The sequence below is a fragment of the Haliotis cracherodii genome, unplaced genomic scaffold (genome assembly GCF_022045235.1).
Source record: "Haliotis cracherodii isolate W230 unplaced genomic scaffold, xgHalCrac1.p SCAF_2, whole genome shotgun sequence".
Lineage (NCBI taxonomy): Eukaryota > Metazoa > Mollusca > Gastropoda > Lepetellida > Haliotidae > Haliotis > Haliotis cracherodii.
The window spans coordinates 23,633,850-23,694,427 of NW_027266275.1; the positions used below are offsets into that span (position 1 = coordinate 23,633,850).

The 60,578-nt window shown below is 41.8% G+C and overlaps 3 protein-coding genes across 3 annotated transcripts; 1 reads left to right on the forward strand and 2 right to left on the reverse strand.

Annotated features, from left to right (window-relative positions):
• Positions 1-1,549: 1,549 nt before the first annotated feature.
• Positions 1,550-4,140, reverse strand: LOC139467739 (macrophage-expressed gene 1 protein-like). The gene has a single exon (XM_071249249.1). The coding sequence runs from the start codon at positions 4,105-4,107 to the stop codon at positions 1,915-1,917; it is 2,193 nt and encodes a 730-aa protein (XP_071105350.1). The 5' UTR covers positions 4,108-4,140; the 3' UTR covers positions 1,550-1,914.
• A 12,191-nt stretch (positions 4,141-16,331) lies between these two features.
• LOC139467768 (ethanolamine-phosphate cytidylyltransferase-like) lies at positions 16,332-46,797 on the reverse strand. Its single transcript, XM_071249274.1, has 15 exons — positions 46,663-46,797; positions 45,268-45,310; positions 41,588-41,633; positions 41,380-41,465; positions 40,476-40,551; positions 39,238-39,304; positions 38,641-38,688; positions 36,862-36,943; positions 31,670-31,808; positions 30,680-30,756; positions 30,046-30,123; positions 29,128-29,193; positions 28,133-28,198; positions 19,508-19,596; positions 16,332-17,788 (listed from the first exon to the last, which is right to left on the reverse strand). The coding sequence occupies exons 1-15, from the start codon at positions 46,749-46,751 to the stop codon at positions 17,698-17,700; spliced, it is 1,143 nt and encodes a 380-aa protein (XP_071105375.1). The 5' UTR covers positions 46,752-46,797; the 3' UTR covers positions 16,332-17,697.
• Positions 46,798-49,137: 2,340 nt separating this feature from the next.
• LOC139469166 (centromere protein X-like) lies at positions 49,138-60,271 on the forward strand. The gene is made up of 6 exons (XM_071251301.1): positions 49,138-49,173; positions 49,793-49,844; positions 51,174-51,227; positions 52,899-52,930; positions 55,718-55,774; positions 60,018-60,271. The coding sequence occupies exons 1-6, from the start codon at positions 49,144-49,146 to the stop codon at positions 60,030-60,032; spliced, it is 240 nt and encodes a 79-aa protein (XP_071107402.1). The 5' UTR covers positions 49,138-49,143; the 3' UTR covers positions 60,033-60,271.
• Positions 60,272-60,578: the final 307 nt, after the last annotated feature.

Consider the following 60,578-nt stretch of genomic DNA (forward strand, 5'->3'; position numbering starts at 1 on the left):
CCGGGGGTTGTCTCCCCAACCATTATACATTGAATACAGGCGATTAGGCCACGCGTATTGACTCAACAACCATTATACATTGAATACAGGCGCTTAGGCCACGTGTACTGTCTCCCCAACCATTACACACTGAATACAGGCGTTTAGGCAACGCGTACTGGCTCACCAACCTCTACACACGGAATACAGGCGTTTAGGCAACGCGTACTGACTCACCAACCTCTACACACTGAATACAGGCGCTTAGGCAACGCGTACTGGCTCACCAACCTCTACACACTGAATACAGGCGCTTAGGCCACGTGTACTGTCTCCCCAACCTCTACACACGGAATACAGGCGTTAAGTCAACGCGTACTGGCTCACCAACCTCTACACACGGAATACAGGCGTTTAGGCAACGTGTAGTGACTCACCAACCTCTACACACTGAATACAGACGTTTAGGCCACGTGTAGTGACTCACCGACCTCTACACACGGAATACAGACGTTTAGGCAACGTGTAGTGACTCACCAACCTCTACACACTGAATACAGACGTTTAGGCCACGTGTAGTGACTCACCAACCTCTACACACGGAATACAGACGTTTAGGCCACGTGTAGTGACTCACCAACCTCTACACACGGAATACAGACGTTTAGGCCACGTGTAGTGACTCACCAACCTCTACACACTGAATACAGACGTTTAGGCAACGTGTAGTGACTCACCAACCTCTACACACTGAATACAGACGTTTAGGCAACGTGTAGTGACTCACCAACCTCTACACACTGAATACAGACGTTTAGGCCACGTGTACTGACTCACCAACCTCTACACACGGAATACAGACGTTTAGGCCACGTGTAGTGACTCACCAACCTCTACACACGGAATACAGACGTTTAGGCAACGTGTAGTGACTCACCAACCTCTACACACTGAATACAGACGTTTAAGCCACGTGTAGTGACTCACCAACCTCTACATCGAAGTAATTTTACTTCATGAACGTGTTTGTGTCCGTATCCTGGTTGACATCTTCACTGACGAACGGATCTGGACTCCCCCCTCTGCACCTGACTGTTTAAACCGCCTTTTTGTCGACAGAAGTGAGAACCAAGATCACTGTTCACCTATGATAGTAAGTGGGGCGTCTCGTGGTTAGGTGAATGCGTGAGTGAGTTGGGGTTTAACGACTCTGTTAACGGTTTTCCAGTTATATCACGGCGTGTCAGCTTAATTGGTGAAATCGGGACCAACCGTGATTCGAACCCACAATCATAGGTTTCCGGCATGCCCAAGGGACGCAACTCTGCACAGTGAATTGCGGCGCGTAAAACGACTGGGCCACCCGTGACCTCTGGTGGTTAAAGCGTTTGCTCATCACGTTGAAGACCCGGGTTCGATTCCCCTCAGTGCTAAAGTTTATGAAACCCAAGTCAGGTGCGCCGCCATTGTATTGCTGGGATATTGCTAAAACCATACTCACACTATGATAGTAAGGTGGACACAGATGGTAGGGCGGGAATTGTTAAAAAAGACACAATCAAGACAAGCCTTTCAGACATTAACATTTTATGGTTATAAATGGGAATGAATCTACAGAGTATAAAACAATGTATATGATGCATTAAGAATCTGTTTATAACCATGCTGATGTCTCAGCATTGCAAGAGTGAATTTGTTTCCAACCGTGTTTGACAGTATGTACATATCAAAGCAGACAAATAGGGTCATATATGATGCAAATTGTCCACAACCAACGAATCAATAATAGTTGTGGACACATCTTTTCGTACACATGTCTTTCACCAGTGGTTACACATAAGTTCTGGCAAATTTGTCTTTCATTGGTTACTGCAGTCTCCAGAAAGTAAAAGAATTGACAATCGCCTTCAGCTTGACCATATAAGTATAACGTCACTACTCAACGTGTACGTTCACTGCGTCACTTCCGGTTGCACCATAGTTACTTTGAGGAGACAGAAGAGGATCGTCAATTGCAAGATGGCGGTATCCCGCTGATGACTTTCGACGTCGCTTGATAAGGACGATGATCACGGTGGAGATGACGACACACCCGAGAGTAGCAACAACAGCGATTCCAGCTGCTGCCCCAGCAGACATACCACTTCCGGTAGACGACGACGTAGCATCACCGACCCGTGCACTGATGAATTGCATTGCCTCTTGATTCTTACGCCATGTCAGGGTCACGGGGTCAAACACCACGTGGTTCTCAGTACTTGGGAGCAACAGAGGAGCAGTCTGGAATGGCGGCCGCCGGATCTTTGGAAGTCCAACTTCTGAGAGGGATCCCGCCAGAAGGCAGTAGTTGATCTCACAGCCCTGATCGACGTAGGCCAGATGCTGACTGTAGCCCTTGGGACAATGCTTAGGCCAGGTTTTGGATCCTTGGAAGAATGAGTGAAGTGAGGGCAAGGCCGAGTTCATGTCACCCTTTGACTTAGGTTTAGGGTTCATAGCAAGAGGGTTACCAGTTGTACAGCTGATGAAACCTCCGAATGGCATGGAATACTTCATACTCAGCTCGTAGTCATCACTGATGCAGATGTGGAGGTCCTTCCCTAAGGTGCGGCTGTAGAAGTTGACAGGGCAAGTCTTTCCTTGGGTGAGAGGGTTGTTCAGCTGTGGCGTGTACAGGCCTCCGAACAGGTAGCCGGAGTCCTGAGACACCGGACCCGTAGCTGCACACCAATGCATAATGTAGGTAGCTTCGCTGTGGTAGTAGTTGTCGTGGCAACACTTGAAGAAAAGCCAGCAGGAGTGACAAGAGTGGACCGACTTTGAGTCGGACAAGCGTCCAGTGTGTAACTCTACTGATTCATACCCATCCGGGCAGGTATGCCCTCCTGTCTTAGGGTTGACTTGGTCGAGGCCAGAACAGAGGTCTCCGTTGTTTGAGCCTGAAGACATACTGCAGGTTTGGTAAACTCCACCAAATGTCAGGTTAGTGTAGGGACTTTTGCACGTTCCGTCATCCAGGTTGGCCGCAGGGCTGAAGTTTGGCGAGTCCAGCGCTGTACAACCTCTGTACGTGTTAAACTCGTAGTAATGGAGAATAGTCTCCTCAACAAGGTTCTGAAGTTGATAGAGGACGGAGTTTGGCAGCTCCGGGAGAGAGGCGGAGTTGATGAGGAAGAAAAGGGGGTCACCGGACCTGTCCACAGCCACCAGTTCATGTTCCACCTCGTTGGTCCAGTCGTTGGCTGTGAAGTTGGATGCCTTGAACATAGGACCTCCCAGGGTATCTATCTGAGACGAAGATCTGCTCTTCTCATATGCTGTCTTCACGTCATTAGACGTAGAAGAATGATAAGAGACATCAATACTGAAGATCCCAAACAACGAGGCACTCGCTCCAGCCGTTATTTGATTCTTTGTGAATTTCCTACTGTTCACAAATTCCGAAGACACCTGGTCTTCTTGAACCAAGGCAGCACCGGCATCTACACTGGTGACGACGTGTGTCCCAAAGTCCCGCACAAGAAGTTCACTATCATAGCGTGCTTGGTCCGTCTTGTTCAGTTGCAGACTTCCTGCGATACTCAGCAGACGAGACTTGAATGTGGGGTGGAGAGCGGCGTCGGGTTGTAGCTTGGCTGAGTAGCGAACGTACCTCAGTTGGACTCGGGTTGTGTAAGACTTATCACCTATCTGTTTGGATTTCACACTCTCATAACCGGAAGAAAATGTACCACTGACTTTAACTGAGTCGTACTTAAGTCCCGCATCGACGTTTACACCGTGAGCCGTGGTACTGGTGTAGTTAGACCAATGAGAGATGAGTTCAGCATAAACGTTCAGCTTACTTGCCTTCAGAGGGATGGTGTTGACTGTATCGGGGATGAGGAAACGGCCGTCTTCAGTTGTCCGACACCTGGAGTAGTTGTAGACGACTACGAGACCGGCGTCCACGTTCCGCAGGTTGTCCCAGCCTTGACCAGGCAGAACTTCAAAACGCTCAAGTTTCTTGTTATCACCGTAACACGCTCGGACGTCACCTTTGGGAAACTCAGGTTTCTGGACAGTGTTAAGCAATTCATCCCCGATTACGCTGGCTACAATACTAACACCGAGGACGAAACCCAACATGTCGACTGTTGATGTTGCCACCCGCCCTCTGAATGATTTATTTCCTTACAGATCACATGATATGACGTCGTCACCGAAACCTCGCTGAACTCATGCTTCCTGTTTCTATATCTCATTGCTACTCGTACTTGTCGCTTATTCATACCAAGTGAGTAAGTAGACAACTGACTAATGTAACATTAACTGTAGTTCTAAATATAATAATAAATAAATAAAATAAAATAGAATATAATAATATAGAAAAATATAATGATAACAAATAAAACAAATTAAATTTAATTTAATTTAATTTAATTTAATTTAATTTAATTTAATTTAATTAAACAAACTGAAATAAGATAATACTAACAACAATCCCTGGAGAGGATACAATTCAAGCCTGTAAGGCGCGAGCAGATTATAATTAACGTCAAGTGACGTAATCACATCCTCCTTGGTACCCATTCGAACAAAGTCACATATTTGATTTATTCATTCGCAAAAGGGTGACCAACTGATTGTTCACTAATCCTCAGCTGGGACTTTGTCCTATTTTTTCTCGAAATCAGTCATGCAGGTGCCTTGTTTAATCCGTATTAGTTGGTGGTCTTCTCCAAAGCAATGAGTAAATACTTCAGTGTTCAACATATTAGACTGGCAGGGTGTATCTATTAAGGTGGTCCGTCATGGCAGCATCTTTCTGAGTGAATATGACATGTCAATACACATAAAATGTATGCGTGAGATTGAATTGCATGTCCGTGATCGACTGCTACACGGTGATAATTAGGGATTAGAATTACCTGAAAAAAACACGGGAACGTATAGTACAAGTCGAAATAGGGAATTGCATCGGACATAATTTTTGCCACTGAGTGTAATGTCATCCACATATCTTGAGGTGGCTTAGTCATTGAGTGAGTGAGTATGGTTTTACGCCGCTTTTAGCAATATTCCTGCAAGATCACGGCGGGGGACACCAGAAATGGGCTACACACAATGTACCCATGTCGGGCATTGAACCCGGGTCTTCGGCGTGACGAGCGAACGCTTTAACCACTAGGCTACCCGACCGCCCCTGGCTTAGTCAGTGGAAGGGAAAGGATAGTTGACTGTTTTTGAATGATGTCAGATCATCCATATGCCTGAAACTTAAGTTAAACTTCTTGACTAAATTGTTGTGTTTTAACTTTGCCAATCCGAGCAGAAATTCTTATTCATGTGCACAAAGAAACAGATGACTGCATTCGTGCCTGTCATTTACCATTGATGATATAAACGGTATCTGACAGCAATTCATATATACTAGGAACAATATTTAAGTGAACACCCTAATTTACTCAGAGCGTCCTGTTGCCGTATGTGATGCCAGCCGAAAACCATGATGTTCCCACCTCCGCATCTATCGTGTTCTTGGACTGATGCCGGATAGTTCCTCCTCTCTCCACGCCATCTCCAAACACGTTGTCCACCACCTGTAAAGCTGTGCCACTGTGGTCTATGAGGCATGAAGGATGATTCCTCTGGAAGGAAGTCTTGATTTCAGACCCGCAGTTCTCAACCTGTCTCGTATCGTTGACGTCGAGAGTCGGATTCCCGTGGCAGCCCTGAAGTTCTGGCACAGAAGTGAATCAGTTCTTCGACTCAATGGGGGCTCCGTATCGATCCTGCCTGGGAGTTCTCTGTCCTCTACCCACCCTAATCTTAACCTACCCGTTCAATGAACCATGTGATTATAATCTTTATTGACACATGCCAGTTACCAGGATGTGTAACTATGGACACTATGCTGTACATGAATTTGCTTTCCGCGTTCAGTAACTGTTTCGCCAAACAAAGGAAGTCACTTCATTCTTATAGCTGAAAATGACAGTTCCCTTAAATGTTGTTCCTCGTAAATTAATCTCCATATCATACGCTCTAACAACGAATTGTGTTGCTGTTGATTTCCTCCGACCATAAACGGAAATACAAACCGTCAAAGACAGAAAATAGATTAATTGCCGAAACAGATTCTATTGGACATAAAAGGCAAAATTTAATAAACATATAACGTTCTTTTATAGTGGTGTAAATGTTATGCTATTGAAAATAACTACCTGATATGTGGTCATTCGTCTGATCAATGTTGTATCATAACACATTCACTGACAAAACCCATACAGGAGACAGAAGCGACACGGGGTGGTGTAACAACTCAATTAAATATTAATTGTCAATGCAAGAGAATAACCAGTCTAGATTATCCGCCGAAACAGATTCCATTTGGCGTAATGGGCAATATAGCTGTGAAAGCTATAAGAATTGATACTGAAAATGATGACACCAGTGAGGCTATATGGGTTAGTATGCCCTGCAAACTCGCCACCTCTTGTTCATTAAAGGAAACATTTAATCGTGATTCCGTAGGCCGCTTGACTTTCACTTTAACAAACGTGACTTTCAAGGAAATATGTCAAATCAAAAGGTCACATGCTTCAAGCAAACTTACACGGAAGTCTTGCCACCTTCCTGGTCACCAGTGTGGGAAATAATGCATCTGCGTTGTTTGACTGACAAAATAAGCTTAAAATCAAATACGAGTATGACAATATCCACGTCATAATGACATTGCATGCCAACCTTGATATCAACATTTTTAGGCGTGAGTGCCCGCGCGTGGGTTCCCCATGCGTGAGTGAGTGAGTTTTAACGCCGCTTTGAACAGTATTCCAGTTATGTCGCGGTGTGTCAGCTTCATTTGGGATGAAAGAAGCCCGAAGTGATGCAGGTCTCAGACGTTTACCACTTTGATGAAACCCACGAGCACGGGTATGGTTCTGACAAATCTCGAAACATAATCAGGATTCGAACCCACGATCACAATTTTTGGCGTCTCCAAGGGACGAAACACAATGAATTTACACTTATAAGCTTCATAAGATCCAACAACTATTAAATATTAGCATCGTAAACGGCACCAGTAATTGGCCTAAGTCATTGACAATTAATGACACACACATTTGCCCAATGACAGAAACGATGGCCTTGACCTTTGACAGACATGTATCTTCCACGTGACATGGTAAGAGACGTGTAATTATCATGTTTCATCCCCTTTGAGTTAACAGTGTCCTCAAACTGATAAGTCTTTATTAATCTTGACCGAACACTCCTAAAGCAGAGGCCCTATCCTTGAAAAGCACAGGGGGCACGGGTGGCCCAGTCGTCTAAGGCGCCGCGATTCGCTGTGCAGAGTTGCGTCCCTGGACACGCCAGAATCCTATGATTGTGGGTTCGAATCCCGGTTCGCCCCGATTATGTTTCAAGGTTTGTCAGCACCATACCCGTGCTCGTGGGTTTCACCGAAGTGGTATACGTCTTAGACCTGCATCACTTCGGGCTTTCCTCCCACATTAAGCTGACGCGCCGTGATATAACTGGAATAATGTTAAAAGCGGCGTTAAACCCAACTCACTCACTCACTCACTTGAAAAGCACAAATCTTTAGTGATTTAGCGACTGGACCATTCAACGTATCAGGGTGTGCGGCGAATGTGAGCTTTTCTACTGACAGATTAAACTGTGGACATTCTTAAGTGGGTGTTCTTCAAAAAGAAGCTAGGATTACGATGTTATATTACTATCAACATGCATAACACGCAACCATAGATACGCAATGCAAACATCCAGTTCAGATTTAAATAAATGCATGACTATTATGTCACAATTTATGTGCGAGATTTGCAATACCGTGATATTTCCTTGTAACGTATTTCTTCGGTTTGCATGACAATGATAGGCGGTGGGTGTGGCCTGACATCATAACGCTGTCCTATCTTCACATGGCGATATAGTCTTGACGAAATCTGTACAGTCCCGTTATCAAGCTGACCCACAAAATCTACTTCCTCGTGGCACGGCATTCTAACTATACGACAGGGGCAGACAGGGAAGTATAAGTACTGGAGGGGGTTGGGTATTTGGGTGTGGGTGGGTGGGTGGGGGTGGGGGTGGGGGGTGGTTGTGGGGATGTTTCGGTGTGTAGGTGTGGGGGTCTTACCGGAGCGACCTTTCGATTAAAAACAGCAATTTGATTTTAACCAGAGCAAACCGCGGAGTCCTTGGATTATGGAGTGACGGATTATGTTTTGATAACAGGAGGGTCGTCTCGTGACACCTCGCCTACTGATTGTCTCAGGGACTGGGTGACCAACTTGAGCAGGTGGAAGTGAGACGGACACAGCAGATCGCCTACAGAGAACAGGAAGACGCTATATCTCCAGCCCTGACTTCTCCCAGCTAATCAGGTGTAACACTGATGCTGGTTTATAAATAAACATACATATTTGATTTATTTATCATCAACCTTATAACAGGAAGTTTCTGTATTTTCTTGTTCTGTAAACAATATTACAAACTATGAAATAATAATATCTTTTCAAAGCCACTTATGCTGTTATGTTATATATGGGAGATCGTTTGATAGAGACGGTGGTCTTCGTCATCAGTGGTACCACTATTCTACAGACGGACCGAGAACCGACACTTCAGTGGCACCACTATTCTACAGACGGACCGAGAACCAGCACTTCATTTGTACCACTATTCTACAGACGGACCGAGAACCAGCACTTCAATGGCACCACTATTCTACAGACGGACCGAGAACCGACACTTCAGTGGCACCACTATTCTACAGACGGACCGAGAACAATCACTTCAGTGGCACCACTATTCTACAGACGGACCAAGAACCACCACTTCAGTGGCACCACTATTCTACAGACGGACCGAGAACCATCACTTCAGTGGCACCACTATTCTACAGACGGACCGAGAACCATCACTTCAGTGGCACCACTATTCTACAGACGGACCAAGAACCACCACTTCAGTGGCACCACTATTCTACAGACGGACCGAGAACCATCACTTCAGTGGCACCACTATTCTACAGACGGACCGAGAACCAGCACTTCAGTGGTAACAATATACTTCAGACGGACCGAGAACCAGCACTTCAGTGGCACCACTATTCTACAGACGGACCGAGAACCATCACTTCAGTGGCACCACTATTCTACTGACGGACCGAGAACCAGCACTTCAGTGGCACCACTATTCTACAGACGGACCGAGAACCAGCACTTCAGTGGCACCACTATTCTACAGACGGACCGAGAACCATCACTTCAGTGGCACCACTATTCTACAGACGGACCGAGAACCATCACTTCAGTGGCACCACTATTCTACTGACGGACCGAGAACCGTCACTGCAGTGGCACCACTATTCTACAGACGGACCGAGAACCATCACTTCAGTGGCACCACTATTCTACTGACGGACCGAGAACCATCACTTCAGTGGCACCACTATTCTACAGACGGACCGAGAACCATCACTTCAGTGGCACCACTATTCTACAGACGGACCGAGAACCATCACTTCAGTGGCACCACTATTCTACAGACGGACCGAGAACCATCACTTCAGTGGCACCACTATTCTACAGACGAACCGAGAACCACCACTTCATTTGTACCACTATTCTTCAGACGGACCGAGAACCATCACTTCAGTGGCACCACTATTCTACAGACGGACCGAGAACCAGCACTTCAGTGGCACCACTATTCTACAGACGGACCGAGAACCAGCACTTCAGTGGCACCACTATTCTACAGACGAACCGAGAACCACCACTTCATTTGTACCACTATTCTACAGACGGACCGAGAACCATCACTTCAGTGGCACCACTTTTCTACAGACGGACCGACAACCATCACTTCAGTGACACCACTATTCTTCAGACGGACCGAGAACCATCACTTCAGTGGCACCACTTTTCTACAGACGGACCGAGAACCAACACTTCAGTGGTAACACTATTCTACAGACGGACCAAGAACCAGCACTTCAGTGGCACCACTATTCTACAGACGGACCGACAACCATCACTTCAGTGGTAACAATATACTTCAGACGTGCCAGGAACCGTCACTTCAGTGTCACCACTATTCTTCAGACGGACCGAGAACCGTCACTTTAGTGGCACCACTATTCTACAGACGAACCAAGAACCACCACTTCAGTGGCACCACTATTCTACAGACGAACCAAGAACCAGCACTTCAGTGGCACCAATATTCTACAGACGAACCAAGAACCGTCACTTTAGTGGCACCACTATTCTACAGACGAACCAAGAACCACCACTTCAGTGGCGCCACTATTCTACAGACGGACCAAGAACTACCACTTCAGTGGCGCCACTATTCTACAGACGAACCGAGAACCATCACTTCAGTGGCACCACTATTCTACAGACGGACCGAGAACCATCACTTCAGTGGCGCCACTATTCTACAGACGAACCGAGAACTACCACTTCAGTGGCACCACTATTCTTCCGTCGGACCAAGTACCACCAACCAGCTGGAGAGTTTGAACGACAGTCTCAAGAAAACCATCTCAAAGGCACATCTGGACCTGCACGTGCTTGTTACCTGAAGACCCGTGAAGGTCCGGGGTAGAATAGGTCTTCAGCAACCCATGCTTGCTGTGAAAGGTGACTATGCTTGTCATAAGAGGCGACTAACGGGATCGGGTGGTCAGGCTCGCTGACTTGGTTGATGCATGTTATCGTATCCCATATGCGTAGACCGATGCTCATAATTTCAGTGACAGGATTGTCTGGTCCAGACTGGATTATTTACAGACTGTCGTCATATAGCTGGAATATTGCTGAGTGCGGCGTTAAACAACAAACAAAACAAAAACCTGAAGAAAATACAGAAGACAAACGAGTCACTGCAGGAGCAGTATGGGACAGGCGACAGGCGGCAGGCGGCCCACGAGAAGAGGAGAAACGCAACTGAAAGGCCAGATTACAGCTCCTGAAAGACTTCAGATCGGCCATCTAGCACTTACCTTGTTTGCTGACTGGGTTGCTGCTGTGCTTCATTTAGACTAAACATTTTATGTGCCTTTAAATCTGCAATGTATTGTGAGATGTAAACCAAATAAGGTCTTTTCGTACTTTGTTTAAAATGTGTCTATTGTATATTGAAATAACCGAGAAGATCCGGGTTAAAATAGGTCTTTAGCAGCCCATGCTTGTAAGCAGCGACTATGCTTGTCGTAAGATACGACTAACGAGCTCGCTGACTCGGTTGACTTTTATCAATGTTCCAGTTATATCGCGGCGTGTCAGCTTAATGTGGGAGGAAAGTTCGAAGTGATGCAGGTCTCAGACGTTTACCACTTTGGTGAAACCCACGCGCAAAGGTATGGTGCTGACAAATCCAAAAACATAATCGGGGCGAACCGGGATTCGAACCCACAACCGTAGGTTTCTGCATGGCGTGCCCAAGGGGCGCCATTCTGCAACAAACTGTGGTCAATCTATAATAGCCATTCACGTGTTAATCATGTTTTGTTGGTTACTTTCAGAATAAAAACAACTTAACAGTTTGGTGAAATTTGATTTCTTTTATTTTTGACACAGACACATGACGTTGTACTTTTATTTTTGACTCAGACACATGACGTTGTACTTATATTTTTGACTCAGACACATGACGTTGTACTTTTCTCTGACTACAGAAGGCGACACCTGAATCCAAATACCTGTAAGAATTATTTGAATCTGTGACTGCCATTCATGGTAACTATGATGATAATATGTTGAACACATTACCCTCGATCTATAGTTCCATTGTTGAATACACATTTGAAGAGACTGTGATGCCATTATCAGAATAAAAATGCATGCGAAAATTAGTTTTGTAGTCCACCAGTTTAAGAGTCAAGAATGCATCTTTGGGGAATTTAAAGACACTGTCAAAGTGAAAAGGTCCAGTCAGGGTCATACTTTAAAATAACGCGTATTATGTTAGTCTCCACTCACTACACATATACTAAATATCGTTACGCTTCCTGTTAAATGGGCTTTGAATACATATGCCGCGGAGACCCCAAACAACAGAATAGGTTTTTACTACCTTATATTTTGCAGAGAATATTCAGTTTATACATACTACGACCGATTGAAGCATTACACGTGATGTCCGATGCAATTCCCTATTTTGACTTGTACCATTGGTTTCCGTGGTTCTTTTAGGTGCACAGTTGACTTGACTTTGCATGTGTTTGTGACGGGTGCCACTTCATGGGAAGGATACGCTTACCAATTCGCGAACATCAGGTATCGACTCTGTTTTTAGCAGAGCTTTCTTTTGACTATGGAAATTGAGAATAATTTACGTGTGACGAGGAATGAAGGATTATCTGTCCCTAGCCTTGTATATGTTTTGTGTTTACCATAAGCAATGGCAACAAGTGTAAACGATTATCCTAATTGGGAAATACAAAAATATATTCTGTAGAATTTTTTCATGTAAATATTAAGTCTAGTGTGTGTGTGAGGGGGGGTGAGGGGAATAGCCAATCAGCTGTTTCTTGAGATGTACTGAACAGCATCTCCCTTCCCGAATGGATAATAAAGGGCTTTGATGCTCTTGTATTACTATTATCACCATTTACATGAATTGTGTCTGGCTTCTATTCCCACGTGCTGAACGTGTATTTGTTGACACAGACATGACACAGATCCTGTACACATTACCACACTACAGATAGTTCCAGGTAAAGTGCAAAATGTAAAAGAATTATTCAAATGACCAAACAAGGTTGTTACTTACTTGTAATTATTAAGTATAACTACAATAATACAATTTCGATGTTGTGTTAATAGTGTTTTCATGGACTTCTGACCAACATATCGCGGCGAATATCTGATATATTGCTAATGCGGTGTAAAGCAATATTTATTCAATTCATTCTGACCAAAATACATACCGAACATTGGCCTACCTTATGACTTAAACTTTAAACCCATCACATGTAAAAGGTTAAAGATGCGTGAGTAAAATCCAACAAATGTCCTGCAAACTTGTACGTATGTGTAGTGAGTGAGTATGTTTTTTACGCCGCTTTCAGCAATATTCCAGCAATATCATGGCGGGGGACACCAGAAATGGGCTTTACACATTGTACCCATGTGGGGAATCGGACCCGGGTCTTCGGCGTGACGGGAGAATTCTTTAACCACAAGGCTACTCCACTGCCGCTAAACAAAGATCTGAAGACATCCCATTACGGTTCACGTCAGAACGACCTTTGACCGACCACTGAAACGACTAACAAGAAGTGCACATCAGCCAATTAGAAGGCAGCCTTCTCCAGCTTTACGGCACTCGTTTCAACCTGGCGACTTCCATTTCAGACTACGCTTGAAAAATATGTTGACACAGTTCTCGAGTAAAATTTTGAAAACTGAATAAACGAACATTCATGAAGGTCTTATTTGTGGATGCGATTGTATGGCAGTGCTTCCCACGTACTTTGCAACGCCTCCTCCGTTCAAATGTTTATCCCACGGAAGCGAGAGACAGGCGATAATTTTGACGGAATCAGTCGTATGGGCCGTAAATGTCGTTCGGAATACCCCGCATTAACGTTTTCGAGGTTGCATGATTAGAAAACCCATCCTGACTGTCACTTTCATGATCTGGTAAGCGACGCTTTGATTGGTCGGATGAAAGGTCGTTCTGACGTGACCCGTAATGGGATGTCCTCAGATCTTTGTTTAGCCATAGCGAGAACTAAGATCTGATTTTAATGAGATTTTGTTTTGGTTTGGATATTGTTTCTGGTATTCACAGTAATGTGGTCAGTTCGATAGGTCAGTCCGATAGGTCAGTCCGTGCAGCTGAAGCTCCTCACACCTTCAATACAATTGCATGTCAGGTGACTAGAGGGTAGCTCAGTCCATGTAGCTGAAGCTCCACATACCTTCAATACAATTGTATGTCAGGTGACTAAAGGGTAGCTCAGTCCGTGTAGCTGAAGCTCCACACACCTTCAATACAATTGTATGTCAGGTGACCACAGGGTAGCTCAGTCCGTGTAGCTGAATCTCCACACACCTTCAATACAATTGTATGTCAGGTGACCACAAGGTAGCTCAGTCCGTGTAGCTGAAGCTCCTCACACCTTCAATACAATTGCATGTCAGGTGACCACAGGGTAGCTCAGTCCGTGTAGCTGAAGCTCCACACACCTTCAATACAATTGCATGTCATGTGACTGCAGGGTAGCTCAGTCCGTGTAGCTGAAGCTCCTCACACCTTCAATACAATTGTATGTCAGGTGACCACAAGGTAGCTCAGTCCGTGTAGCTGAAGCTCCTCACACCTTCAATACAATTGTATGTCAGGTGACCACAGGGTAGCTCAGTCCGTGTAGCTAAAGCTCCACACACCTTCAATACAATTGTATGTCAGGTGACCACAGGGTAGCTCAGTCCGTGTAGCTGAATCTCCACACACCTTCAATACAATTGTATGTCAGGTGACCACAAGGTAGCTCAGTCCGTGTAGCTGAAGCTCCTCACACCTTCAATACAATTGCATGTCAGGTGACCACAGGGTAGCTCAGTCCGTGTAGCTGAAGCTCCACACACCTTCAATACAATTGCATGTCATGTGACTGCAGGGTAGCTCAGTCCGTGTAGCTGAAGCTCCACACACCTTCAATACAATTGCATGTCAGGTGACCACAGGGTAGCTCAGTCCGTGTAGCTGAAGCTCCACACACCTTCAATACATTTGTATGTCAGGTGACCACAGGGTTGCTCAGTCCGTGTAGCTGAAGCTCCTCACACCTTCAATACAATTGCATGTCAGGTGACCACAGGGTAGCTCAGTCCGTGTAGCTGAAGCTCCACACACCTTCAATACAATTGTATGTCAGGAGACCACAGGGTAGCTCAGTCCGTGTAGCTGAAGCTCCTCACACCTTCAATACAATTGTATGTCAGGTGACCACAGGGTAGCTCAGTCCGTGTAGCTGAAGCTCGACACACCTTCAATACAATTGTATGTCAGGAGACTACAGGGTAGCTAAGTCCGTGTAGCTGAAGCTCCTCACACCTTCAATACAATTGTATGTCAGGTGACCACAGGGTAACTCAGTCCATGTAGCTGAAGCTCCACACACCTTCAATACAATTGCATGTCATGTGACTGCAGGGTAGCTCAGTCCGTGTAGCTGAAGCTCCACACACCTTCAATACAATTGCATGTCAGGTGACCACAGGGTAGCTCAGTCCGTGTAGCTGAAGCTCTACACACCTTCAATACATTTGTATGTCAGGTGACCACAGGGTAGCTCAGTCCGTGTAGCTGAAGCTCCTCACACCTTCAATACAATTGCATGTCAGGTGACTGCAGGGTAGCTCAGTCCGTGTAGCTGAAGCTCCACACACCTTCAATACATTTGTATGTCAGGTGACCACAGGGTTGCTCAGTCCGTGTAGCTGAAGCTCCTCACACCTTCAATACAATTGCATGTCAGGTGACCACAGGGTAGCTCAGTCCGTGTAGCTGAAGCTCCACACACCTTCAATACAATTGTATGTCAGGTGACCACAGGGTAGCTCAGTCCGTGTAGCTGAAGCTCCTCACACCTTCAATACAATTGTATGTCAGGTGACCACAGGGTAGCTCAGTCCGTGTAGCTGAAGCTCCTCACACCTTCAATACAATTGTATGTCAGGAGACTACAGGGTAGCTAAGTCCGTGTAGCTGAAGCTCCTCACACCTTCAATACAATTGTATGTCAGGTGACCACAGGGTAGCTCAGTCCGTGTAGTTGAAGCTCCTCACACCTTCAATACAATTGTATGTCAGGTGACCACAGGGTAACTCAGTCCATGTAGCTGAAGCTCCACACACCTTCAATACAATTGTAGTGAGTGTGTGTAGGGTGTGGGTGTGTATGGTTTTACGCCGCTTTTAGCAATATTCCAGCAATATCACGGCGGGGGACACCAGAAATGGGCTTCACACTTTGTATCCATGTTGGGAATCGAACCCGGGTCTTCAGTGTGACAAAGCGAATGCTTTCACCACTAGGCTACCCAACCGCTCCAAATACAATTGTATGTCAGGTGACTACAGGGTTGAATTGAAGAATGACATCATATGATAAAAAGGTTATGACGTTTGTGTGTTTGGGGATGGTAAATATCCTATATTAGGAATTAACACTATGTATTTAGCTCGCTAAATACAATGTTTATGATAATGTGATAACCTCTATATCTTGGATTTTTATACAAAAATACAAAACAAAACAATAATTCTTTTTTTTTATTTTCAAAGTTTTCTAATTATTTGATAAAAGACACCACAGACAATCTAAAAATAAAAGATAAGATCTAAAACATCACATCTTCATCACGAGTTATTTACATTGTTTACACTTAATGGTCACAGTAATAGAAATATTCATAAAACAATGAGAAGAACAACATAAAAATCTGCTTAAACTTGATTAACATATAACAAGTGGATCATAGAGAGACATAGACATAAAGGTAGAGATAGATAAAATATACCATTATAGTGAAAGTGCCAACCACAAACTGCATGATATTTAACATTACAATACAGTCTTTGCTAAATCTAAGTTGGTCACGTCCACACATTAACATGGCTGATAGAGAGAATGGCCTGAAGCCATTACAAACAAACAACTTGTTTCTTCTCAACAATGGTAGCAATGACAACCAAACCTGTATCACAGCTATGACAGATTAAAACTTTAATCATTCGTAATGATCGTTAACTTCCTTTGAATAGTGCAGTAAATTATTGTGGAAACATCATTTTGAACCCCATGATGCTGAAGTTGTTTGATAGTCATGGAAATCTACGTAAACAATCTACCTCATGGTCAGTAATCTCTACTAGTAATCTCAACTGAATTTGACTTCAAAACATTCTTAGTCCATGTTACTTCTTGTTCATGTTGTCAACAGAAATCCTTGACACTTACATCTGCAAATCACTCCAATATGAAATCATATCAACCGTATTCAACGTAATAAGCACCCCGCTCTAATAGCACCAATGGTGATATTTGCTAATATATTGGCTCGTGAACAATCGCAATTAGCACCCCTTTTCGATTGATCAATGTACACAAGACTTATCTATTCGTGTATGATACGCACTCGTGTGTTTTATGCACCATTAATTATGGGCAATTAAATTCTGGAAAAATATATCTGTCATATATAAACATTTCAGGCTGTCAGTATAAACCACAAAATTTACGATTTTTTAACTGTTTTTTTCACCAAAATAACACCCTATTTCTAATTTTGAGAGCACCTGGGCGCTTATTACGTCGATTACGGTATGCCATATTCATGATATCTATGTTAAAACAAAGAAAACAGAGTGAAGTTTACACAACTCTGTCTTATTCTTCAATATATTATGGGGATTACTACATGGAATACATAAAACCAAACAACTTTGAAAATAAACTTGAGGGAACACATTCCTTGGAAAATTCATGTATTTGCAAGATCCCCTCAGAATAAAAATCCCCAATGAAATAAAATGTCGAACACAAAGTTTGGTCATCTCATGGACACAACTCACAGGAAACCCTCATATATCCCCCAGTGACAAGTGGTTGTGTTGCAAATAGGACATGTGATCATTATGCTAAATACAGAGGCAAGATGGAGGACTGGGCTGGCTGTGTTATCCACTGGCGTTCTTCGTGTTCTTTATGTGTTCGTAGATTTTCCTTTCCTTTTCTTCCTTCTTCTTATTGCGTGATTCATACTCTAGTCTGAAACAGTAACATGTTCTGTAGACCTAGAGCTGTGTTGAGGTCAGGTCAGGTCAGGTGAGATTTGGTTTAACATTGCGTCCAAGTTTATTGCACTTACATAGCGATAGTGCATGCATGTGTGTGTGTGTGTGTGTGTGTGTGTGTGTGTGTGTGTGTGTGTGGCTGCTTGTACTAGTCCAGAATGATGCCGATTTATAGTGCTAGCCCACTGAGATACCATGCCGCAGTTTAACATGAATACCCCACTCAGACATAGTATACTGACTCTAAGCCGACCAGTCCTTGCTTTAACCCCTTAATGGCGAGCGCCAGACAGGGTAACAACAAGTACCATCTTTTAACGTCTTTTGGTATGACGCGGCCGGGGATCAAACCCCAGACCTTCCGCTCTCCCCACGGATGCTCTACCACTAGACCACGGAGGCAGTCTAGGAAGCCAGTGAGACTGACCACTTATTTGAATTTGTCGCCTACAAGTACAGGTTGCTGAGGAGCCTATGTGGGCATGTCCTCTGTTGATCCCAAGACTGTGTCATGGGTGCAGTCAGTGTGGGGAATCAGTTGGGATCATCATTGATCACCGATTACAATCAGTGTTTATGATTGGCATACACTACGGCGCCTTTTTGTGTGTTGCACATTGGGACATCAAACTAGTGGCCATAAAAAAGTTAATTTCAAGTGTGTGAGTGAGTTTGGTTTAGTGCCGCTTTAACAGTATTCCAGTTATATCACGGCGTGTCAGCATGACGTGGGAGGAGAGCCTGAAGTCAGGTCAGATGAATATCATAGACATTCACCACTCTGGAGAAACCCATGAACACTAGTATGGTGCTGAATAACCTAGAATCATAATGAGGGGAACACCAGGATTCGAATCCACAAGGGACGCAACTCTGCACAATGGGGTGCGGCGCCTTAGACAACTCAAGTCTATTTTAAGTCCTACAATGAGTGAGACAATGGATGTATTTGCTGTCATTAAATCGCCAATTAATTAAGGGTTAGTTTCATTCAACTAGCGTCTTTAGTCAACAGTCACCGATACATGCCTTCTCCAACACTTGCTAATTGATGTTAAAACAACGGGAATGTTTTCAGCTTAACTGGTTAGATATAACATGGTGGTTACTTGTGCAACTGATCGGGGTCATCTCAAGTTACGAAAATGTAATTTTGTTATTGGTTTCATTTTTCCTTCTTTGAAGTTTATTTCAATACAACCATACAATTAGATATTTGTTTATGAAAACAATGGAAATTCAGTGATGATTAAGTTATAACTTATAATTATATATATATTATAGATAAAGATATATATATATAACTGTCATAAAAAAGGGTGTATCAGATATTTTTAGATGATCCCGCTTATGCTGACTTCCCGCTCTCTACTGACAGACATTGATTTTTTTCACCTTATCAGTTGCCTTGGCAATCTTGATTAAGCCGAGGCTCACTCAAACTATAGTTGCAGCAACTATATAGTATGGACAAGGAAATCACGTACAGCCGGCTTTTCTATACAAAAACAGCTCTTGGAACAGTTACTTTGGACAAGATGCAGAGTTTTACCACCAAACAACACCAGTTGACATCACACAGATCTTCTACCTGTGTATACAGCACCCCCCTTCAAACCCTCTAATTCTAGGTACAAAATCCCCACCTTAAGCAGGGCGATATACGGTACTCTACCGGTGAATCATTACCTACCTATGTTTGATGATTCGTTCAATAATCATCTGTGTTGTTAGTTCATTCCCGCTCTCTATCAGCTTAAACTTTCCCTGCCTCTTGGGTTCCTGAAACAAGGCATCATACATGGTTACATGTCCACAAATCTATGTAACCATAGAAACAATTTGTCTGCGTGAACTTTCTAATCAGGTAATCAGCATTGAGGCTTTTACATTCTCGGTACAAACAGACAAGGTATTCATGGCAGCACATGTGATTTCTGTATTTCAAAAATAAACATGAACGGGCAGTTCTGAGTGAAAAAAATAAAGGATGTGGATATGTTATACACCTTGTTAGCTCTGAGCATCAGGACTGTTGGTCATTAATTTGTGAATGTTGAAAGCAACCTTAGTATTTAGGTAGCTGGGTGAGATGAGCAATGTGCAAGCTATTGGTACTGACAAATTATGACATGAATTACAGGTCTTAAAATCATGGTCATAATAACTGAGATTGAAGTCACGGAAATTCATTTTGGTATATACGTGTAAAATGGTTGGTGTATTAATGGTTTGCTGTTGACAATTGGCTATCTCGATGATTATATCTCAGTAATGATCAATAACATAGAAATTACTGTGGCAAACTCCTATCTTGAATATCTGAAAAGAGACTTTATATTTTAAATACAAATTCAAGGGCACTTAGCCAGTACGAGATTTTAATTACTAAATAATAATATAATGATAATAATAATAACAAGCATATAGTTGACAAAGTCATCTATAGCCCCCGCCCATTTTAACACGTTATGGTCCCAAACCAGGTAACTGACCCAACATTTCTCTTAGCCCATGTCAAAATAGCTGCAATGGAAATTATAAAATAAACATTTCTAAAACTCCTTAATATCAAATGGCACTAGTTCAGTATGCGTTTTATATATAGACATGCAATGTTTGGCAAGGAAATATTTAACAGTTTATTTGTTATACTACTTAAGTAAACCAATCCTATATTAAAACTTAAATCCAACTTGTTGTCATGGAAACATAAACAATAAAAATTTCTAAAAGTGCTATATATCAAAAGGCACCAGTTCAGTATGTGCCTGCTAGACATGCAAAGTTTTGTAAGAAAGTATTTAACAATTTTTGAGTTATGCTCCGGAAACGAAAACCACCCTTATAGAACCTAAGTCCAACTTGTTGCCATGGAAACGTAAAAAATATAAATCTAAAATATTCCTAAATAGCAAAAGGCACCAGTTCAGCATGAGTCTGATAGATGTGCAAAGTTTCGTAGAGAAATATTTAACGGTTTCTGAATAAACTCACAGGTTTGCTTTGATAATGATGAAATAAGTGAGACAGTTAAACTCAGTTTGATTTCCATTAGACCTTAGCCTTCATTTAACAGTTTATTACTTGCTAATCATGCTCCCTACACAGATCCAAATACAACAGTTTTGTTTGTTTGTTTGTTGTTTAACGCCGCACTCAGCAATATTCAAGATATATGACAGCTGTCTGTAAATAAACGAGTCTGGACCAGACAATCCAGTGATTGACATCATGAACATCAATCCACGCAATTGGATACAATGACATGCATCAACCAATTCAGCGAGCCTGACCACCCGATCCCATTAGTCGCCTCTATGACAAGCATTGTCATCTTTTATGGCAAGCATGGGTTGCTGAAGACCTTTTCTATCCCAAATCTTCACGGGTACGTAATTCCTTGTAACTTGTTGGTTAGTCTCTATCTACTCACTTCTGTCACTTTAGTCACTGGTCCAAATTTCTTTTGTTTATTAAGCCCTACTATTTGTAAACTACATAATAACACTAAGGTCTACTAAAAATTTTAGTAAAATCTAAATATTTTTTACATTTGTATACTTATCCTGCATTACTCCGTATTGCATTTACTGCTGTCTTTGACAGAGTGACGAACTGTGTGAGATCCAGCTGCTGAAGAAAGTTGTCCCAACCAGCTCAGGAGGCAGCGCCCTCTCACAGTCGGCACGTGACCCGGAAGTCATGACGTCACACAAAAACACATAACTGCTTTAAACATAACATCTGAAACTTCGTGGGGAGGTAGCGTAGCGAAAGGGAGGGCACTTAGACTTCGTAATGCAGGATAAGTATACAAATGTAAAAAATATTTAGATTTTACTAAATTTTTTAACTTATCCTGCATTACTCCGTATTGCATCTTTATCAGACGGAATGGCCGGTGGGCATACCTGCAGATGTGAACCATATTAAACCCTCGTCTAGGTCCGATGAATCCGCACCGCATACAAGTGATGACCGGAACATCTACGACCATTCCTGTCTTCAGGAAACAAGAGTCGATGCAAAAACGAAACGCCCGAATAGGTAACCGAAATACAATGAGGCGTGTTGCCAAAATATATAACTTACCGAAGAGCGAAAGCGAAACGCAGTAGAGCCCTCTAATCTGAGGCGATAAACACCAGAGAGTTCGACGGGCCCCGCTCGGGGAATCGAAGAATCAGCGGCGTCGGCGGCAAAATTTACGACCAATCCCAAGAGCGAATGCGAAACGCAGGAGAGCCCTCTAGGCTGGAGGCAAGGAACACCGGTGAGGTCGACGGGCACCGCTCAGGTATCAGAGAAGCGTTGGCGTCGGCGCCGGTGTCCACATCTACTACCATTCCTGTCGTCAGGAAACGAGAGTTGATGCAAAAAGTAAAACCCGGATAGGTGACAGCAATAGAATGAGTCGGGTAACCCAAAACTAAAACTGACCTAAGAGCGAATGCGGAACGCAAGAGATCCGTCTCGTCTGGGGTGATAAACACCAGAGAGGTCGACGGGCCCCGCTCAGGGTATCGGAGAATCAGTGGCGTCGGAGATAGATGACCTGTTGGGCTACAACCAGGGACCAAAACTGTGAACGCCGGCGACAACTTTCAAGGCTACATCACGGAAGTAGTGGTTGGTGAAGGCGGTGTCCGATCGCCACGAACAGGCTTCCCTGAACGACTGGATGGAACAGTATATCGTGAAGAACCAGTGTAAATACGATCGCCCTGATCTCATTTTATTTCAGGTGATAGCCTTTGGGGGGAGGGTCCAATCCGGCGGCTCATAAGCTTTAAGGATGACCGTCCGGAGCCACAGGGAAAAGTATTCCGGCTGACCAACGACTGCGACGAAGGGGAGACCGGCAGAAAAAGGTGTTTCCTAGACTTGCGGCAGTCTTTAGATCGTAGAATAACCTTCAGTGCCCTTACTGGGCATAATGACGCTCATCCTCATCCTCGGCACCCACACTGGACGAGGGGGGAGGGGACAAGGAATGATCTATCAGGCTGTCCTGGGAGTTGAGTCTTTACGCTGACGTCCCAGTACGGTCCATGATGAACGGCGCCCTGGGTACCGCATTCGAACCGGGCACGGGAGACGTCGAGGGCGTGCTGTACATGGACTCGAGCGGCAGTAGTCAAAACCAGTAGAAATACCCGTCTTCTACTTAAGGTCGTAGAAGGAAGACGAGGGGAGTGGTTCGAAGGGCGTTGAAGACCACATTCAGATCCAACGCAGGCGGTCCGAACTTGGCCTTCAGGTCTTCAAGACTGAACGAGCGCAGCCAGGCCCGTAGGTCGGGAATTTTCGTCTTTCTCCGATCGTCCGAGATGGCCAGAACGGAGTAGATGGCGACCAGGTGTGTGGGGGTGGTAAGCCCTTCAACCGACGGGTGCTACGCAAGTACAGAAGGAACTGATCCAGGATCTGCGGTGACGCTGTCATCGGATCCTGGTGTTTGTCAGAACAAAATGCCTGGAACAAGCATCATTTATCAGCATACAGTCCCCCTGTAGATGGACGGTGGGCTGAAGCAATAGCCTTGGTCGCTATAGCCGAATAGCCCTTGGCTTTCTGCAGGTGTGTCAGGCGTGCAGACGATAACATGCGGGTATGAGGGTGTGGCAACAGACCGTGTGGATGGAGCAGAAGGTTGGACCACACCGGAAGTTCCAGGGGTTGTCTCTGGGTATGTTTCGGAGGTCGATAACCCAACTTCTGGCTGACCAATAAGGCGAGACCAAAGTCAATGGCAGGGGTCGAGTGGCCTGGATCTCTGAAGAACCATGGGAGGGAGAACCGGAGTCGGAAAAGCGTACACGCGTAATCCTTCTCAGGAACGATGGAAGGCTTCGACTGCCACAGCGGTCGTATCCGGCACAGGTGGAATGGAAGACGACAGCTGGCCACATTCAGATATGAGGCAAACAGATCTAGGGTTGGGGTGTCGACCGTTTGACATATTCTGGCCCGAGGCGCCGGAGAGCGTGAGGCGTCGGAGAGCTTGAGGCGCCTGGAACGCCGAAGATGGTGATTCTCGGGGGCGCCGGTCGAGTTTGTAGCGCCGGGAGAGGGGCGAGTACTCTGGGTCCGCAAACACCACACTACGGTGACGTCGTCAGTGGACACGATCAACAGGGCGTGACCGAGAAAGCACTGTCAGCAAGCGACGTCCTGGATAAGCCTTTATCTCGAGGCTGTTGCTGTGCCAATGGTGTTGATCTCTGGATCACAGGTGGTCACAATGTGGGCTGGTGTGGGCCACTAGCCACTGACAAGGTGGCAGGGGAGGTAGTCAGCAACAGGGGTCTGCGATTGCGTACCGTCGGTACGATTCGGAAAAAGGTGTGATAGCCTGCGAGCCAACCTCAAGTAGACGAAGTAAACCAGCTTCACAATCGACCGCCGGGGCATCGACGTAACCGGGTAGTAGGAAGTCGAGGCAATATGGCCATTGCACGAAGTAATGAGATCGTTTTCATCCCTGAAGCGGCGTATAAGTACTCCTGTTCTTATATCGAGGTGACGATGGAGGACGACAACACGATACGAGGCAGGTATGCAACAGGGGTCAGTGGGACGGCCGAGGGACTTTAAGTATCAAATCGACACTGTGTCCGGTAGTCAAGGCGGAAGATAGGAAGGTGTCGTAGTCGAAAAGATCAAACCGGACGAAGGAAGGCGATCTTTTCCATCCCTTGAACGCCTATAGGCGCTATCGTTCTTACAGCGAAGGGTTGATGAAACAAGGTTCCTCGTGACAGCCGTGTTGGTAGAGGAGGTCTATTGTTTCCAACATCCGTACATGGATGGACTGCGACAGGCGCCTGGTTGAGTGGTAGCACCAAGCGTACAGTTAGACATGGAAACCAATCTGTAGAAATACATGGCACCCCTTGCCATGGTAAGTTGACCTAATTCCGGTCGGAGTTGTTGACAGTCCGAGTACTTGACACGTGACATGTAAATCACACTGCGCAGTAGCCGAGAAAACCGCCTTGGAGTCGGAACTGAGGTGCAAACTCCACACACAGACAATCCTCAATGAACTGCGTGAGAGGCGATCAAGTGGTGTACCCGAGTTTTGCGATAAAACACGGAACCCCATGGGCGTCGTGGAAAACCCGGTGAGCGCCGAGGAAGAGTCTCTTTCAGGAGCGCTGGCGCTAGGGTAGGGTAGAACAGCGTTGGTGTCGGCGATGTCGACGAAGTAAACTCTTTGTAAGTGGATGTCGTCGTCGAATCTGATACAGACGCTGTTCACATGACGCTCTGTTTCGATGGAAACCCGCAGGTCATCTCTCCGGAATCATAGCGCTTTAAACGACGGGATTATGGATAACGTCTCAGTGGGCAAGTTGAATCAGACCAACTGTCTATTGGTTGAAAAGATTCCACCCAGGAAGTAGAACGATAGTCACGATCCCGAAGACCGACGGGAGAGTAGCGACAGGAGCGGCGACAGTTGTTTCACCATGCTTCTCCGTGTGACGAGTTATGAGACGGCAGCAAGAGAAGAGGGCAGCAAGAGAAGAGGGCAGCAAGAGAAGAGGGCAGTGGCGCCGGGGAGGCGATTGCCGATGGTGCCCCTTAAGCCGCAGTAGAAGATCGGATAGTCGGCTCGTTGATCTGAGCTTGATAAAGCTTGTTGATCTGGGCGCCGGAGGTCATCTTAGGCGCCGGATATATCATAGGCGCTTCTTCCGTAACTCTTGAGGCGCCGGAGTAGTCAGAGGCGCCAGAGACATTAGAGGCGTCGAAGATCATGAGATCAAAGACCTTAGAGGCGCCGGAAGCGCCGAAGACATCAGAGGATGCGGAGGCGCCGGAGCGCGGAGACATCAGAGGCGCCGGGAATTCACGAGGCGCCGAGACATCAGAGGCGCCGGGAGCGCACGAGGCGCCGAGACATCAGAGGCGCCGGGAGCGCACGAGGCGCCGAGACATCTGAGGCGCCGGAGGCGCCGGGAGCGCCGGGACATCAGAGGCGCCGGAGGCGCCGAGACATCGGAGGCGCCGGAGGCGCGGGGAGCGCACGAGGCGCCGAGACATCAGAGGCGCCGGGAGCGCCGGGAGCGCACGAGGCGCCGAGACATCTGAGGCGCCGGAGGCGCCGGGAGCGCCGGGACATCAGAGGCGCCGGAGGCGCCGAGACATCGGAGGCGCCGAGACATCAGAGGCGCCGGGAGCGCCGGGAGCGCCGGGAGCGCCGGGAGCGCCGGAGGCGCCGGGAGCGCACGAGGCGCCGAGACATCAGAGGCGCCGGGAGCGCCGGGAGCGCCGAGACATCGGAGGCGCCGGGAGCGCACGAGGCGCCGAGACATCAGAGGCGCCGGAGGCGCCGGGAGCGCCGGGAGCGCACGAGGCGCCGAGACATCGGCGGCGCCGGGAGCGCCGGGAGCGCCGGGACATCAGAGGCGCCGGAGGCGCCGGGGGCGCCGGAGACATCAGCGTTGATGTGGTGGTGTTGGAGACCGTGAACGGTCGTATGTCGTGCCAGGGGAGGCAGACTCTACGTTGGGAGCGCTGGAGCCGCCGGTGGAGTAGGAGACCGTGAACGGTCGTATGTCGTGCCATGGGAGGCAGACTCTACGTTGGGAGCCGCCGTTGGTGCTGGGAGCACTGCGAAGCTCCGCTGAGCGCTGCTGCCGTCAACGTAGGTGGGGGTCGACGAGCACGTTGAGCGAGGTGTGTCCTGGATACTCGCATGAGCTGAAGGATCACAGCGACGAATGACTGCAACATCGGCACTGCCTTGTGAAAGTACAGGGCGTCGTACAATCACGGCAGAAAGGGGCGGCCCCGACCAGATTTGTTCCCGCGGCAACAAGTGCAGCGAGGCAGAAAATCTGGAATTTAAGCAAAACATAACTATGTGGCAAAGCCACAAAGTGCGGGAAGCATAATGTGATTCAGAAACTTTGTATTTCAATGAAGTTTATGAGATCAAACAATGACGCTAAAAGGTAGCGAAAAAGCATAGCTTTAAGCAAACACATAACCATGTGGCCAATCACAAAGTATGGGAAGCATAATGTGATTCAGAAACTTTGTATTTCAATGAAGTTTATGAGATCAAACAATGACGCTAAAAGGTAGCGAAAAAGCATAGCTTTAAGCAAACACATAACCATGTGCAAACACGTAACCATGTGGCAATACCACAGAGTACGGGAGACATAATGTAACTCAAAAACTTCGTATTATATTGAAGTTTATGAGAAGAAACAATTACGCTGAGAGGTAGCGAAAAGGCAAGGCTTTAAGCACACCAAAACAACATACATAAATGTAATGTATTACCCAAGCCAAAGAGAGAATTCAAAACGCAGAACACGACATTACGTGGCCACGTGGTGAATGGCCAAAATGGCGGGAAAGAAAACAAAATGGCGGGAACAACATTGCGCCCGTAAATTACTGTGACGTGAGCCACAGACGAGCGATAAACGTTACAATTTACGAATGGGAAGACCCTAAGGTCACGGCCCATAACAGGTAACAATGTAGCAGCATATAATGAATGTAGAAACACGCAAAATATAAAAAACAAATAATAAGCTTTAATTTCCACAAGGGATACACAGTACGTCCGTCCGTGGAGGTGACAAAGCAGTTATGTGTTTTTGTGTGACGTCATGACTTCCGGGTCACGTGCCGACTGTGAGAGGGCGCTGCCTCCTGAGCTGGTTGGGACAACTTTCTTCAGCAGCTGGATCTCACACAGTTCGTCACTCTGTCAAAGACAGCAGTAAATGCAATACGGAGTAATGCAGGATAAGTTAAAAAATATGACAATACTGAACAGACAGGTTTGGGCTAGTGGAATGAGTGAGTGAAACAGTATTTCAGTTATACCACAGCATGACAGTTTTGATGTGAGAGGAAAACCTGAAGTGATTAAATGCAGGTCTTGGATTTTAACCACTAGGGTAAAAGCCAGTGAGACTGACAAACCTAGAAACACAATCAGGGCAAACCGGGATTCAAACACAGGATCATAGGTTTCTGGCATGCCTAAGGGATGCAACTCTGTACAGTAAATTATGTGCCCTTTTCGGTTATTGGTTGAGTGAGTGAGTGAATTGGGTTTAACGCCGCTTTGAACATTATTTCAGTTACATCGCGGCGTGTCAGCTTAATGTGGGAGGAATGGTGCTGACAAACCTAGAAACACAATAGGGGCAAACCGGGATTCGAACCCACAATCATAGGTTTCTGGCGTGCCGAAGGGATGCAACTCTGCACAGCGAATCCCGGCGCCTCAGACGACTGGGCCACCCGTGCCCCCAAGTCAGAAGGAAATATCACTTACTGCAAAGGGATCAGATCCATCGATGTCTGGCATGATTGGCGTCATACCGTGGCACACCATGTCCACCTGGAATCAAGGCAAAACTTGGTCACACAGGCAGTAAATAGTTATAATATATAACATACAATTAATTATTACCTACGAGGGCAAACATATCGGGGTTCATAAAAATCGTATGTGCCCTAGGGTCATATCACGTCGTACTTTGAAGTTTGGAACCACCTGTGTGACTACAACATGAGAAATGAGTGACACTAGTAAGTGGTTCATTTAATATTTGTGCCGCAATTTGATCACTTGGTTGTTCAGGAGTCACAAAGTCTTGTTTCGGAAAAAAACTTGTGATTGATTTCTGAGTCACCATGTTCAAATACAGGTGACGATTCTTTACCAAAGAGATTTTGCAGAGGGGATTCACTGCAGAATGCTGTTTCCCTAGCAACAGGGATTTCCCACACAGTAAAAATAAAAAGGGGAAGTCCAATGTAACGCGATCAAAGTTTTCAATTAAGATGCTGCATGAAATCAGAATATTATCTGGAGAACTACGTCCACAAAAGAATCTTAGACCGTTCATATATGCTGTGATGCGTATCTGATATGTTTTCTAAATCATCCCAGGTGCATATTTCCATCCATACATACACTGATACAGCTTTGATATGGAGCCCTGAGATTCTTGGTGGTCAAGAGTAATGTAGAATCTTCTGGATTGTTCTAGTGCAGCTAGACTTGTCCATGCACGTCACTTTGCAAGTGCAAAAAAATTGGACGCAGTGTTAAACCCTATTTCACCTCACCTCACATGGTGCTTCATAAATGGTGCTGAGACACCTAGAATCTTCAGTTGGGCAAATCTAGGATTTGAACCCACAAACAGCAGATCCCAGCAACTAAAGGGTGCAGCTCCGCACAGTGTGATGCTGATGCAGTTGAGGCTACAGGTTGCCTGGAGATTATCAAAACTTCAAGATGTTAATGTTGACAGAACTTACCTTGAAGTGATTCATGAGATCCTTGGTGACTGCATAGGGTGCTCCTATCACAACCTCCGACACGTACTGAAACATGCACCAATCATATGTCAGTGACAGCATAGGGTGCTCCTATCACAACCTCCGACACGTACTGAAACATGCACCAATCATATGTCATTGACAGCATAGGGTGCTCCTATCACAACCTCCGACACGTACTGAAACATGCACCAATCATATGTCAGTGACAGTGTAGGTGCCCCAATCACAACTTCCAACACGTACTGAAACATCATTTGGGTGTTGTTTTACACCGCACTCAGCAATATTCCATCTATTTGACAGGGGTCTGAAAACAATCAAGTCTGGATCAGACAATCCAGTATTTGACATCATGAGCATTGATCTATGCAATTAGAATACAATGACATGCATCAACCAAGTCAACGAGCCGGACCACCCAAACCCATTAGTCACCTCTTACGACAAGCATAGTCGCCTCTTACTGCGAGTGAAAGGTTGCTGAAGACCTATTCTAACCTGAATCTTCACGGGGAACTGAGACAGTGACCTATCATTTGTCGGTGGAAGCACACAATGACCCTATCACAATCTCTGACACATTGACCAATCACCAGAGCAAGTAGTAACACTGTAAGGGTTGTTGTCAAGTAGGGTACCACATATATTTAACCCAGGTACCTTTCTGTGTACTGAAATGTATCCACATCAAAATCAGAATACATTACCTAACCCTATCTTAACAGGCACGGCGGGGAATACTAGAAATGGGCTTCACACATTGTACCCATGTTGGAATCGAACCTGGGTCCCCGGTGTGATGAGCGAACGCTTTGACCACTAGACTACCCCACTGCCCCGCCCCTCATTATGACTGAAACAGCTGTGTTTTGTATTGCTGGTAGAGTGCCTCACCTTGCAAGCCAGGACACTGAGAGTCCTCTCATGTAGGTTCATTATCGGGTAGTTGGACCCCTTGTATCTGTTCACTATCTGCAACATTGCAACACACTTCAATCAAACACTCGCAGAGATATGTGAATTAATATACATCATCATCATAAAACACCCATAATGCATTGGAAATTTCTGTTCGAAAACTGACATAATTTGGCTAAATGATGAATAGTTATGATTTACAAATCACATGTTTTATGAATGTTAAACATGGTCTTCATTAAATCAATAATAAGGATGACAAGGCTCTGTCACATCTTACAATAAATATCAGGATTGTTGGTACTGTCTGCAGATATATTCTGTAACAACTTATAGTAATATCAGGAGCACTGGTGTTATATCCATGTTCTTTTGAATATACACTTCACTATTAAAGAATTAAAAATAGTTCCAGCAAAGTTTCAATAAACACATCTTGAATTTAACATTCATGGAAATATGTTGATTAAAACGGTTGAAATTACATCATAATCAGTAGGATGTTTTCTGAAAAGAAGAACGTTTGTGTCTTGTATTGCTCAACAGTCACCTACTTCACCTGGAGCTGTCAATGTATACAGCTGTGTTTATTTTGAAGCATTACACTCACAGGGTCTGTGTGGAGTCCCACAATCACGAAGTTGCCTTCTGCAGCAGCTTTCTCTAGGAAATCAAGATGGCCGACATCTTCAAGGTCGTCAAGGACAAAAACAACTATGGCTCATATTGTCATTGAACATATCATAATAACTTACCCTCTTTCTCTCTTACCACAAAACACAATGACTTTTTAATAAAATGTAATTTTTGTTATGGATGAATATATTTTGTTTGTGGTAGAGTTCAAATTCCATTATAATCTTGTTCGTAGTATTCAAATTCTCAGTGACATGCAAAGGCCTCATTTCAAAGGTATACAGCCCAACTTGATCTAATTTCTCAATCTTATGATAAATATAAAACATCAACGCCAGATAATAATCCATCTCAAGTAGCCTACGAAACTGATTTCACTGGGCATGAAAGGCAAAACAGCAGTGAAAATTATATGAATGGATCACGACTATATTCATATTCATTCCAGCCTGGAATGTGAAGTGATGCAGGTTGTTTCATGTAGCCACTGTGTTTGTTTGTTTGTTTGTTTCGCCACCCTCGGCAATATTCCAGCTATATAACAGTGGTCTGTAAATAATCGAGCCTGGGCCGGATAATCCAGTGATTGACATCATGAGCATCGATCCACGTTATTGGGATAAAATGATCTGCATCAACCAAGTCACAGAGCCTGGCCACCAAATCCAGTTTGTCGCCTCTTATGAAAAGTATAGTCGCCTAGTGGCAGACAAATTCTTTTACATTCTGAAGCATAATTACTTTCTTCAAGATTTTCGGGCACAATATGTTTTTTGAGAGACGATCAAATGGATCGATTGTTCATGCTCTGTGACTTGGTTGATATCATGTCTTTGTTCCCCCGACGGTGTGGATTGTTGTTCACAATATCAATCACTAGATTGTCTGGTCCAGACTTATTTATTTACAGGCCACCAACACCTGCAGCATTAAACATTAACTCTGTCAACTCGACACAGGATACGGAAGAGATCATAGGCTCCAGCTACATAGACAATCTTATCCCCAGGGGCAGGTTCCTTGCCCCCAGCGAACTGAATGATCTTCCTGGAGGTGGGGAGGAACTGGGACACTCCGGTCCATGGACTGTGAGATGAGGAATCCTGGGAGTGAGGAAAATACACCATCATAATACAAGCACCCAGAATGCATTGGAAATTTGTTTGAAATTTGTTTGAAAACTGCGCAATCTGGTGAAATGATGAATAAATCTGATTGTAAAAATGACACATTTACTTATCAGTTTTTATGTATGTTAAACATGGTCTTCATTTAATCAATAATAAGCACGAAAAGGTTCTGTTCACATCTTACAGTATATATCAGGATTACTGGTACTGTGTGCAGATAGTTTCTGTTACTTGTTACAGTTAATATCAGGAGCATTGATATTATTATTCACTTTCTTTTGAATATACACTTCACTGTTGATGGATTAAACAGTTTCACTATGTTTGCTGTTTGTGTAACCAGGGAAATATGCAGCGTTAAGATTTTATAAAATTGTGCAGTTTAATTCAAGCAACCGAATACGTCTGTTGATTACTTCACTAAAAATATTAAAAGGATTTTTTTCCCAAAAAAAGAAGCTCATTGGGAGGCTTTAGGCTAATTCAAGCTGAATCTACGAGTTAATATAAGGACATAGTCAGGATGATTTAAAAGAGGGATGATATCTACAACTGAACTTATTACAATACTGATGATTACGATTTTGTTAAATGATTTCTGAAACATGTGGGTTAAAATGTACCATAATTAATCTTGTTAACATTTATAAGATGAGTCTGAAAAGTAATATTTCAAGATTTAGATGGCTTGAAAAGCAAATGATTTGAAAGAAAGACAATCTGTTTATTTGATATAAAATGAATATTCTTTGTGAGAATCATAATTTAAATAGAAGCTACAATCGATTGTCAAAAATATGTACAAATTCTTATAACTTTCAGAAACATTAATGATGATTATGACCGAGTGAATAAGTGTTGCAGTGGGGACCCTAGTCTAATGCTTAGTCTCTGAAAATATACTACTCTGATATAAACAAGCAACAACATTTAAAATGAAAAGGAGCCCCAATGAGATGGGAGAAGTTGTTGAAATTCTAGACTTGCTTCATTAAGTCTATACCATTACAGTTAGTGCTGGGCGGAAGGGAAATTGATATGGTTCAGAGACTGTAAGACAGACTATGGGGACACCTAGGAGGGACTTCCCAAACTGAACCCAAAGCGAGAATCAATCCCAGGGCAAGTGTAGGTAATAACACTATATCCACTACACTACTCGTCTCAGCATCTTGTTTGTGGCACTAATTACATCTTTCCGAGTCAAGGGAGTTTTCTGACTGTGAAAGTCCTGTTTCCACTCTTGCCGAAGCATAGCACCACCAGTGACTATTGTGTGAGTTATGTCCCTTCTATGTCCCTCCTATTAACCAATCAGATTCCACCTCTCATATCAGTTGTATTTGTTCAAACAAAATGGTGGCGCTCAGTCAAGACAATCTGATCGATAATCAAAATCTATATCGAAATAATAGAGGTTTTACTTTACAAATGCCATCAAATCAGGTGAGCACCTTAATAAAAAACATGAAAAGATTTGAAAATATCTGTTGACACTGAGTTGGTGGTACACATGCAAATCCTGCAAACAAGCGAAATCTGCAGAGTAGTTTACAAACCAGATGTCGGTTTCGTTATGCAATTTTGATTTCGTTAGTCCAGCAAAAACATAACTCCACTGTTCCAGTCTAGTTTCAGCAAGGGTGGAAACTGGAATTTTACAGTCAGTAAACTCCCTTGCCTCGTGAAGATGCACCAGTTTAAGTTCATTACATATTATCTGTTTACCAGTTGTGCATTAAATGGTTGTTACATGTAGGGAAGGGTAAAATATCAAACATGAAAAAATGTACCGATTACTTCTTGGAGTTATCTTTTCCTGAAAAGTCATGAGTTATTTCCCTTCCCACAGCGATCACCCAAGTGCCATCCGGCATGAGACACCATTGACTCCCTAATGGTAGCCTCACTGCCCCCAGTGTGAACACAGACATTACAAGAATCTTCCACCATACCCAAAACATGCTCACACATACATTCAGAGAAGGTTTGTTGTTTAGATACATGTCTTTTTCCTGCTTAGTGAATTGTGAAAATAGTTAATGTCTATTCACCAGATAAATTTGAAATTTGTTCGATCAAGTTCAAGATTGGGCATCCAGGAATATAAACCTTGTTTGTAAACAAGGAACAAAAAACAAAATGCTGAATGATTCTGACAGATTGATGAATCGGAGATGAGTCCTGACTCTGTAGTGAAGGTTGTTGTCATGAGGTGATAACAATGACGGCAGTTTAGTTTCTGAAAGACACACTTGACTACAGGAGTAACTAAGGCTGGCAAAAAAGATTGATAATCAGAATTATCATCGATGAGAAAAAATATTTACAATTATCGATATGAAAATTGTGTCATCGATAATACCTTACTTAAACTATTGTGATGAAATAAATTTTAGATTTATCAAAACAGATTTGTTATTGTCAATAATGTTAATTGCTGAAGATGGAAAGTTATATCTCAAATGTCCACCCAGTAATCCATGAATAAACTTGCTACCACTCACCAGTTGAGTGAAATATGTTGATTCTTTAGGAATTCTTTTTGCGTGCTTGCTCAAAGATACTTCTCCGATACCAGTATTTATCGATAATTGATCGATATTTAGTTAACGATTATCAATCTCTATGATCTGAATCAATAGCCAGCCCTAGGATTAACATAAAGATATATATGAGACACAGCAAAGGATTGAATATATAAATCTCATGTCAGTATAGTGAGGGTACATGATGTTGTTGTGCCTGAGCAGAGTTCAAAAGTACTGAAAGCATTGAGGGTGTGCAGGGTGCGCCCCAAACAAATAGCAGTCGCAAAATGAGACTGAGGCATCTTTTAATCATCCATCGTTTCAATTTGGTAGACCTTCAAATGTTTCAGTTAAAAATGCGGAAAACTTGGTATTACTCGATGCAAGAGGGTACAGACAGTTCAAAGTTTTCACCAGGGGCAAGATCACAATTCAGAAAGAACCCTAGGTTATACAATATCACAGATTACTCCATACATTCAAAGTTACTATAAAGACCTTTTATATAGTTGGTTTACATTTCAAAGAAAGAAAATTGAAACAATTTCCAACTTCCAGATTAGTACTGCGCCTAATGAATATAAAACAATCTGATAGGTCACATCATCATGGAAGTATGATTGCAAAACAATACCGAAAAAAAACTTATCACGTTTTTTGTTCAAATAAAGATTTTTATACATATTGTTCACCATTTCTTAATAACGGCAGTGATAAAATCTTGTTTTGTTGTCTATTTCACCTAATTGTGAATCAGAGTAGAACCCAAAAACATTGTCAAAAATCTCTCTCTCGTCAGTAATTTCAGTTTTTTTTGTAGGTCGGTAACATAAACCAGCTTAAAAAAATAATATGCCTTCATTGGGGAAAATGCTACCGGTGTTGGGATATTGTTGGTACAAAGTGTCAGCCTCAGGGACGTTGGGAATTTAACAACAGAAGAGAAGCTTTTATATACCCTTCCGTGACCCACCAGTTCAAGTGGTAGCTAAAATATTGTTTCTCCTTTTTGAAATACTTAATAAATAAACAATAGACCCTGCAAACCCCCTCAACTAGCCGTGCAGCAGACGCCAGTATATCATAATACTTACACTGGCACTATCCTAGCAATACATACATAAAAACAATGAAACAATTATTTCATAACACTGCAAAACTACAGGTAAAATACAGAACCGTACTACATCCTATGACCAGTACAGTAAGTCAAGGTATGGTGTTGTGAGCAAGAACATTGTATACAGGTCTGGGTTTCTGTTCATTTTGTTGTGGCAATCACAGGACATGTCACATGACTCCTGTCGTCACTCACAAGGAAACAACTGAAGCTGCATGGCACAGCTGACAGCTGATCTCCCCTTACTGAACGCCTGTTTTTTACCTGACTTCAATCATAACAAGGAGTATGATAATGACTTGTTCATTTTACATACACAACACTTCAGGGCAACTTCTTGCCCTTCGTCACCTGGAGAGGCAAAAAGCAGCCCGGAAACGTCAGGGAGCAACCTTTCGCAGTAGAATTTTCTTGTGTTTATCAAAGAAAACAGTATCATGGAAAGGGAATATAATAGCACTCATTGGAACTACCGTATTCGACGCAATGAGCACCCAGTCCGCTCTCAAAATTAGAAATAGGGGGCTCTTATTAGAATATAAATTTCGTGGTTTATGCTGACAGCCTGAAATGTTTATGTACGACAGATATATTTTTCCAGAATTTAATTGCCCAAAATTAAGGGTGCATATAACACATGAGTGCGTATTTTATGCAAATGAAAATAAGTTTTGTGTACATTGATCAATCAGAATGGGTGCTTATTGGGATTGTTCACTAAAAAATATATTAGCAAATATCGGCATGGGTGCTTATTAGAGCGGGGCGCTTATTACGTCGAATTCAGTATTATCGAAACATTTTAGAGTCATCAACATTTGAACTTAGTTTGTTCACTGCCACTTGATCTCTGAAAACAAACTTATTGTGTATCGTTTTAATAAGCCGCTTCCACCACCACAACCCCCACTTATGTCATAAAAATCAGATCTTAGTTACAACTACCGCTTAACAAAAATCAGGACATCCCATTACAGGTCATGTCAAGAACGAGTCTTACATCGCGAAGTGCATCAAATCATGTGAGCACCTTGATTATCTAACATGAAAACATTTAGAAAATATCTGTTGACAATGAGTTAGCGGTGCACATGCTTTGCAAATCCTGCAATCGAGCAAAATCTACTTGACAATTTACGAACCGGATTTCGATTTCGGAGTGTGATTTTAATTGGACTATGCATAGATTCGTTAGTCCAGCCAAAATGTACTCAATAATACCAGCCTAGTTCAGCAAGGGTGGAAACTGAACTTTTATAGTCAGTTAACTCGCTCGCCTCAGGAAGATGACGCCTGTCAAGCACACATGACACATACAGAGCAAGCTGCAGGATCGGATCCCCTCCCCAACAGTTCACAGAGTCGTGCTACTCACAGAGCTGATTGTCCCAACATGGGTGGATGCCACGGCCTCTCCTTCGTCTGGCTGATGGTGGGTCTTTGTTACCAACAACATCCTGTAACACAAACATAGCCGAGTCAAATACTGTTCACACTGCATCAACAACTAGCTTCAAACAACATTAGCAAGACTGATGGGTGAGTGAGTGAGTTTGGTTTAACACTGCTTGGAGCACAAAACTTTAACATTAAATCAGACAGAAAAACAGCTATCTCATATCAGCAACTGCCCCAATCAAAACATCAACTGGGAAAACGTTTAAAACCTCTCTAACAACCTCCATGACTTCACTAAAAGAAAACTAACAGAAGCAGTCCACATTAGCCGCCACAAGCCATCAATCAACAGAGATCAAGGCTATTTCATCCCATCTGCCTGCTATGAACTCATTAAGCAATAATCACCACACCCATGTATACTTAATCCTGATTAACTGGCTTCCTGTTTATTTGTGTCCACTTCTGTCTATCATGTTGTTACAGTATAATCTTTATGTTGTCATTATGTTAATCCCCCTAAAGCATGCAATTGTTACTGTTAATCCTCCACCAACTACAGTCAAGTCCCGTTAATCCGACATCGATGGTTGCATATGATTATGTCGGATTAACGAGTATGTCGGATAAACAAACTTTAGTAGTATCAACTTTCATGATTGAATCCGACATCGATGGTTGCATATGATTATGTCGGATTAACGAGTATGTCGGATAAACAAACTTTAGTAGTATCAACGTTCGTGATTGAAAATCAGACAACTACACGATAGATAAGGATTCAAACACGTAATAAAAAACATAAAATACATATTCATATTGTTATGTTACATTGTTGGCGGAATATTTTTTCTAATCATTCAACCTCTAAATTTTAACACAAAACAACTGTTACGGACTGTATGACTTATTCAAAATACTTTAAAAAGCATAGTCTGGAATGGAAGTCGCAACTTTGAAGCTGGTACCCAAAGCTTAAGTGGGTAACATCAACTTCCTGTTGGTCATGTCATTGGTAGGTCATAGTTCGCAAAAGGTTGTCCTGTAATGGGATGTCCTCGTCCATAGCGAGAACTTGGATCTGATTTTAATAAGATTGAGGTAATCTAAGCATGTGATTTATCCTGTTTTCTTTATTTAAAGCATTAATTGTTTATTGATAAGCAAGTTCATCTTACGAATATTGTAATATGCAGCTACCAGTCACTCGTCTCGCATCATATATATATTTTGTACCATGTCCATCATTCAGACCTGCTTGACAACAGTAGATCGATCTATACTGAAACGTCGCCTTTACAGTAATTAAAGAAGTTGTCATCCATAAATTGCATGAACTTGGTCATCCGTCAATTTCTAAGTAATGCCTATCTAATTCAAGTCACGTTCTATCTCAGGATACTTACAACTCAGGTGAGTTAGCATGGTGCTACTCTCAAAGGATCATAACTGGGACCAATCTGGGTTTTGAACTACTGACCACTCTGATCCCTACAGCTAAGGGAAACAACTGAAGACAGACACCTCAGATTTGAGTGTGAAACTGGATTCACCGGAAGCACTCGTAAAATCTCAACATCATCATCAAGAAAGATTCAGGAATAGGTTTTGAATGGACACTGTGGCTGCCACCCTCTACCTCTCGAGGGCTTGCATTTCGATACACCTATATTAACCCCTGGATCCATTCCCGTGGTTCTCATGATTGTAAATTACTCTATGACAAAATCCATAATTTATGACAAAACATCCCTACCTTCCAACCAGGTCTGTGGTTGAAACTCCTTCTGTTCGCTTGCACTCTCTGTAATGTGACAAAGCATGATTTTATTGCAATTTGATACAGCTGAATATTACCATTTTGCTTAGGTTTCTAGTTTGTAATCAATCAAAATTAATTAAAATTGTAAATTTTACATTAAATTGTATATGCATATAATTATCCTATCTCACACTATGCATTTCTTTCTTCTTCTTTTGATCCTATGTTTGTTTTGTTTGTTTGTTAGTTGTTTAACGCCACACTCAGCAATATTCCAGCTGTATGACGGTGGTCTGTACAGGCAATCCAGACATTAATACCATGAGCATTGATCCACGCAATTGAGATACAATGACATGCATCAAGTCGCTATGCACAGGATTACAGTGAGTGACCCATTTGTTTGGGTGGTGACCATAATGACGCAGGGATGTGTTCGGGTGATTTATTTCTAGAAGCTGGAAACTTCGTTCAAGCATGTGTCCACATTAGAACAAAAGAAGAAGGAAGAAATGCAAAGTGTAAGATAGGAACAGTTTAAAGATTTACTTTTGATACAGCAATGTAATAATTGTAGATATTTTGATTTACTTGTATTTCTTGGCATCCTTGACGAGTTGATATGTGTCCTCGCCATCTGCTGTTGTGGTGATATCATCTGCAAATACATCACATGGGATGACTTAATCCGTGATGGCATATGTTCCTGTGTACAACACACAGGTCACAAATCTGGTCAAGTTAAGTGACATTGTTCACACAGAGTTGTTGGGTGGGTGACTGTGTTTGGAAGCTTGGCTCATGGGAGTTTCTTGGGGCTCAGCCATGCCCCACACTTAAGCACATGTTTTCTCCGAGGGCAGCTGACTTTGTACAAAATATGCCTCTGTTCACCCATCAATGAATGTGTGTGTGTGTGTGTGTGTGTGTGTGTGTGTGTCCCGATTTATAGCGCTACCCAACTTAGATACCATGCCGCAGTTTAACATGAATACCCCACTCAGACACAGTACACAGTCTCCGAACAACCAGTCCATGTTTTAGCCCCTTAGTGCCGAGCGCCAGACAGTGTAACCACAATTACCATGTTTTAACATCTTTTGGTATGACACTGCCGGGGATCGAATCCCGGACTTTCCGCTTACCTGGCATATGCTCTACCACTAGACCACGGGGGCGGTCTTATTTTTATAAGGTGTGATATCTCATGAATATCTCATCTACAAACATTATTACACAGGTGTGAATACTATAAATCTTGAAATTAATACGTCTCCAAATTAATACGACTGCTGACCCCTAGCCAAAAATGCGACTCAAAATCAATGCGACTCCCCCCACCCCATCTCCAGTGGAATGATACGAATCCTGACCCTAATCCAGTCAAACAGTGGTCTATGATGCCTAGTTTGACACGAGTGGGTAGAACTCTTGATATTCAAGTTGCTATTTCCGCTATTCAAAGTGTGCGCTATCCAAAGTCTTATTGTTGATAGTCATTTTGGAGATATAAATGCGAAGTTTCATTAATGCGAACAATGCCCACTCGCATTTTTCGCATTTAATTCACCGCCGCATTATTTTCAAGATTTACAGTATATCATTTGCAAAAACATGACATGAGGAGGGATTACAGCACAGAAACGTTAGGCACTCATTTTACCATATATTTGTACCCAACATACTTTCAGATAGATATCGCTTGGGCGAGATAAAAGTATTGGATATTCAAAGTGTGCCTATATCATTAATATGTTGTCATAATTCAAAACAATGAATGTAGGTGTGTCAGGTGTCTCACATCCTCCGAGGGCTTGAGTTTCTCTCACCTCCATGAACACAGAAGTCACAGTCGTATTCACTCAGTGTCTCTAGCGTGGTCACATAGGGGGCGTTCTCAATAACCTGAAAGTCATCAACATCACAATATTCATACAAATACATATTTGGATCTTACAATGGTCTGACCCGTGAAGATTCGGGGTAGAATAGGTTTTCAGCAACCCATGCTTTCCGTAAAATAAGACTATGCTTGTCGAAAGAGGCGTCTAATGGGATCGGGTGGTCAGACTCGCTGACTCGGTTGATTCATGTCATTGTATCCCAATTGCGTGGATCGATGCTCATGATGTCAATCACTGGATTGTCTGGTCCAGACTCGATTATTTACAGACCGCCGTCATATAGCTGAAATATGGCTGAGTGCGGCGTTAAACAACAAACAAACAGAACAATGGTCTTTAAGAAGCACTGCCATTCGGTCTAGAAATGAAGCTGACCATGCAAGTAACGCTTTCTTGTGGTTCCTTGAAAACTCCAGGAATAACTAACTGAATGCTTTTATTGATGTCTGCAAAGTTTCATGAACATATTCTCAAGCATAGGTGGACACAACAAGCTAAATTCAATATTCTATCACCTCAGTGACGTGGTTTCTGACACAGAACTAAATTTCAGAAAATTCAAGTGCCTGGCGTTCAGTCATTTCAAGTTGTTTTCACATTTGCCGACTGGCAGACTTGTGTTAATGTCTAATCCTGTCAAGATCAGTAGGACTCTGCAAACAACTAGGAACTGATGTTTTGTTTCCGTTTAAAAACAAAGAAATGAAATTAATAAACTAAAACTAAAAGTATGACTGGAACACTTGGTCCAAGTTTCACGAAGAGATGTTGATCAAAACATGGCTGACATACTTAGTTGTAATTAGGGGGAAAAAACTCATCCACTTACCTCATCCACCCACTTGATGCCCCGCACAATCTTGTACCTTTCCTGTTCATTAAACACAGGGGGACCTTTGTGTTTGGCAATCTCCTCTGAAACAAATACCCATATGATTAGAAATCTTCAAGAACGTATCAAGGTACCATTTCGTTTCACCATTTGTTTTGGCCATCAGAACATCCCACCACACATCAAACATATACTAGGTACATACCATCAGAGTGAACGCCAACCATTAACACATCTCCGAACTGCTTGCCCTGGGGATTAAAGAGTAAATATTGTAATAAACATTAAAAAATACAGCTACAGCTTTGTTTTCAATCCAATAAAAACCAATAGTGCCACAGCATTGAGGCTCCCCTTGATATGGGGACATTAATTTTAATGTCAACAGATTGGTTTGTTGTTTAATGCCGCATTCAGCAATATTCCAGCTGTATGACGGCGGTCTGTAAATAATCGAGTCTGGACCAGACTATCCAGTGATTATCGATGAGCATCGATCTACGTGATTGGGATCGATGACATGCATCAACCAAGTCAGCGAGTCTGACCACCTGATCCCGTTAGTCGCCTTTTACGACAAGCATAGTCACCTTTTATGGCAAGCATGGGTTGCTGAAGACCTATTCTACCCTGGAATCTTCACAGTTCTAATGTCAACAGAGATTGCTACCTAACAAAAGATGCTGTCTGCATTGATGGTCAATTATTTTTTGGATTAATATTGAGGTTTTAAAAAATAACATAAAATTTTTACTGATTTGAACAAAATATGATATTAATGTTTTAAGTGTCCAATATGCTTGAGAGAATTTAAGAACATAGTCAAACTACAAATGTCATAACAAGGTCAAAATTTAAAATATTGCAGGTGGCAAAGTAAACATAAGGTTTTTTTGCCTGTCCTATCTATTTGTATAGACAAGAAACCTAAAAACATACATATTTACAAAAAATGCAAAAAACAAATTCTTAATATTAACTAACGAAAAGTTATTTCCACACAATGCCTTCACAAGGCCTTAATACACACTTTCAATATTTAACCATTTAGCCTTGGACAGTCAAAATAAAACAATTTGTTTTGTGTACCTCAAATTCATATTGGCATGGTTTAATTAGTTCAGTGGGAAAAAATAAAACACAAAAAAGAAGTTGTACAGTAGAGAGTGAGTGAGTTGGGTTTAATGCCGCTTTAAACAGTATTAACACGACATGTCAGCTTGATGTGGTAGGAAACCCAAACTGATGCAGGTCTCAAACATTTACCACTTTGGTGAAACACACGAGCATGGGTATGGTGCTGATAAAACCTAGAAAAAAAAATCAGGACAAACCAGGATTCAAACCCACAACCATAGGTTTCTGGCATGCCCAAGGGATGCAACTCTGCAGGGCCAATTGTGGCACCTTAGACCACTGGGCCACCAACAAACAAAATATGATGGCATTATAAGGAGAAAACTTACATGCCAAAGTTTAGCTCCCTCAGAGCAAAATATGCATTGCGAGGGAGAATTTAAGGGCTGGTTGAAAGGTTATAATTTGGGGTGTCACGATACAGGTACCTCACCATACGATACATATCTTGATTTTGAGGTCAAGATACGATACGTATCTCGATACAGCAATACCAACCTTTTATGCGTAAATTTAGCAGCAAACATTTTAATTACATATCACATTCACAATTATGAGTTCCAACCACTATCAATGGATTATTTTGTACAATAATAATACTTAGAAAAAGTTGAATCTGTTTGTTCAAACAAGTGTCAGAAACTAACAAGTTTTTGTATGTGTCAAATTCAGAAAATATGATGACATTTCGATTCGAAAAGAAAAATCAATCTATACGCGAAAAAATGGATACCGATTTCAATAAAATTTCATATTGATATAATTTACATGTATCTCGTATCATATCATGAGAATTATCTACTGATGCATCGGTACAATCAGTGAATCTTGACATGCCTAGTTATAATATCTAGAGAAGAATATGTTGAACCCCACTACTAGCACTAACTTCACATATACCAAATTTAATCAAAATCACAGCATCTATTTTTGCCCCGTTCAACAGACAATATTATACAAAACAAAATGAATGTATCGCTATTCCAATCTAACCAAGCTGATGTGTTTGCAATATAACAGTATTCGAGTGTGGCCTTGACATGATACAAAATACTGAGCCTGAAACACAATCAATAAATGTTTTATCGTTATTAGCTCACACAGGAATTGATATATCATCAATATTTTATTCACAAGATTTTGCTCATTCAGAAACTGCAACATGTTGTCCCACTGGTTTGATTAGATTTTGTATTTTGAACACAATTACCATTTACATTGCGCCAGGTGCACAACATATCTCTTGGTCACCTTTACCTAACCTTGAAATATATTTAAAGCAAGGTTAGAACTGAACTGAAAAGCTTTACTAGCCCAGGTAAAAATAAAATGTCCTTGCAATGTCAAAACAATGGGGGAATTGGGAAATCTGTACTAGCCCACAGGGCTAGTGTTTATTTCTAACCCTGTGAAGGTGATGCACCAACACAGCCCAGGAAGAAACCTTTTGACGCCCTGGCTCAATATCAGTGCTCTCCATGTTGCACACTGTGGACAGCTTGTCTATTCAGGGAGATATCTAGGATTATATACTGTGTCCATGAAGCAAATAGGGAAAAAATGATTATTTTGTTTAGAACTAGGACTTTTATCAAATCTTATTTTCTTATATTTAGAGGTATTTTAACACTGTATTTCAGCATTTAATCCTCTTCCCCCTCATCATCATCTGTTTAAGCCATGACATTAGTTATAACAGTAAAACCATGAACTGGATAATCTATTATTTGAAGTTGGTAATGTTTAGTGACATATACTGCAGACTTGGGGCTGAATACTGACCTCTGAGCAAGTCTAGATAAATCTGTGTCATTATATAACTGGGAGTAAGATAGGCTAATCTATTACTGAGATAAATGCTCTATCTCTGCCAAGGGTCAAAAAGCTGACTAACATCACTCTCAAGTATGGTGATATCACATATTGCTACTGGTGTCAAGTTCAAGGCCAGTGGTCATGGCATAAGATCAACACGTGAAGATACCCTTTATCACTTGGTATTCAACAATTGCCTGATGTGTTTGTTTGTTCCAAGATAAATTCTGCCAACTTAATGATCGGTTTAGTTCTTTCCCCTCTGATGACAGGGTGAATGTTTACTTGTGAAACATTGTTTAAAAGTCAAACTACAAACTCTAACCACATTTCAGTGATTATTGACAACCACCTCTAAATATCCCCTATATATTGTTCACAATCACCATGACAACAGATCCTCCAACTGACAAAACCTGGTGTCCTGTTCATAACACATCCATCAGTGTTGTGGAATGTATTTCCAAGTAGATCCCTACGTCAGCCTGATTTCACATCTTGACCTTACAAAATGTGGGGCAGTGGAGTAGCCTTGTGATTACAGCGTTCGCTTGTCACGTCGAAGACCCGGGCTCGATTACCCACATGGGTGCAATGTGTGAAGCCCATTTCTGGTGTCCCCCGCTGTGATATTGCTGGAATATTGCTAAAAGCGGTGTAAAACCATACTCACTCACTCAATGTTACAAAATGAGCATTTGGTACCAGCCATTTAATATCCTGATGTCATTTTATAGTAATTTTTTCAAGTTTTACTGAAAATGAATTGTATGTTTCATTTCCTGCATGTCCTGACAAATGTATTGTGCTAAAAGTACTTCCTTTCAGAGATAAAAATATGTCTCCATGCAGATCCTGTTTCTAACAAAAGTTCCACCCAACCACCCTTCCCAGAATATAACAGGTAGGGTCAACTCAGCAAGTTCAACTTACCTGTCTCAATGCATTGGCATGGCCGAAGTGAACCATATCAAAACTGAAATACAATAAGTACCAGTTAGATTGTTGGCATTCAAATAATGTGTCTCTCACTCACACAACAGTTACAGGAGCAGTAAATTCATATCAAAGATGATGAAGATGGTGGTGTCAAGGTCAAGGTGATACATTAAATTTGACGAGGATCAAATCTGAATGACTGGTACATCTCCCAGTTCCGTTGTGATGAGTGAATGTTGCCTAAAGTATCCTAGATTCTAATATCAAATCTATTATTAGAAGAGAGTGAACAAGATGGACTTAACACTGCTATCAATAGGGGTGAAACAAAACAGCAAGGTCACGATACGATACGTATCTCAATACATAGGCAACGATCCAATACATTGCGATAAAATATATAGTTACTTCAAATCGTGTGGAAACTTCTTGACCATAAATATTCCATATTCCATAGCATGTTCTTAAGGAAAAGCTAGTTGGATTTTGGACATGTTTTTCGAGAAAATAGTAATTCTTGTTTCAATCACAAAAGATTCTGGGCTGAAAACAAAGCTATTTCTTCATAACAGAATTATGTCATGATGGTATTCTTCCACTAGTTGTACTTTATGCTGAGGTCAGCAATATCCATGCCATATCCCAGCAGCCTGTAGTCAGCGTCAGGCAGAGCTGAGGTTGAATGCTCAAGCAATGATCAATGTCGTTGTAAGATGAGACACAACCGTCAAGCTGACACATTGCAAGCACCTAGTTCTCATGTCAGTAATCTGTTACAAATCAAGACATGTTGGCTAACAAACAAGATTTAGGTCAATCAGCTTTTGCAACACTGGTCTTTTTTAAATTTGTCTTCTTGTATAAGACAAAAGGTGTCGATATGACATTATTTACATGGTAAAATAATGTATCTGTGTTAAGTGATTATACATGGTAACATCTTTTACATATATAAAATTTAAAAAAACGAATTTGCATTAATCAGTAATGTTATAATGAAAAAAATACTTTATGACATTTTTTTAGGTATCATAACTTCGAAAGATCTTACATAGTAGTTAAATTATCCAAGCTATGATAAATCTTAAAATCATAAATTCTGTAGTAGATCTAGATCGAGATGATATAATCAGCTGATAAAAGGCGTTCAGTCAGTGCATCAACAAAACTCAACGTTGCAATCGGTTTTTCAAGCAACCATTCTCGCACATTGGGAGAATAATAAACAGACCTTAACAGCAGTGATGCATTGTGCGCATAAAAGTGGCGTGATGTGGTGACATTCTGCCATCTACTATCGACACGCCCACCCTAACAACCGTCACCGATATTTTAGATAATGAACAAAATCGGGTATGTTAATGATATAATTCCAGTTGTGCATGTTACCATCCGTCCATCCACACACGCGTCTGTTTTGCCTTCTTTTTGGGACTTGACAAGTCCAAACTTTGTTGACATGTTTCTTCGGACGCCATTGCTATGAAGCTCAGTGGTTAGTCGTTTCTGACGGGTTCGCACAAGCTCCTCTACAGTGCCACCAGGTGTCGCTCGTACCGTAACACTAACACAAGGAACTACTTTCAAAATCTTGTGCAGTGCTTGGTTTTATTGTCGTCACGTGGTCCGGAAAATAAACTTTCAGCGACACAGTCCGCGATGTGATGACGTAATTGGTATTACCAGGGAGATTTTACAAAGGTTTTATATAGACTCCCTGGTGTTACATTAGGTTGACGAGAAGGAGCTCGTTGTACAAGAGTGTCTGAGGGAGTATTCCTATTAAAGTATCTATAAAACCAAAAATAAGAACAAAATTGGCATAATGTGCAAGACAGGAAACATGTTTGACCAAGTACGAATAAAATATATGACCAAAAAATGTTCAATGACTATCTATTTTCATTTTTTTAACTTAAAGTATGTTGTGTTGTGATCGCCTACAACAACTGATTGATATTATGAACATCGCCATTGGGGTACGGAGACACCTAACAGCTAAGCCATCGTATATGACATGCATCAACCAAGTCAGCGATCCTGACCAGCCGATCCCGTATAAGTTTCCTCTTACGACTAGCATAGTCGCATTTTATGACAAGTATGGGTTGCTGAAGACCTATTCTACCCCGGATGTTCTCGTGTGTATAGTTTGGTAGTCATATGACACGACACTAAATATATCCCTTCGGGAGATCATGACTCTAACCATATAAAAAGATTAACACCTTCACAGATATTTTACTGACAACAAAAGTGGTTTTACATATGTTTGGGACGTGGTGACATTCTGAAAACCTTGACTGAAATATCAGTCAGACATGTATCTATTTCGTCCTTTATGATCTATTGTGCAGTGTATAATATTGTAGGGTTGTTGGGAAAATGTGACTTTTCAAAGGTTTTATTTGAAAGTTTGTGAGGAAAGGTTTGTGTGACGCGTGAATCAAGCTTCTGAAGTGGTACTTCTCGTCAAATGTTCATCTTCCCGAGGCAAGAGAGTTAACTGACTTTGAAAGTCCAGTTTCCACCCTTGCCGAACTAGACTGGAATTCCTGGGCTCGACTGTAGCGCCACCAGTGGCTATTACGAGTTATGTCCCTTCTAAGACTCTCCTACAAGCTCCTTCCCAGCGCGTGACACCTTCGTTACACTCTCCTATAGACTTTTATAGTCAGTTAACTCCCTTGCCTCGGGAAGATGCAAATATTTGGCACTGCATCAGAGTTACAATGTAGAATAAATATGTTTTGCGGAGTTATGCCCCTTTTTGTTGAGAGTTGCTACTTTCTTTGATTGTACTTTGTCGTAGAGGACAATCAGGACATGCAACTTTCTTTGACTTTACTTTGTCAGATACCAACTGTCTTACTTATTGAATATTATGTTTTACCCCACAAGGGATCAAATGTTAGGTTGCTACAGACCCGTGAAGATTCCGGGGTAGAATAGGTCTTCAGCAATCCATGCTTGCCGTAAAAGGCGACTAACGGGATCGGGTGGTCAGGCTCGCTGACTTGGTTGATGCATGTCATCAATTCCAATTGCGTGAATTGATGCTCATGATATTAATCACTGGATTGTCTGGCCCGGACTTGATTATTTACAGACCGCCGCCATATAGCTTGAATATTTCTGAGTGCGGCGTTAAACAACAAACCAACCAACCAACTCAATTTCTCAGCTGGTGGCATGTTTCAGTCCCACGCACAAGAAAATCTCGCACAATTTTCTCTTTACAAAAAGTGAATTCTGGATCTAGTAGGATATGTTGGTAAAGCGGTCCTTACCACAACCGGAAAACAACCCATTGCGCGCAATATATTATGTATAATTTAGTATAAAAACACAAAACATACATAATACATTATATGTAACATATAAATGATCTGAAAATAAACATAATACATTATATGTGACATTATGTATAACATCAATGTTTCTATTTTATTCACACATCCACATTGGTTGTGGCGCATGAAGACATGTTCGTTATTGAGAGTAAATCCGTACTTGGCGGTGGATGCTTTGGTGAGATGGACGAGCGCCACCTGACGGCACTGTTAGGCTATTCGCACGACATCGCCCGCTGTATGGAGTTTGTCATAAATCATAAACTCCAAACAGCAACAGTGTTCCACTAAGAAATGTTAGATGTAGCATGCGCTGTTACAGAGTGTGAAACATATCTTGACTGGCTATTTCGAATCACGTACAAATATGTATTATTGCAGAAATAAATTCATTCCTGTCTGTTAGGCTTTAATAAATATGTTCCATCAAAGTTATATATTGACGCGAGCGTTGCATATTTGAATGCGAAACAAAATTCAAGATTTACTGATACATTGATTTTCTGTTTACAGAAAAATGGCGGGTAACGGCGCGGCTTTCAAGCAGGTGCGCGTCAACAATTCGATCTATATTTGATCAACATGATGAATGGCAATGTTACCAGCTGGTTACTCGCAGGGCTAAGTAGACAGCTAGTCATCAGTGTGCTATACCCTATTTATAAGACCCCAATATATCGCTGTGCTATTGATAGGTCCGTGATTGAAGCTAATATTACATTTCATTCATTACAATCATTTCATGCCCCTGATTACCACAAGCTCTTCTTTAGAATCAAGGGATCTAAATCTGGCTAAGACTTCCCCCTGTATCCCCCGCAAAACATATATAACTAAAAGGTTTCAGCGGCAATACATACACATACATCTTTTGAAAGGGGGAAATGGGCGGAAGTCTTTCCCACAAGTCTCTGTGGCCTTGTCATTCCAATAATGTTAAGAATAAAATTAAAGATTATTGGTGTTCCAGAAACTCCTTTGATTCAAATACTCACTACTATTGCAGTTAACCTTAAGGACCCTCAGAAAAGAGTAGCCAAACAAATAGTTTATTGTAATTACTATTATTATTATTATTATCATCATCATCATAGCAAGTCTGGAAATTTGCACAAGATATCAAGCCTGCTGGTGTCATGTTTATATTGACATCATTTTATGTTTAGAAAACGGTGCAGACTATCCTCCAAAAGAATTTCAAAGATGAGAAGACAAAAGGTAGGTTTAGATATGGACTCCATCAACGTACCTACAGCGTATAGGGTCATTGTTGATGGTGAAGGAAGGGCCAGAAAGTTTATGTAGGCTTCTGTGGAGGGAACTGACAGATCACTCAAAACAAAGAAGTTTAGAAACGAGACAAACAAATAACCTGGGCGTCATGATGTACACTTGTCTGGGGAATGTGATCTGTAAGCACATGACATGCAGGGAGTGATGTGTCACGGCATTCCATTACTCTTGTTTACTGTATTTATAGTCTTTATCTAATGAATTCACAGCAATACCTCAATGGATTACAAAGCTACCAACCAAAAAATATGCATAAAATTCATGACTCCCTTGATAAACATTTTTGATGAAAAAATCCTCATCAAATGTTTTCACCCAAACATCTGTAAAGCAAGATGTGATGGTGAAATGGGGTTTAACATCATGTCCAAGATTACTGCACTTATGTAGCGACGTGCATGCATGTATGTGTGTGTGGCTGATGCGATTTATAGTGCTAGCCACCTGAGAAACCATACAGCAGTTTAACATGAAAACCCCACTCAGACACAGTATACTGACTCCGAGCCAACCATGCCGTGTTTTAACCTCTAAATGCCGAGCGCCGGACACAGTAAGAACAAGGACTATCTTTTAATGTCTTTTGGTATGACGTGGCTGGGGATCGAATCCACGGGGAATCCTCTCTCCGAGCAGGCTCTCTACCACCTGACCACGGAGGCGGTCAGTAAACCAGGAAATAAAAAAAGGACTGATGTGGGACTGGTTCCATTTGTCTGATCAGTCTTGCTTTCAAATTTGTTGCCTCTAACAGTTATTATTTTCATCCTCTACAAACAAAGTATTATTTGAATTATTTTCCCTGTGTTTTAGGCTGGCTTTCTTTAAAGACAAAGGACACAAATTGAACATAACTTGCTTACCAGTACTGCCAATAATAATTTTGCAATGAAATGACAACTTGACAAACGACAAACTCTGTTGTTTTTCACCAAAATAATATCCTAAGAAGAGCCCCATATTTCTTATTTTGAGAGCGCCCTTGGCGCTTATCATGTCGAATACGGTATTATAATTCAAGTTCCAGCCTCGACATGAAAAAAGCAGTCTCAGTTAGTGCTAGGATATACAGGAGATAAAAACTTGTAGCAAAAAGATGATTTCGTATGACTAGTTTCAGGAAATGGAATGCAGTGAGAATTCACTAAGTTTTTTTCTTCTCTTGCTTTCTCCATGTATCAGTTTTCATATGGACAGTAATTGTCACGCTTCCTCAACATACTCGGTCAATTTGTTCCAATTGTTTTCCTTCAGTGAACTCGGATGCCCTTGTGCTGGTTGGGGAAGTTCTGCGAGTTTTTGTGGCAGGTAAATCATATTAAATTTAATTACTGACTTTATCCTGTCGGTCAGTAATACTAGGTTAGATAGCCTGAGACTAGTTGACAATAAAAAAAATCCAGGGATGGTAGTCTTCAATAACTTTTAACATTTGAGGGCTAGTTTTTCATGTTTTAGCTTTATGATACGAAATTTGAGATAAAAAATCACCAGACATGTTTATTTACCGTTTAAATAGTATTGATTGTTCTGCTAGGCATTGTTTTATATCTAGGGATTAAGATTACCTTGTGTATTTTCTCGTAAACTAAGCCGGAAACAGCAATCAGCTGTACACAAGTTTTCTTGGAATCGACCGGTGATTCGGTCAAGACACACCCAATGATATAACTTTATAGGATTTTTAATGCAAGGATCGGCAACAATTGTATCTGAAACTATTTTATTTATCAGGAATAATATATTCCATTATTTTCTTAATTATATGCAGCCTTTACTAAACATATTTAAAATAATAATAACCCTAAGCGAAGCAGCTGATCGCTATTCCCGGGAATTTTTTTTTACATGGAACATGTCTGACCAGTCACCGTCAAGGCTCACGCGCACGGGATCACGTGAGCGCGAGAATTTCATGTTGACATAGAATCGTCAAACAAACACAAATATGACTTTTAACGAGTCAAAGTATGTCATTTATGATATATGTATCCATTCTCTGTCAACTAAAGTTCGTTTCAAGGCGTCAATAGCGGTATTCTGACCGTGGTTGCTGTTAATAATGGTGAGTTGTGCGATCTTCCGATCGCTTCACACACGATTTCGCCGAAATTAATAAAAACAATATTATAAGGAATTTTGAATAAAATTAATAAAGTAAGTTACAAACATAAGTCCAGAAATACAAAGAACACTTTTATAGACAGACAGTGTAATTACATAATTATTTTGTGTACTTCAGTATGGATTTGTTGACATGGTATTTCCAGTGTTTCGTGCTCACGGTAATGTCTTTCCATGGGGGAAAAAAACATCCAAACTCATAATTCATGTATAATGCGCACCCCCTTCTACACAGCTGTGTTTTTTCGAAAAAAAGTGTGCACTATACTCAAGAAAATATGGTAAATCAATCTGGCAGTACCAGCCACAAAATGATTTTTTCAGCAAAAATGGTCCTTCAATAACATACATTTATATCTGTTTGTTTGAATATATTATTGATGCTAAAATAGATAGAATTATCATTAAACCGCCCGCATGTTATCAGAAAGGAGCGGGCCACTGTAACTTGATAATGCCCTCATATTGCTTGATAGCGTGCCATTATCACGCCCGTTGTTAGGTGACGTCATAGTATAGGGATAGGTGACGTCACATTCCTTAGTGACGTCATCTGGTTTGTTCTATGCCGCTTCCTTATTTGTTAAAGTGGGTCAGTGACATTCGTGTTGATTGCAATAAATGTTTCAAAACCAATATTGTTGTTCCTTTTTATTTGATAACAAATTCCATCCATTTTTGCTGTAATAACAGTAACGCTATTTTTCAGGGCATCATCATTTGCAGAAACCCCCGTCTTTTCAACTGCCCTCCTTCGTCGGGCAGTCAATGGAAGACTTCAGGCTTCTGCAAATAATATTGCCCTGAAAAATAGCGTTACCCTGATAATAGTTAAAACTCTCTCTCTTTCTTCAGAAGCAGCCTCAAGGGCAGCAAGTCAGGCCAAGGTCAGTAGTGGTTTCCCATGGAAACTTGAGCCACGGAGAACACACAATCACTACTATCATAATCGTGGCTAGTTATTCAAACATGCCAATCATTTTTTTTCTGGTTGATGCATAACTTTTATTTATAATTGATCGCTTGTCATTAGTATCAATAGCATGGCTTGTCATGCTTATTATCCCCTGCTGAAACAGTGTTTTGCGGATAATAGATAAACAGGCTCTGTCCATCCATCACATTTCATTTCCAGAGCATAACTCATTAACCCATTGACTGTTCCTGTTCTGCATGAAACATGTATACACATCAGGCATGCACTGAACTGGATCCTTTTGCTTTTCACAAAGTTGTAGAATTACCTACCCTAATTAAGAACCCTACACCCATTTGAACCTAGGGGGCACAGGTGGCCCTATCGTCTAAGGTGCCGCGATTCGCTGTGCAGAGTTGCGTCCCTTGGGCGTGCAAGAAACCTATGATTGTGGGTTCGAATCCTGGTTCGCCCCGATTATAATTCTAGGTTTGTCAGCGCCATACCCGTGCTCGTAGGTTTTACCGAAGTCAAGTGGTAAACAGCCGAGAACCTGATCACTTCGGGCTTTCCTCCCACATTAAGCTGACATGCCGTGATATACATGTAAATGGAATAATGTTAAAAGCAGCGTTAAACCCAACTCAATCACTCATTTGAACCTAACTCATAAATTGTTCCATATTTCTTTATGAAACTTTGCGTACACTTCATGCTCTGAACTGATGCCTTTTGTGCTATTCAGGATTTTATTAACTGTTTTTGCATGTTCAAGGAAACAAGATGGACTTAGGTTTAAGTGAAGGTTGGGTTCATTTCTGAAGCGTAATTCTTTTAGTGTACAATTTTTCTTTGTGAAACTGTGTATGACCATCAAACAAGTGCAGGGGTTCAAAAATACCATAGCCTGACGACAGTGGCAAGTAAGGTTTAGACGTCGGGCGAGTAATGTAGTATTCTTGCATGCAAGTGGACAAGTAGAGAACACAAAATGAACTTGGTCAAGTTTCATGTGATCATGTTACGATATTTCATTGGCTAATATTTCCTAGTGTCAACCAAGGGGATTAATACACTTCGATGTGAGGCAGGTCAACAACGATAACCAGGCTTGTTTCATTCATAAATCGTAGTAACACTTCCATATATGGCACATGCTTCATGGAAATGGAATGACAGACAGATGACTACTATTCTTGGAATTTGTAACATGAGATAGGTCTCATGCTGACTTTTGAAGTTTTGTTAAGCCTAGCTTTGATGAAATATTTTATTTGAACATACAGTCACTGTCGAGGCTCACAAGCTCTCAATTGGGAAAACTTTGTTGACACATAAGTCAAACTTCAACAAATATGACTTTTAATGAGTGAAAGTATGGCATTTGTGATATATATATATGTGTCAGTGTAAAAACCTGAGTTTATTAAATATGTGAGTAAATATTTGGAGCCATGCGTGGTACCTAGAGCTATATTGAGTGGCGTAGTAATGAGGGAACACAGCTGTGATCCATACAACACAGTTCAGATATATTGACCCATGATAAATGTCTCTTGGTCACCAGGACTGCATGAGTTCTGAACACTGGCTCCCTTTAATACAGAAGAATAAATACTCAGGCTGAACAGAAGGCTGACAAATCATTGAAAAACATTCGAGAATGCACCACTTGTTAAGGTGTGGTGTTCTGGACAGCAGCACGTGGAGCACAGGTGGCATGCACAAATGTGTGCGGAGGTGAACTCTGTCCCTGGCCTTGTCACTTTATAGTCATGCTTGGTAGAGAGCAGCAAAGTTGCCGCCGATGGCTGCCTCTGACCAGAGACCATAAAATAGATTTAAATCTATTTTATGGTCTCTGCTCTGATAGTGTCAAATCAGGTCACAAGTGTATTATTTGTAAAGTCAAATAAGGACTTGAATAAAACCAAATAAGGGTTTTTCATAGTCAAATAAGGACTAAAACATTTGTCAAATAAAGACAAATCGTGGTAAGTAGTGATTTCAGAAATTGTTTTTTGAAATCGTGGGTTAATTCAAATATGGTGTAAATTTTGATTTCAGTTATTAAACAGACATTAACTTTAAGTTTTGTTGAGTTATTTTTAAGACTTCCACTGCGTATCACAGTGTAATGATCACTATTCAGTCAAATATTTTTCCATCTGGTTCGTTATAAACTTATATACACCATATATACAGCAAATGGCTTGGGCCAAAAAAACAGTTCATTATATCCGCCAGTCTGTTATAAGCGTGTTCGTTATAAACGTAGTTTACTGTATTTAAAATTCAATTTGTTCTATTACATTGTGAAGTTTTAAAGTTTGGTACAAGAAAGATTCAGAAACATAATTGTCCGATACTGGTCACTGGATAAACACACTGGGTTGGGGGATAATCATGTGTTGGATAATCATGTGTTGGATACATAGTCACGACTCATGTGTATATGTTTGAAATGTCTTCATAAAATTATGCCATTTTGGATTTTGCAAATTCATTGTCATACTATTTCTATGTACAAAACAGTACATGTGATTATGAGGGGCGGTCGAGTAGCCTAGTGGTTAAAGCATTCGCTCGTCACGCCGAAGACCAGGGTTCAATTCCCGACAAGGGTACAATGTGTGAAGCCCATTTCTGGTGTTCCCCGCCGTGATATTGCTGGAATATTGCTAAAAGCGGCGTAAAACCATACTCACTCACTCACTTATGATTATGACTTAACTTGATGAGCCTTCATTTTATTCAGAAAGATGCCTCAGACGAAGTGACAATTGATTACTTTGAGAAGATCCTGCCTCAGCTGGTAAGTGATGATAAATTAGACTGTGTCACTAGTAAGTGATGATAAATCAGACTGTCTCACTAGTAAGTGATGATAAAACAGACTGTCTCACTAGTATGTGATGGTAAATCAGATTGTCTTGCTAGGAAATGATGATAAATCAGATCATATCGCTAGTAAGTGATGTATTAATCAGATTGTCTCACTAGTAAGTGATGATAAATCAGATTGTCTCACTAATAAGTGATGGTTGGTTGGTTTGTTGTTTAACGCCGCACTCAGCAATATTCCAGCTATATGACGGCGGTCTGTAAATAATCGAGTCTGGACCAGACAATCCAGTGATTGTTATCATGAGCATCGATCCACGCAATTGGGATCGATGACATGTATCAACCAAGTCAGCGAGCCTGACCACCCGATCCCCTTAGTCGCCTTTTACGACAAGCATAGTCGCCTTTTACGGCAAGTATGGGTTGCTGAAGACCTATTCCAACCCGGAATCTTCACGGGTCCTAATAAGTGATGATAAATCAGACTGTTTCACTAGTTAGTGATGATAAATGAAATTGTCTCACTAGTCAGTGATGATAAATCATATTATCTCACTTGTAAGTGATGATAAATCAGATTATCTCACTTGTAAGTGATGGTATGTGATGATAAATGAAATTGTCTCACTAGTCAGTGATGATAAATCAGATTATCACTTGTAAGTGATGATAAATCAAATTGTCTCAGCTGGTAAGTGATGATAAATCAGATTGTCTCACTTGTAAGTGATGGTAAATCAGATTGTCTCACCAGTAAGTGATGATAAATCAGATTGTTTTCCTGGTAATTTATGATAAAACAAATTGTCTCTCTAGTCAATGATGATAAATCAGATTATCTCACTTGTAAGTGATGATAAATCAGATTATCTCACTTGTAAGTGATGATAAATCAGATTGTCTCACTTGTAAGTGATGGTAAATCAGATTGTCTCACCAGTAAGTGATGATAAATCAGATTGTTTTCCTGGTAATTTATGATAAATCAAATTGTCTCTCTAGTCAATGATGATAAATCAAATTATCTCACTTGCAAGTGATGATAAATCAGATTGTCTCACTTGTAAGTGATGATAAATCAGATTGTCTCACTTGTAAGTGATGATAAATCAGATTGTCTCAATAGTAACTAGTACCAGTAAGTTAATTCAGAAAAACATTCGTACTATAAAACTATCTGCTGAGGTTAGCCAGCTGACAGGTATGGGTTATAATGAGACGTCTATTGGTCAATCAGGTAGCTGGGTTCTTAATGCTCTCAATGCTACTGTTGTACCCATTTGACATCCACAAATGAAACAATAACTGTTTAACGGGTAGGCTGTGCGTATCATTTAAGATACGTGTGAAATGCATAAATACTCAGCTTACAAAATATCAAAACTTTCAGTAGTTTATTTAAAACCTCAAAAAGAAAACATCACAAGTTAAGAAAGTATCATCCAAATTTCCTGGCACATAACTACCAGAAACGGCCATTGTAGATTTTTGGCACTTCACGTTGAGCGGCATGCAGTCCGATATTTTCTTTATCATTTTATCATTTTTCACATTCAATCATAGTTTTTGTTAACGCAAAAAAAACGGTGTAGCTATTTCCGGAGAAAATGAAAATCTACTTAATTATGTGTACGTTCAATGGTGTACTTGATTTTATGTTATTGTTTGTAACTTAAAGACTCCAAACTCCTATGTTTTTATCAAAATGGATCATGTCAGTTTTGGTTGCCTTTATACTCAAGATTCGTATTGACAGAAAGTCTGTTTTGCTCGACAAACTACCCATTCGCCAGTGGGTCTTCGTGCACCTGATCGATCAGAAAAGCACCATTGTTCTTTCCACGTCATAACTCTTCCTTATATGGAATTATTAACTATGCCATGTTGTAACTTCGTGCATACACGTGTGTGTGTGTGTGTGTGTGGCTGCCTGTACTAGACCGGACTGATGCCGATTTATAGTGCTAGCCCACTGAGATACCATGCCGCAGTTTAACATGAATACTCCACTCAGACACAGTATACTGACTCCGAGCCGACCAGTCCTTGCTTTAACCCCTTAATGCCGAGCGCCAGACAGGGTAACAACATGTACTATCTTGGTATGACGCGGCCGGGGATCGAACCCCGGACCTTCCGCTTTCCGGGCAGACGCTCTACCACTAGACCACGGAGGCGGTCTCATATGGATCACAAAAGGTTATGACAGTATGTTTCGTTAGATACATAATACGTTTACAACTTTTGTGAAGTATATTTTGCAAACAATTCTAATACTTAACTAACTCTGTTAAGAATTATCCTGCCCACAATGACTTATTTATTAAGAGGAACGTCAAAAGCATGATCTCACCATCCATCCATATAGACACGTACAGGCTTCTTCTCCTCCGACATGGCAGTATTCCGTCTCTTCGGGCCGACAGCAGGTGTGTATGGGAGTGGTGGGCTAGCTGGAAGGATGCACAAGGCTGAGGTGTGCCGAGGTCATACTGACTTGTGTAAGCTTGATGTACAAGTCAAGTCATGTGTGTAGCTGTTATTCTTCCAAATCAGATATTCTGGCCAGGCTTCAAGTCATTGATATGCTGATGTATGCTTTATTTTAGATATGAGAGCAGAACATAACTTTATTGCATTTCATGGCAACGTAGGAAGTACATGACTGAATAGAATACTTGAACATGGCGCAACATGCATATACATGTATGTAGGTAGTACCGTATTCGACGTAATAAGCGCCCACGGCGATATTTGCTTTTCTACTGTTAAAGACGTTACTAACTATATAAGTATATAAATACTGGTTCTGACTTGAGATGTACAATAACCTGTGGTTATTGAAATGGGTACAATGTGAGACAACATCATATTCATCGAGGAGACATGATCTGTATCTCCTCTCTGGCTGGGATACAGTTCCATCATCCAACCTCAAAGGGGAGGCGATGATTGTGGCACCTGGTCCTGTGGTCCTGTGCACAGCGCACAGGTCACAAATCAGGTGAAGTTGAGCAACGTTGGTCTCAGAGAGTAGTTGGATGGGTGACCACGTTCAGCAGCTTGACTCCTGAGAGTTTCTAGGGCTTCGGTCCTGCCCCACACTGGTGTCTCCTAATCAAGTGACTTTGTTCGAAATGTGCCTCTGTTCGCCCAGCAGTGAGTGGGTACCCGGTAGGATGAGATGGAAATGTGGCTGTTAACCCTCTAGCGCCTCACAGGCAGCATGGGTTGTATACTCCCCATACTCAGATGATAATGAAAATCAAGTGCTCACTGATCTATTGACCGGGGTAATAATAGTGTAGCGCTTTGAGCATCCACTTGGTGAATGGAATCTGGTGCATTATAAATGCACTTATTGTTATTATTAAAAAGTAATATAATTAATCCATCTATTTCCAGGTAAAATATGAAAACATGGTTCCAGTTTCAACTTGATTTCATGACACTTTTTATTCTTTGTCATGACGTTTCAGAGCTGCTTCTTGATCCTCGTCATATTACATATAGCCATTGAATATTGTACTTCCTGTCTATTGTGTACTGCCTTTGTAGCGTATTTTCTTGAGTATAGTGCACACTTTTTCCCCAAGAGACACAGCTGTGTAGAGTGAGTAAGTGAGTGAGAATGGCTTAACATTGCTTTTTGCAATATTCCAGCAATATCACGGCGGGGGACACCAGAAATGGGTTTCAAACATTGTACCCATGTTGGGATTCGAACCCGGGTCTTCGGCGTGACAAGAGAACACTTTAACCACTAGGCTACCCGACCGCCCCCACAGCTGTGTAGCAGGGGGTGCACATTATACACGCCATAATGAGTTTTGATTATTTTTTTCCCTCAACACAAAGACATTACCGTGAGCACATAACACCAAAAATACCATGTCAACAAATCCGTACAGGAGTACACAATGTAATCTTGTAATTACACTGTCTTGTTATAAAAAGTGTTCATTGTATATCTGGTCTTATGTTTGTAACTTATTTCATTAAGTTTATTCAAAATTCCTTTTAATATTGTTTTAATTAATTTCAGCATTATACTTGGGTGCGCACTATACTCAAGAAAATATGGTAATTGTTGTGCAGTAATTTGTATTGATGAAGTTATTTCCTTGTACATAATTAAACACCTCTATATACTGTTACAAAGCAAGATTCAGTTGTAAGAGACTAAGAGTTCTGCATCTTTGTATTCACAGATGCTGGACATGTGACGTAGACAGTAAGGAGGCAGCCAGTGAAGTTACCATGGTTACCAAGTCTGATCAGCGTTTGCCAGAAGAATGCAGGGCATTCTCACAAAGACATCTCACGAATACTTACACTGTAACATGTATAATACAAGTGTTGAAAATATATGGTTTTCAGTTTTCAGTATGCATACCGTAGTTACAGTTGAGACGGGACAACATATTCACAAATTCCCATGTGTCGTTACTTATTCTTATTAAAAGTTTGTACAGTTTCTATCAGCTGTGGTGTCTTACTTTTAGTAAATAAAAAAAAACATTTTATATGATCCTTGAAATTGTCATTCTCTTTTTTTTACTGTCGATGCCAGCTCCCGAGGAGGAAGCACTACCCATCAGGGAAGCTAGCCTGTTAGTTAGGATACAGACTCAAGGGAGGCTGGCCTGTTGGACAGGATACAGACTCAAGGGAAGCCAGCCTGTTGGTCAGGATACAGACTCAAGGGAAGCTAGCCTGTTGGTTAGGATACAGACTCAAGGGAAGCCAGCCTGTTGGTCAGGATACAGACT

Bases quoted from the DNA above. Each gene is read 5' to 3' on its own strand.
- LOC139467739 (XM_071249249.1), bottom strand. From the start codon at position 4,107: ATGTTGGGTTTCGTCCTCGGTGTTAGTATTGTAGCCAGCGTAATCGGG.
- LOC139467768 (XM_071249274.1), bottom strand. From the start codon at position 46,751: ATGGCGTCCGAAGAAACATGTCAACAAAGTTTGGACTTGTCAAGTCCC. The intron at 39,305-40,475 runs GTGAGAGAAACT...ATGTATTTGCAG, and splicing joins TGACTTCTGTGTTCATGGAG to ATGATATCACCACAACAGCA. The intron at 38,689-39,237 runs GTAAATCAAAAT...GTCACATTACAG, and splicing joins AAGGATGCCAAGAAATACAA to AGAGTGCAAGCGAACAGAAG.
- LOC139469166 (XM_071251301.1), top strand. From the start codon at position 49,144: ATGGCGGGTAACGGCGCGGCTTTCAAGCAG. The intron at 49,174-49,792 runs GTGCGCGTCAAC...TTTTATGTTTAG, and splicing joins ACGGCGCGGCTTTCAAGCAG to AAAACGGTGCAGACTATCCT. The intron at 49,845-51,173 runs GTAGGTTTAGAT...GTTTTCCTTCAG, and splicing joins CAAAGATGAGAAGACAAAAG to TGAACTCGGATGCCCTTGTG.